This window comes from Neomonachus schauinslandi, chromosome 2, assembly GCF_002201575.2.
Source record: "Neomonachus schauinslandi chromosome 2, ASM220157v2, whole genome shotgun sequence".
Lineage (NCBI taxonomy): Eukaryota > Metazoa > Chordata > Mammalia > Carnivora > Phocidae > Neomonachus > Neomonachus schauinslandi.
Window position 1 is genome coordinate 50,068,493 of NC_058404.1, and position 72,089 is coordinate 50,140,581.

The window sequence follows — 72,089 nt, forward strand, 5'->3', positions numbered from 1 at the left end:
AGCAAATACTCCATACTACTATTAAATTAGTATTAATTTGAAGTAGTTTTCATAATGCATAGTATAATCCCTAGAGTAAGAAAATCCATATGGTAAGAAGATAATGGTAAAAATACATAGCAAAAAGTTAAAATAGGCATTAGCATGTTCTACTAAAATCTTTTTATTTAACACGAAAGAAGGAAGTAAAGAAGGAATAGTAGAACAAGAAGGACAAGAGACATATAACAAAGAAGTAGCAAAGTAGCAAATGTAACTCAATCAATAATTATATTTAGCATGAAAAGCCATCAATCAACAACCTAAATAAAAAAGCAATTTCACAGTATATATTGTTCAAGAGGTACACCTTAGATTCAAAGACAAAATGGGTTGAAAATAAAAAGATGAAAACAGACATGCCATGCAAACCTCAACCATAATGGAGCTATAGTGGCTGTACTAATGTCCCAAATGTTCATCAGAGAGGGCCGTTTTAGAAGCAAACTGAGGGTTGCTGGAGTGGTGGGGGGTGGGAGGGACGGGGCGGCTGGGTGATGGACATCGGGGAGGGTATGTGCTATGGTGAGTGCTGTGAATTGTGTAAGACTGATGAATCACAGACCTGTACCTCTGAAACAAGTAATACATTATATGTTAAAAAAAAAAAAAGAAGATAGCAGGAGGGGAAGAATGAACTGGGGGCATCGGAGGGGGAGACGAATCATGAGAGACGATGGACTCTGAGAAACAAACTGAGGGTTCTAGAGGGGAGGGGGTGGGGGGATGGGTTAGCCCAGTGATGGGTATTAAAGAGGGCACGTTCTGCATGGAGCACTGGGTGTTATACACAAACAGTGAATCATGGAACACTACATCAAAAAATAATGATGTAATGTATGGTGATTAACATAACATAATAAAACTTTTAAAAAAGGAGAGGGCCATTTTATATGTCAATACCTCAGGAAAACGTTGTAATTATAAATTAGAAATATATCCATACCTAAGAACAGAGCTGCAAAATACATGGAATCAAACCTGACAGAAATGAAAGGGAAATAACAATTCAACAGTAATAGTTTGGGTTTTTCTTTAGTAATTGGTAGAATAACTAGACATAATCAGTGAGAAGAATATAAAAAACTATCAACCACCTCAGCCTAACTGACATACATAGAATATGTGATCTAAATATAGCAGAGTACACATTCTTTTCAAGGGCACATGGAACATTCTATTGAATAGACCATATACTATGGGCAAAGATTAGCAAATATTTCCTATAAAGGACCAGAGAATAATTGTCTTTTTCTTTGTGGACAATTCAGTCTCTGCTGAAGTTGTGCAACTTTATTCTTGTAGCACAAGAGCAGTCAGAGATAATGCATAAATAAGTAGGCATGGCTGTGTTCCAATAAAATTTTATTTATTAAACAGGTGGCAGGACAGATTTGACTTGCGGGTCATAGTTTGCCAACCTCCATGCTATGACATGAAACAAGTCTCAATTAGTGTAAAAGGATTGAAATAATACAAAGTAATTTCTTCAGAGCAGAATTAAGTAATCAATAACAAATAAATCTTGAGTAACTCCAAATATTTGTATATTAAGCACACTTCTACATAACTGATGAGTCAAAAAGAAATCACAAGGGAAATTAGAAAATATTTTGTAATGGGACACCTGGGTGGCTCAGTTGGTTAAGCATCTGCCTTCAGCTCCAGTCATGTTCTCAGGGTCCTGGAATTGAGTCCCACCTCGGGCTACACACTCAGTGGGGAGTCTGCTTCTCGCTCTCCCTCCACCCCTCTCCCAGCTCATAATCTCTCTCTTTCTCAAATAAATAAAAATTTTTAAAAAATGAAATATTAATAAATCTACCAAAAGAAGTGTGGGGGAGGGAAAGATGGCAGAGGAGTAGGGGACCCTATTTCAACTGGTCCCCGGAATTGAGCTGGATATCTACCAGACCACTCTGAGCACCCAGGAAACCAGCCTGAGATGTAAGAGGATCTGGATCTCTACAAACAGAATATCGCAGGCGGTTGGTTTCGAGGTATGAAGCAGGGAGCCGTGATTACGCGGGCAGATATCGGAGAATAAACGGCAGCGGGAGGGTGCCTGGCCATGGGGATCCTACACCGCCCGTGAGTGACAGCCTTGCGCGCTGTGGACGGGCACAGACTCGAAGACAGGTAGCGGCGGGGAAAGGACTCTAGGGCAGCCCCCGGGGCGGAAACCCAGAGCGGCGGGGTCACACCTGCGAACTGCAGCCCCCGGGGCGGAAACCTGGAGCGAACTGGGAGTGGCTGGCGGTTTTAGAAGCACAAAGGGCAGAGATGTGCCCCGACCTGGAGGCAGGACTGGGAGCGCTGCGGAGGGGCGCACAACCCAGGACGCTGCAGTTTAGAGCAGCACGGACAGAAACGGAGATGGTGTGGCCTGGAGAGCTCACTGAAGAACAGACTGCGGTCTCTCTGCTATGAGGCAGAGGGTTGGAAAGGGTCTTCTGCTCTGACTTGCGGAAGAGATGCGGAGAGCCGCCAGGGAAAGCGGCCAGAGAACAAAAGCCCCAAAAACTGATTCCCGCTGAGCCCATCCCCCGCCACAGAGGGGCAGGGCAACTCCGCCCAAACAGGGTTGCCTGAGTAACAAAGCAGCAGGCCCCTCCCACAGAAGACAGGCTGGGGAAACAAAAGGCCAGCAACCCTAAGGTCCCAAGAAAACAGGTGCATCTTGCTTGGGTTCTGGTCAATAATTTGGACTCTCTACATTCCCTCAAACACCCAACAGAATGACTAGGAGGAGGAGCCCCCAAAATAGAAAAGACTCAGAGATTATGACTTATGCTGCAGATTTACAAATGGATGCAGATATAACCAAGATGTCGGAGATGGAATTCAGGCTAGCAATTGTGAAGACAATGGCTAGAATGGAGAAATCAATTAATGGCAACATAGAGTCTCTAAGGGCAGAAATGAAAGCTGAATTGGCAGAACTTAAAAATGCTATCAATGAGATCCAATCCAATCTAGATAATCGAACAGCTAGGGTAACTGAGGCAGAAGAGAGAATAAGCGACCTGGAAGACAATATAATAGATAAAAAGGGAAAAGAGGAGGCCAGGGAAAAACAACTCAGAATCCATGAAAATAGAATCAGAGAAATAAGTGACATCATGAAGCGTTCCAATGTCAGAATAATTGGAATCCTGGAGGGAGTGGAGAGAGAAAGAGGACTAGAAGATGTATTTGAGCAAATTGTAGCTGAGAACTTCCCTAATCTGGGGAATGAAACAAACATTCGTGTCCTAGAGGCAGAGAGGACCCCTCCCAAGATCAAGGAAAACAGGCCAACACCCCAGCATGTAATAGTAAAACCTGCAAATCTTAGAACCAAGGAAACCATCTTAAGGGCAGTTAGGGGGAAGAGAGTCCTTACGTACAGAGGGAGGAACATCAGAATAACATCAGACCTGTCCACAGAGACCTGGCAAGCCAGAAAGGCCTGGCAAGACATATTCAGGGTACTCAATGAGAAGAACATGTAGCCAAGAATACTTTATCCGGCAAGGCTTTCATTTAGAATGGATGGAGAGATGCAGAGCTTCCACGACCAGCAGAAACTGAAAGAATATGTGACCACTAAGCCGGCCCTGCAAGAAATATTAAGGGGGGTTCTATAAAAAGAGAAAGACCCCAGGAGTGATATACAACAGAAATTTACAGGGACAATCTATAAAAACAATGTCTTCACAGGCAACATGATGACAATTAATTCATATCTTTCAATAATCACCCTCAACATGAATGGCCTAAATGCTCCCATAAAATGGCACAGGGTTGCAGATTGGATAAAAAGACAGGACCCATCCATATGCTGCCTACAAGAGATTCATTTTGAACCTAAAGATACATCCAGACTGAAAGTGAAGGGATGGAGATCCATCTTCCATGCCAATGGACCTCAAAAGAAAGCTGAGGTAGCAATTCTTATATCAGACAAATTAGATTTTAAACTAAAGTCTGTAATTAGAGAAACAGAAGGACACTATATCATTCTTAAAGGGTCTACCCAACAAGAAGATCTAACAATTGTAAATATCTATGCCCCCAACATGGGAGCAGCCATCTACATAAGCCAACTGTTAACCAAAATAAAAAGTCATATTGATAACAATACATTAATTGTAGGAGACCTCAATACTCCACTCTCAGCGATGGACAGATCATCTAAGCGGAAAAATCAACAAGGAAACAAGAGCTTTGAATGATACACTGGACCAGATGGACCTCATAGATATTTACAGAACATTCCACCCTAAAACAACAGAATACTCATTCTTCTTGAGCGCACATGGAACTTTCTCCAGAACAGACCACATAAGGGGTCACAAATCAGGTCTCAACGGACACCAAAAGACTGAGATTATTCCCTGCATATTCTCAGACCACAATGCTTTAAAACTGGAACTCAATCACAAGAAAAAATTTGGCAGAAATTCAAACACTTGGAAGCGAAAGACCACTCTGCTCAAGAACGTTTGGGTCAACCAGGAAATCAAAGAAGAACTTAAACAATTCATGGAAATCAATGAGAACGAAAACACATTGGTCCAAAACCTATGGGATACTGCAAAGGCGGTCCTAAGGGGGAAGTACATAGCCATCCAAGCCTCACTCAAAAAAATAGAAAAATCCTGAATTCACCAACAAACTCTACACCTTGAAGAACTAGAGAAAAAGCAACAAACAATGCCTAAGCCATGCATTAGAAGAGAAATAATTAAAATTAGAGCAGAAATCAATGAATTAGAAACCAGAAACACAGTAGATCAGATTAATGAAACTAGAAGTTGGTTCTTTGAAAGAATTAATAAGATCGATAAACCACTGTCCAGACTTATCCAAAAGAAAAGAGAAAGGACCCAAATTAATAAAATTATGAATGAAAGGGGAGGGATCACAACTAACAACAAGGAAATAGAAACAATTGTTAAAAATTATTATCAACAACTATTTGCCAATAAACTGAGCAATCTGGATGAAATGGTGGCCTTCCTGGAAACCTAGAAGCTGCCAAGACTGAAACAGGAAGAAATTGACAACCTGAATAGGCCAAGAACCAGTAACGAGATTGAAGCAGTGATCAAAAACCTCCCAAAAAACAAGAGTCCAGGGCCTGATGGATTCCCTGGGGGAATTCTACCAAACATTCAAAGAAGAAATAATACCTATTCTACTGAAGCTGTTTCAAAAAATAGAAACAGAAGGAAAACTTCCAAACTCATTCTATGAGGCCAGCATTACCTTAATCCCCAAACCAGGCAAAGACCCCATCAAAAAGGAGAATTTCAGACCGATATCCCTGATGAATATGGATTCCAAAATCCTCAACAAAATTCTAGCTACTAGGATCCAACAATACATTAAAAGGATCATCCACCACGACCAAGAGGGATTTATCCCTGGGATGCAAGGGTGGTTCAACATTCGCAAATCAATCAGTGTGATAGAACACATTAATAAGAAGAGGGAGAAGAACCATATGGTCCTCTCAATTGATGCAGAAAAAGCATTTGACAAAATACAACATCCTTTCCTGATTAAAACTCTTCAGAGTATAGGGATAGAGGGAACATTCCTCAAGTTCATAAAATCCATCAATGAAAAACCCACAGTGAATATCATCCTCAATGGGGAAAAGCTGAGAGCCTTTCCCTTAAGATCAGTAACACGTCAAGGATGCCCACTCTTGCCACTATTGTTCAACATAGTACTAGAAGTCCTAGCAACAGCAATCAGACAACAAAAAGAAATAAAAGGTATTCAAATTGGCAAAGAAGTCAAACTCTCTCTTTTCGCAGACAACATGATACTTTATGTGGAAAACCCCAAAGGCTCCACCCCCAAATTGCTAGAACTCATCCAGCAATTCAGTAATGTGGCAGGATACAAAATCAATGCACAGAAATCTGTTGCTTTCTTATACACTAACAATGGAACTGTAGAAAGAGAAATTAGAGGAACCATTCCATTTACAATAGCACTAAAAACCATAAGATAGCTCAGAATAAACCTAACCAAAGAGGTAAAGGATCTATACTCTAGGAACTACAGAACACTCATGAAAGAAATTGAAGAAGACACAAAAAGATGGAAAAATATTCCATGCTCATGGATTGGAAGAATAAACATTGTTAAAATGTCTATGCTACCCAGAGCAATCTATACCTTCAATGCCATCTTGATCAAAATTCCAAAGACATTTTTCAAAGTGCTGGAACAAACAATCCTAAAATTTGTATGGAATCAGAAAAGACTCCGAATCGCCAAAGAGATGTTGAAAAAGAAAAACAAATCTGGGGGCATCACATTACCCGATTTCAAGCTATATTACAAAGCTGTGATCACCAAGACAGCATGGTACTGGCACAAAAACAGACATATAGACCAATGGAACAGAATAGAGAACCCAGATATGGACCCTCAACTCTATGGCCAAATAATCTTTGACAAAGCAGGAAAAAACATGCAATGGAATAAAGACATCTCTTCAATAGATGGTGCTGGGAAAATTGGACAGCCACATGCAGAAGAATGAAACTCGACCATTCTCTAACACCATTCACAAAAATAAACTCAAAGTGGATGAAAGACCTCAATGTGAGACAGGAATCCATCAAAATCCTAGAGGAGAACATAGGCAGTAACCTCTTTGACATTGCCCACAGCAACTTCTTTCAAGATACATCTCCAAAAGCTAGTGAAACAAAAGCAAAAATGAACTTTGGGGAATTCATCAAGATAAAAAGCTTCTGCACAGCAAAGGAAACAGTCAACAAAACAAAGAGGCAACCCACAGAATGGGAGAAGATATTTGCAAATGACACTACAGATAAAGGGCTGGTATCCAAGATCTATAAAGAACTTCTCAAACTCAACACCCAAAAACAAATAATCAAGTTAAAAAGTGGGCAGAAGATATGAAAAGACACTTCTCTGAAGAAGACATACAAATGGCTAACAGACACATGAAAAAATGTTCATCATCATTAGCCATCAGGGAAATCCAAATCAAAACCACACTGAGATACCACCTTACACCAGTTGGAATGGCAAAAATGGACAGGGAAAGAAACAACAAATGTTGGAGAGGTTGTGGAGAAAGGGGAACCCTCTTACACTGTTGGTGGGAATGCAAGTTGGTACAGCCACTTTGGAAAACAGTGTGGAGGTGCCTCAAAAATTTAAAAATAGAGCTACCCTATGACCCAGCAAGTGCACTACTGGGTATTTACCCCAAAGACACAGATGTAGTGAAAAGAAGGGCCATATGCACCCCAATGTTCATAGCAGCAATGTCCACAATAGCCAAACTGTGGAAAGAACCGAGATGCCCTTCAACAGATGAATGGATAAAGAAGATGTGGTCCATATATACAATGGAATATTACTCAGCCAGCAGAAAAGATGAATACCCAACTTTTACATCAACATGGATGGGACTGGAGGAGATTATGCTAAGTGAAATAAGTCAAGCAGAGAAAGTCAATTATCATATGGTTTCACTTATTTGTGGAACATAAGGAATAGCATGGAGGACACTAGGAGAAGGAAGGGAAAAATGGGAGGGGGGAATTGGAGGGAGAGATGAACCATGAGAGACTATGGACTCTGATAAACAAACAGGGTTTTAGAGGTGAGGGGGAGGGGGATTGGTTAGCCTGGTGATGGGTATTAAGGAGGGCACGTACTGCATGGAGCACTAGGTGTTATATGAAAACAATGGATCATGGATCACCACATCAAAAACTAATGATGTATTGCATGGTGACTAACATAATAAAATTAAAAAAAAAAAAGTGTGAAACTTGTACACTGAACTTGTACATTGAAACCCTGAACACTACAAAACATTGCTGAAAGAAGCTAAAGAAGATCTAAAAACCATGAAGAGCTAAATCCATCTTCATGGTTTGGAAGACTTGGTATTATTAAGATTAAAATTCTTTTCAAACTGATCTATAAACTTAATATAATCCAACTGTCAAAATTCCAGCAGGACTTTGGTAAAACTTGACAAGTTGCTTCTAAAATTTATATGGAAATATAATGGATCTAGAATAAGCAAAACAATTTCGAAAAGGATGAAGTTGGAGGACTTGCACTGCTGAATTTCAAAACTTATAAAGCCACAAGAAACAAGACCATGTGGTATTGGTACAAAATAGGCAAACAGCAATGGAACAGAATTGAGAGTCTTTAAAAAAAAATCTTTAATTTATGGTTGATCAATTCTCACCAATGGTTCTAAGAAAATTCAAGAGAAGAAAAGATGGGTTCTTTTCAACAAATTATGTTGGGACAAGTAGATATCCAGATGCAAAAAAAAAGAACTTAGACCCTAACCTCATACTCTACACAAATTTTCAGCTAAAAGACTGTGTTCACTAATATGTAACAAAACTAAAAAGCTTCTAGAAGAAAATGTAGGTGTAAATCTTCATGACCTTAGGTTGGGCAAAAAGTTCTTAGACCAAAAGCTCAGTCCATAAAATAAAAATAAAAAATTGATAAATTGGCTTTGCCACAATTAAAAACTTTTGTGTTTCAAGACACCACTAACAACATTAGAAGAAAAGCCACAGGGTGGGAGAAAATATTTGAAAATCATATAAAGTTCTTGTATTGTGAACATATAAAGAGCTCTCACAATTCAATAATGAGAAACAGCCCAATTTTTTTAAAGGGCAAAAGATTTAAGTAGACATTTCCCCAAAGAAGATATATACTTGGCTAATAAGTACATAAAAAGATGCCTAATCTGATTAGTTATTAGGAAAATTCCAGTTAAACTACAAATTAAACCCTACCCTAGTAAAATGGCTATGCTCAAAAAGACAGATAATAACAAGTGTTGATATAGCTGTGGAGAAACTGGAAATGTCATATGTTGCTGGTGAGAACATAAAATGGTATATACCCTTTGGAGAACAGTTGGGCAGTTCCTTAAAAAGCTAAACATAAATTTACCATACAACCCAGCAATTCCACTCCTAGGTGTTTGCCCATGAAAAATTAAAACATATGTCCACCCAGGACTTACATGTGAATGTTCATAGCAGCATTATTCATAATAGCCCCCCAAATGGAAATCCAACTGCCCATTAACCAGTGAATGGGTCAACAAAATGTGGCAGAGCCATACAATGAGATTCTATTCAGCAATAAAAAGGAAGGATCTACTGCTATATAGTGCAATGTAAATGAACTTCAAAGACATGTTAAGTGAAAGAAGCAAAATGCAAGAGGTTACATTTTGTATGATTCCACTTATATGACATGTCCAAAAATGACAAATCTGTAGAGACAGAAAATAGATTAGTGGAAATGGGCATGAGAGATTTTGGCTATGATGAGAATGTGCTAAGATTGTATTGTGATGGGGGCGCCTGGGTGTCTCAGTCGTTAAGCGTCTGCCTTCGGCTCAGGTTGTGATCCCAGGGTCCTGGGATTGAGCCCCACATCAGGCTCCCTGCTCGGCGGGAAGCCTGCTTCTCCCTCTCCCACTCCCCCTGCTTGTGTTCCCTCTCTTGCTGTGTCTCTCTCTCTGTCAAATAAATAAATAAAATCTTTAAAAAAAAAAAAGATTGTATTGTGATGGTTGCACAACTTCGTATAACTTTACTATAAATCATTGAGTTGCATACTTAACAGGTGACTTTTTGAGGTAAATGTTACCTCAATAAAGCTAAGGGGAAAAAAAAACAGATTGAATTTAATTATGGAGGCAATACCTACTAATTCATCACTGAAAACATGAGTCATTACTCATTAAAAATAAATTGATGGAAATTCTGGGGATGTAATGGACAGCATGGTGACTATTGCTGAGAGTAAATCTTAAAAGTTCTCATCACAAGAAAAAAATTTGTAACTACATGAGGTGATGAATGTTGACTAAATTTATTGTGGTAAAAAAATAGAAATAAAAAAATAAATCTATTGTGGTAATCATTTCACTATAGATACATCCTTTTGTCCCTGATCACTAATTCCCCCTGACACCAGCTAGGTGTCAACTCAATTCTGACATTACGTATCCAGAGATAGGAGGTAGAGGTTCACCAGGACACTGCAACATTTGGAAGGTGGGAAGATAAGAGGAAACCAGCAAGAGGGATCAAGGAGTGGCCATAAAGGTAGGCAATGTATTATCCTGGAAATCAAGGGAAAGAAGTTTTTCCAGGGGGGGTTGTATGCTCAGCTCTCCTGTTGAAAAGTGCTGCTAAGTCAAGTAAGAGGACTGAGAAATGGCCATTGATTTAGCAACTGGAAGTCAGTTTCAAACCAATGATTTTGGTGAAGAAATGAGGCAGAAAACCTGTTTTGGGTGGGACAAAGAATGGAGATAAGAAGTGTAGGTATGTCTAGGAGAGTAAATTACCAAGGGGGAGCATCGGAGATGGTTACTGGACATGAGGTAACTGAGGCTCATTAAGAGGTTGGAGTCTGGGGCACCTGGGTGGCTCAGTTGTTGGGTGTCTGCCTTCGGCTCAGGTCATGATCCCAGGGTCCTGGGATTGAGCCCCACATCAGGCTCCCTGCTCCGTGGGAAGCCTGCTTCTCCCTCTCCCACTCTCCCTGCTTGTGTTCCCTCTCTCGCTGTGTCTCTCTCTGTCAAATAAATAAATAAAATCTTTAAAAAAGAAAGAAAGAAAGAAAGAAATCATCTAACTTAAGGACAGGCAGACTTTTTCTGAAAAGGGACAGGCAATAAATATTTTAGGCTCTCGAAAAATGATAATCTGCATCACAACCACTCATCTCTGCTGTTGTGGCACAAAAGCAGACAGAGACAACAGGTAAACGGTTTCCAATAAAACTTTATTTACAAAACCAAGCACGGGGCTAGATTTGGACCAAGGGTCATAGTTTGCTGACCCCTGATCCAACTCAAGAGATGATAAACCTGAGACCAGGGTAGCAGGAAGGAAAGCCAGGACTAAGAATCTACTTTTCCTGAGTCTCAGAGAAGAGCTCATCTTTCTAGAACAGAGATTCTCAAATTTTTCTTTGCATAAAAGTCACTTGGGGAGAGGAGGATCAAATTATGAGAAAGGAGATCCTCAGGCCCACTCCTCAGGGGTTTAGATTCAATTGGTCTGAGATAGGACCCAGGAATCTGAATTTATCTTCTTTATTATTTTTTTAAATTTTTAAATTCTTATATTATCCCCATACATTACATCATTAGTTTTAGATGTAGTGTTCCATGATTCATTGTTTGTGCATAACACCCAGTGCTCCATGCAGAATGTGCCCTCCTCAATACCCATCACCAGGCTAACCCATCCCCTCACCCCCATCCTCTCTAGAACCCTCAGTTTGTTTCTCAGAGTCCATAGTCTCATGGTTTGTCTCCCCGTCCGATTTCCCCCCCTTCATTCTTCCCCTTCTGCTACCTTCTTTTTCTTCTTCTTTTTTTTTTTCTTAACATATATTGCATTATTTGTTTCAGAGGTACAGATCTGAGATTCAACAGTCTTGCACAATTCACAGCGCTTACCAGAGCACATACCCTCCCCAGTGTCTATCACCCAGTCACCCCATCCCTCCCACCCCACCCCCCACTCCAGCAACCCTCAGTTTGTTTCCTGTGATTAAGAATTCCTCATATCAGTGAGGTCATATGATACATGTCTTTCTCTGTTTGACTTATTTCGCTCAGCATAATACCCTCCAGTTCCATCCACGTCGTTGCAAATGGCAAGATCTCATTCCTTTTGATGGCTGCATAATATTCCACTGTGTATATATATACCACATCTTCTTTATCCATTCATCTGTTGATGGATATCTTGGCTCTTTCCACAGTTTGGCTATTGTGGACATTGCTGCTATAAACATCGGGGTGCACGTACCCTTTCGGATCCCTACTTTTGTATCTTTGGGGTAAATACCCAGTAGTGCAATTGCTGGATCATATGGTAGCTCTATTTTCAACTTTTTGAGGAACCTCCATACTGTTTTCCAGAGTGGCTGCACCAGCTTGCATTCCCACCAACAGTGTAGGAGGGTTCCCTTTTCTCCGCATTGAAATTATCTTCTTTAAAAAAAAAAAAAGATTATTGAGAGAGAGAGCATGTGTGTGCACAAGAGCACAAGCAGGCCGGGCGGGGAGGCGCAGAGGAGAGGGAGAATTCCAAGTCGACTCCGCGCTGAACGTGGAGCCCCACGCCAGGCTAGATCCCACGACCCTGAGGATCAGGATCTGAGCCAAAACCATGAGTCCACCGCTTAACGGATTAAGCCCCCCAGGCACCCCCCAAGAATCTGAATTTAAAAGCACACATGATCCTGATGCCTATGGCCCAGGAACCACACTTGGAAAAATAGCCCTCTTCTTATTCTTGAATCCCCTAGGCAACGAATAAACCCTCCGAATCACAGATGGAAAATAAGCGGGGGATGAGGAGTGGTTTTGAATACTTCTTTAGAAGACTTTTTTCCCCTTCCCCTTTGCTCCAGAATCCCTTGGTCTGCAGCAACTTGCCTGTGCCATGGGGTGGGGGTGGGGGGGCCTGCGGGAAGTTTTCCGACACCTGCAAGCTGGTGGGTGAAGCACAGCTGTAGCGAGGTGACAGGGCAGTTTTGAGCCAGCTTTCCTAATGAGCATCACTTGTTGACTGACTAGAAGGGAGGAGCTAGTTATTCACTTTTGGCCTGGAGCCTTCTCTTGCAGGATTGCAAATGAATGGGTGCCATAGGACTTCCTTGTTCACCTCAGTGGGGAAAAGTGGAGAAAATCATCAAAGCAACAATTTAGTTCACACTCTCATTGAAAAGGGTCAGATTGGCTGGAAGGAAGCTTGTGGAGGTTCTTTGGCACAGAATTTTCACACTTGATCTGTTCCTTTCTTCCTCAATCCATTACCCCGGCCCAGTCCACCTTGATCCCTTGAATGGGGATATTGTCTGCTCCAAATCATCCAAAACAAAGCCTCTGTTCTTTTGAGTAATTCCTGCCCCCCAAGCCCCCAGATGCTTAGGAAATATAACCCCTAAGAAAACAACACGAGGTTAAGAATATTATATCAGGAGTCCCTATTCTTGTAAAGGGGGTGGCCTAATCCAGAAACTTCATTTCTTTTTTTTTTTTTTTTTTTTTTTTTTTTTTTTTTAAATTTTTTTTTTTTTTTTTTTTTTAAAGATTTTATTTATTTATTTGACAGAGAGAGACACAGCGAGAGAGGGAACACAAGCAGGGGGAGTGGGAGAGGGAGAAGCAGGCCTCCCGCCGAGCAGGGAGCCCGATGCGGGGCTCGATCCCAGGACCCTGGGATCACGACCTGAGCCGAAGGCAGACGCCTAACGACTGAGCCACCCAGGTGCCCCCAGAAACTTCATTTCTTACATTATCCCTACTTCAAACCCCCTACAGTACCTTTTCCTCCTAGCTCTTCATCTGTTGGTAAGAACTCTAGAGCCAGGTGTATATAATGGAGTTAAAAGCTAAGTTGTAAGACAAGATGGAATTTCCGGGGTTCAATTTCCAATTGCTTTCCTGGGCCATCACCAGCCGACTCTCCAAGGAAAGGGAAGAGGCCTAGGGCAAAGGTCAGATTTATTATACTTTAAGTTGATGCTTTCAAGATACATAGCCCCCTTCTTTAACCGTAAGACCGTACTATGCAGAAGTGCATAAAGGGACGTTCCTCCCTCCCCCCAAAAGGGAGTTTTCCTTCATTCCTGCCTCCGTTTCTGTAGCCCACAGGTGCTGGAAGGCAAAGAAGCCTTAGCTTGTCTTTCTGGGCAGCATTTGGTCCCGCTGTCTCTCTGTGCCACCTGGGACTCCTACTGACCCACCCCGGGCACAACTTCTGAGCTGACCTGTGGTGATTTAAAAATGTCCATTTTCGTCTACGTGAATCCCTTCATTGTGCACATAAGAGAGAGAACGCTGCTCAGGAGTGTGGCCTCCTTTTTGATGGTACTCTAGAACGGTTCGTGTCAATAAGTTCTAAGACCACAGTGCTCCCTCCGTCTTAAGAAGGGAGAGAGAAGGGATGGGGAAATCCGACAGCACTGAGGAAGGCCCAGCTTCAAAGATAAGGCCAGCGCTGGTGAGAGAGGAGGCCGAATCCAGGGCCCACCCTTTTCCGCATCCGCCTCTCCGTCTTCCTGCCTCTGCATCTTGCTCTTGGCTCTCCCTTCTCTGAAGCCCTGTTTAGACCAGGAGTTCTTAACCTCTGGCTCGTGGGGCCCTGGAATATATAAACATACGTGTATCTTATGGGAAAAGGCCTATCATTTCTTATATCCTCAGAGTGGACAATAATGAGAAAAAGTTAAGAACCATTATCCTAGACTTTCTCTCCCTTTCTTCCTCTCTGAGCTCCCTCTGCCTCGTTAGGATTCTGACTGTTGTACTGTTTTCACCCCCTTCCCTCAGCCCCTGTCTCCCTGTCCCTCTTCTCTCATGATTTCTCTCTTTCTCCTATCTCTGGCTTCCTGCCCCATGCTGTCTCTCTTGTTCCTTCTGAAATCTGCCCATAATACAAACTTGAACACTAATAATTGTCATGTGTTGAAGTGTTCAGTAACTAAAGGTTTAGGGTCCCTAATTTTAAAAGTCACCGAGTTGGACATTTTCTATTTGTTTCCAAGAAGAAGAAGAAGAACTATTTCTTCTCCAGCCTTATGAGGGGTAGTTGTTGGCTACTTTTTAGCTTCTAGAATCTCCAGCCTTATGAGGGGTAGTTGTTGGCTACTTTTTAGCTTCTAGAATCTCCAGCCTTATGAGGGGTAGTTGTTGGCTACTTTTTAGCTTCTCTGTGACCGTTGGTTTTGCCCCTGTGAACCCACAGCTCTGAGGGAGAACACAGCTTCCTGACCTTGGTCTAGTTAGCCATCTGGAGCATGCTTGCTCCCCCTACTGTCACATTTTTAGGTTGCATATTACATGGAGGAGCAGGAGGGGAAGCCAAAGGGCAAGAAACCTGATGGGATTTTAGTCCACGAGCAGGAATTGTTTCTAGCAGCTTGCTGGGCTGTCAGGACAGGTTACAGAGGGAAAAGGCAGAGGAATCAAGGAAGGGTCTGACACGTGAGCAATATGAGATTCTCCTTGATTTGCCTCAACAATTAGAACAGCTCTTTGACATTCAAGTACACTGATTGCTATCTCACTTTTTGGTGTTTCAATGTCTTGATATATTAATATTCCAGTATCTTTGTTTGCATGATGCTGCCATCACGGTATTTTTTAAATTGAATGGGGCGCCTGGGTGGTTCAGTCAGTTGAGCGTCTGACTCGTGATTTCAGCTCAGGTCATGGTCTCATGGTTGAGGGATCGAGCCCCACGATGGGCTCCGTGCTCAGTGGGGAGTCTGCTTGAGGATTCTCTCTCTCTCCCTCTCTTCTGCCCCTCCCTCTGCTCACGCGCTCTCTCTCTATAGTAAATAAATAAATCTTTGAAAGAAATAAAAAATAAAATTGGAAACATTTATATCCTGAGATGTATTCAGAAAATTAGACACCACATTAATTTTCAAATGGAGTAAATGTGTACTCATCTGGGAAGTGTGCCTTTATGCCTCTATAGTGTTCAAGAAAAGAAAGAAAAATAATTGACAAAGAATCTCTTGCAAGAATGAGTCTTTATCTTCAAAGACTTTTGAACAAGCGGAACATGAACATGACAGTTTGGAAATTGATACAGATGACTCTGTGTTAGAATCTCCAGCCTTATGTGACAAGAGCAAAAAAGGTTGAAGAAATCCAGACAAAAATTTTAACAATGAAATAAATGCTGTCCCTGGGGGAGGGGGGGAAGGGTGAAGCGGTCCTAAAAAGATTTTTTCAAAGTTATAAAGGGTAACAAAAAATATGTATCCTTTGAAGATGGATTCAAAGGAAAATATTTGAAAATAGTTTATGACTAGTATTTTCTCACTCTTCCCCCAACTGGGGTTTGAGTTAAAAAATGCTTTCCCAGCTACGGGGAAAATTTGCACAAAATATACTCATAGGCAAACAATGATACTATTGGAGCATTTTGTTTTTTGATTTTTAACTTTTTAAAAAAAAGATTTTATTTATTTATTTATTTGGGGGCAGGGACAGAGGGAGAGGGAGAGAGAGAACCTTAAGCAGACTCCATGCCCAGCGTGTAAGCCCAGCGTGTGAGCCCCACGTGGGGCTCTATCTCATAACCCTGAGATCATGACCTGAGCTGAAACCAAGAGTCAGATAATTAACCACCTGAGCCACCCAGGCGCTCCTGACTTTTCACTTTTTTTAAGAGCTAAAATTGTATTTCGTGTTCAATTTTTCATGATTATTTTCATTTTTATCATTTTAATATAATCAAACACCATTTATAAATATACGGATTCTACTTGACAGTTTTATGTATTTAAAAATTTTTAACTTGAAATGTATTCAAGTTTGTTCCGCTGATATTTAATTTCGTAAATTCTAAACTTAAAAGAAAACTCCAAATATGTAATATATGCTAAGCACAGTTCTAAATGCTTTGCATGTATTGACTCATTTAATCCTCACAATTCTATTATTGTCTCCATTTCACAGATGGGGAAAGTAGAGGAAGATTAAGTCAATTTCCCAAGGTTACACAGCCAGTATTGGTGGGGCTAGGATTTGAACTATGCAATCTGGCTCCAAAATCTATGCTCTGAAACAGTATGTCATACCGCCTCTCCAAACACTGAAACATTAATATTTCAGTATTGCATGAAATAAATACCCGTATTTTGCTTTAGCACAAGGATTATAATCAGCAATTCAAGAGAAATATATTCCAAAAGCTCCACAAATTCCCAATTCACAAATTCATTTGAGGTGTAGTTTATAGATCATCGGTTCAACATTTAAGAGATTTGCTTCCACATTTTGCAGGCACTTAGGGGCATACAGAGTAACAGCAATTTACGTACTCCTCACAACTACCCTTTGATGAAGGGATTATCTGCCCCGTCAAAAATGATCCGCAGCTCACAGAGTCAACGATGTTAGATCTGAGAAAGGCCCCTGGGTGACGTCTATGTGTACCTGATAATCTGCCGCACAACCAATAGCTGTGAGTTGCATTATCACTGTGTTCCGCAGCGGCGGGAAGAGAAGGGGGAAGCTGCGCCTGCGCGTAGGGCATGGTCTCTAGCGAGGCATTTCCCCCACCTTACGGTTAGCGATTGGCAAAATGTTGCCGTGACATTCAGCGATTGGGAGGTAGCCCAAGCTGTCTGCCTCTTTTTTGTCTAAGGACAATTTTTATGGCATAGATAGGTTTTCCCAGTATTATCACGTGTCCCTGCAATTCTCTGCCCCCCGACGCTCTCCCTTTTCGCCCACCCTAAGTCACATGCATCCCTTACTTTCTCTTAACCTCCATGTCTTCCCTGCCTCTCTCCTACACCCTCTATTCTACCTACTCTTCACCCGTCCTACATTTTCATCCAATCTCAGCTTCAACCCCTCAGTCGTTAGGGTGCTCTTACAAGGTAAGAGCCCCTGTGTCTCCTGACCGCTCCTCTTTCCTTCTCCTCTCCTGGCCTCTCATGGAAGGGGCCTCCTCACATGCCTTTTTCCTCTGCCATTCCCATACATCTTCTCTGACAGAGATTCTATCTGAGGTATGAAACTGCTCCTGAGAACTTGGGTCTTGGGATGTTCAGTCTAAAAATCCTGCATAACCTTGCCCTTAAGATCCAAGAAAAATTGGCTTGAATGCCCCCACGGAGGAGTCGAGAAGTTTGCCCTCATTTCTGTTATTCCCTGACCCCGCCCCCACCACTGACTGGTGTAGCATGTGGGTCTCATGCTCAGCCTGTAAGAAGAGCACTGTACCCACCCAGAAATGAGATTCAGCCTTTCCTCCGTTTCCACCCAAAATCTACTTCCAGGAGGCATTTGTGTGAGGAATAGACCTAACTGAATGTTCAAGAAGAGGCGGGTCGCAATGCTTCAAGGCAAACCGTTTCAAAACGGGTATCAGAAATGTCTGTTGTTAGAGAGATTGATGGTTGCCAGGGGCCGGGGAGAAGGGAGGAAGATGGGTGAAGGTAGTCAAAGGGTACCAACTGCCAGTGATAAGATGAGTAATGGACAGCATGGTGACTACAAGTAAGAGTAGTGTATTGGGTCTTTGAAAGTTGCTAAGAGAGTAGATCTTAAAAGTTCTAACCACAAACACACACAAAAGGTAACCATATGAGGTAAAGGGTCTATTAACAAACCTTATGGTGGTAACCATTTCACAACATATACATATATCAAATCATCACAGTGGACACCTTAATTATATCACTAAGTCTGGAGAGGGGAAAAAAAAAGAAATTTCTGTTTTTAAAAGTCCATCAGCCTGGTTGCTGGCTCTTTGTTATCTTACCCCCCTTATTGCTCTGTCTTTACCCCACCTTATAACTCGTCTCTTTCTTCCTTTTCCTGTCTCTCTTTCTCACATGCCTTTTCCCAGTTATCCTTGGGAACTACACATTTATTTTTCTCTAATTTACAGGGTAATTCAGCATCCTCACCCACTGTTTTTCAATCTGTGTCATAATCCATTAGTGGGTAGTAGAATCAGTTTAGAGAGTCACAGAGATTTTCTTTTAAATAAAATAGAAAAGATGAGCGTGTGCATAGGAAGAATAAGTATTGTTTTGTGAAATGTGTTTTGATCATACTGTATAAATAATAAGAGCTATGGTTTAAAAAAAAAAGTCTGTAAGATGCTTTCTGGCTCTAAAGGATGATCTTAGCTCCAGGCCCCCCTTTGCTTAGCCATAACCATCAAAGAGCTCAGCAGAAGAGAAGGACCTGCCTCTGAGCATGACCCATTTTTCTTGAAGGCAGTTTGTAAGGTAATTTTAAAATACACCCTAACAGGATTCGCATTTTCTGAAGCGGTTGACTACTTTGCCAGCTTCTGAATATGACCGCAATAAAGCAGAACACTTTGGTCACTACCTATTTTTGCAACTGATCTGATGTTGCTGTTGGACTTTGGGACTTGGTCACATCCGTCAGCAGTGTCCAGCTGTAAAACTGTTGTTTGCTTGTCTGTTTGCTTTCTTACTAAGTAATGTGCAGGGCTGACATCCATCTGGGGACAGGAGATGAAAGTCGTCAAGGGGAGTCTCAGCGAACAAAGGAGGATAACTTCTCACGCTATTGGTGTTTCTTAAGGTAGAAAAACAATGATGGCATTTTAGGCCATACTAAAATGCTCCTACGTCAAAGCAGCTGCAGCAAACTGTCCCAAACCCAGCAGAATAGGAGGGGCCACCATGCCAGAAACAGGCTGGTCCTGCCTACCTGGGGGCAGTATATCTTGACTGCAGGCCAAGGATTCTGGAGTTGGGGGCAGTGTATCTTGATTGCAGGCCAAGTAGTCTGAAGGAAATAAACTTACCAACTCATCTTTTTTAAGGGACATGGGATGGAGTGGAGTGGGATGGGAGTGGGAAGGAACTAACATTTATTGAGCACCTGGCACTGTATCTCATTGAGCTTGCAAAACACCCCTGGGGATAAGTATTATTATTCCTAGTTTTGAACATTTGGGAACTGAGAATCAGGTTAAATGGCATGGTTCTTCCATATTCCTACTGTGGACATTCTTTTTTTTTTTTTTTTTTTTTTTCTTCCTCCTGTGAACATTCTAAAGGGTCCCACAGTAGCTATCTGCAGAGCTGAATCAAAGATGGGGCCAATTGTAGTTGCCCGGACATCATCCTCTACAGAGTGCTGACACCTACTGGAAATGTAGAGAGGTGGAGAATGTTTTATTTCCAGTACTTCTCTTGGGGGAAAGCAGAGTGAACAGCTGTAACAAATAGTTGGTGGGCTGCTAAGGTGGGTGGAGTTAACCCCTGGGTGCCAGAGGGCCTTCTGGAGTGTGGGGGAGGGTCGGACTGACGCAGGTTCAAGTTTGCTGGGTTGGTGTGCTGGGTTAAAGATAGAGCTGAATTCTTCGGGACAGCAGAGGCAAAAGCTGAGCAGCTGCCGCCAGAGGGCGCCCTTCCCTCTCCCGGCCTCCGGACCCCTCCACACCTGGCAGCCCTTCGCCCTCCTTCCCAGTATTGAACAGGTAGTTAAAGACTGCGGGGTTTGAAGGCCAAGTAAATCGTTAGGGTCCTGAGGCAACTGCAGTCCAGCCTTGGCTCCATCTGTCTCTCACCTGCCTAGTCTCCATGCACATCCTTTTCATTTCTGTAGTCTGGCCCTCCCCCCAGGGAAGCCCCTCACCTCCCCCCTTACACCCCCTCCCACTCCTCTCCCTGTGGGCCATAAAGTAGAAATGAAACAAATTTCCCATAACTGCTTTTCTACCACTAGGCATTTTGTAAGTTATTGTGTATATAAATTGAGGTCATTTAGAAATTTTATGTGACTTTCACTTGGAGTAAATCTTTTTAGTACTTAATAGTGTTGCTGGAAATTGTTTTCCTAAGGAGAAAACAGCAAGCCCACCATACCACAACCCCAATAGGCTTCATTTTTCTAACTTTAGAGTGACAGCTATTCAGTTTAAATATCAAATGTCCAGGGGCGCCTGGGTGGCTCAGTCGGTTAAGCCGCTGCCTTCGGCTCGGGTCATGATCCCAGCGTCCTGGAATCGAGCCCCACATCCGGCTCCCTGCTCAGGGGACAGCCTGCTTCTCCCTCTCTCTCTGCCTGCCGCTCTGCCTACTTGTGCTCTTTCTCTGTCTCTCTGTCAAATATGTAAATAAAATCTTTAAAAAAAAAATCAAATGTATATGTACTAATGTAGATGAGTCTAAATGAACAGGAAAATCTAGATTTTCCCAAATTCCTTCTTTTAAATTAATTAATTCAGAATGCTGTAGAAAATCGTTAGATTTTCCTTCCACATTGTGGAAGAAAGAAATGAATGAGAAGACTGGAAAGAGAGAGGGAATCACAGAGGGGTGGGGATAGAAAAAGAAGTGGGAAGGGGCGCCTGGGTGGCTCAGTCCTTAAGCGCTACCTTCAGCTCAGGTCATGATCCCAGGGTCCTGGGATGGAGCCCCGCATCGGGCTCCCTACTCCGCGGGAAGCCTGCTTCTCCCTCTCCCACTCCCCCCGCTCGTGTTCCCTCTCTCGCTGTGTCTCTCTCTGTCAAAGAAAGAAAGAAAGAAAGAAAGAAAGAAAAAGAAGTAGGAAGATAAAGAGGGATATAGCGGGAGGAAGGCAGGGAGAACGCTGTGAGGAAGAGGGTAAGAGATGAAGGGGAAGGAGGAGGGAAGAGAGGCATGCTGGGTACTGTACCACAGGCCATGGTGGATTCAATGGGTGGAAAGTAGAGCATGGGTGTTGGTGCTTTGAGAGAGAGTTTTTCTTGGGGCGCCTGGGTGTCTCAGTTGGTTAAGCATCCAACTCTTGATTTTCAGCTCAGGTCAGGATCTCAGGGTGTGAGATTGAGTCCAGCGTGGAGCTCACATGATGCTCAGCCTGGAGTCAGCTGGAGATTCTTTCTTCTTCTGCCCCTCCCCCAGCTCATTCACTCTCTCTTTCTCTCTCTCTCTCAAATAAATAAATAAATAGAAAGAGAGAGAGTTTTCCTTGACTATGAGGTAGAGTGTGAGGGTGAAATCAGAGGAAAAGCAAGGGGGAAAGTAATCATAGAGAAACTGCCTCTTCCACCATCTTTCTCAGGGCACATGCTCATCTTCTATATCCACAGCTGAAGAAATTGCAAAAGGAAGGTCCAGATCTATTCCTCTCACAAGGTGAGTGTGCTCCCATCTGTCACACTGTCTGCTTCCTTTGCACATTTTCCCCACGTCATATGCTAACAGCACCATCGTACGCCATCCTGGCACAAATACAAAAGGAGGACGCGAAATTAGGATGTGGGGGTGAGGGATAGAGTACAGCTTGTTTTCTGTTTTGGAAGTTGTGGTAATACATAGGTTACTTTATTTTTTAAAAATCTGAATGAATTTTTGGGGCCCCTGGGTGGCTCAGTCGGTTAAGCATCTGCCTTCAGCTCAGGTCATGATCCCAGGATCCTGGGATCGGGCCCCACATCGGGCTCCCTGCTCAGCAGGGAGCCTGCTTCACTCTCTGCCCCCCACCGCCCACTTGTGCTCTCTCTCTCTCTCAAATAAGTAAATAAAATCTTTTTTGAAAATCTTAATGTACTTTCTTTTTAACTAATGTGTAACTTATGTAAAGTGCACTAAACATGACAGCTTTTTACATGTGTATTAGTACCATGTAACCACCACAAACTAGATTACGATACATGATGTTTCTGGACTCTGATAGGATCCCTATGCCCCCTCCCAGTCAGGAGCTCCCCAAAGGTAACCACTTTGCCAGTGTCTATCCCTACAAATTGGCTTTGCCTGTTTGATTTACACATATGTGGGGGGGTGGGGTGGGGAAGAGATCTGTGTGTTTGGGCTTCTTTTTCTCATCATTGTCTTTGAGATTCACCCATGTATGGTGTTGTATATAGTGGTAATTCATTCTTTTTCATTGGTGTGTATCATTCCATTCTGTGAACATATTCATACTTTATCCGTTTTGCTGCTGATGGACATTTGGTTGTTTCTAGCTTTGGGTCATTATGAATAAAGCTGCCATGAACATTCTTGTACATGTGTTTGGTGGACATAAACACTCATTTCTCTACTATATATACCTAGGAGTGGAATTACTGAGTCAGAGCGTATAGGCATGTTTAGCTTTAGTAGGTAATGAACCCCTGGTTACTTTAATCCAAAGTGCCTTGGAGAGATAAGAATTCTCCATAGAGATTCTTATCTGTGGTTTTGTAGAAGACTTAGTAAATTATCAGAGGACGGGAAATAGTGAGGGACAGAAGGAGTAAACCAACGGGAGACTATAAAAGAAAAGAAACAGAGAAAGAAAGAAAACAGAAGGAGGAGACAGGGGTCCAGCACATGAAATGAAGATTTGGCTGTGGAATGTTGAGGTCAAGGCAAGTGAAGGTGGTAGAGAGGACACTGTGGCTATTTTTGGATGGTTCTGAGGAGTATTGAATATTCTCTTGCTGATCACAAAAGAGAAAAAAATGGAGAAGACAAAGCTTTTATAAGAGGATAAAATCATTTGGAACCGTGTCATTTGCCTGTTAAAATGACTAAATTCATTTCCCTGAAGACAAAAACAAAAATAACTACCCCCTGAAATCTTGTTATGTGGCCATCCTGTGGTGCTGATGGTGACGCCTTATTGTAGATCAAAATTTAATGTCCCCAACATGAATTTTCCGGTCTTATTTATCTAAAATGTATGTTTATTAAAACAGCTTAACTTAATTATTTTATTTTTTTAAATATTTTATTTATTTATTCATGAGATACAGAGAGAGAGAGAGAGAGGCAGAGGGAGAAGCAGGCTCCCAAGGAGCAGGGAGTCCGATGCGGGACTCAATCCCAGGACTCTGAGATCATGACCTGAGCCGAAGGCAGACGCTTAACTATCTGAGCCACCCAGGCGCCCCATTTTTTTTTTAACTTAATTATTTTAGAGATCACATCCTAGAACAACTTTGTAAGCAAGTACCAAAGTAAAGTTAGACATGTTTTTCATTAACCTAAAATTTTCATATATAGATAGACAGATCCCATCTTACCAGTTAATTTTCAGCTTTCAGGATGACTGGACATCATGTGCCTTGGATACCGTTGGGGGAGGTCTGTTCCTCTTGTCTGGGTTAATTGAGCGAATCATAGCAAGGCTTTGGTTTGCCTTTTCAGATTCCCAGTGCTAAGAGGAAAGAAGGTAGCGTGAATGTGTGTAAATGCTGTCAGAAGTTTAAGATCCCCGCCCCTGTCTGTTGTTCTCAGTCCTAAATTGGTGGTTGGCCACCACCTGAGTAGGAGTAACACTTTTCTCTCTTATTCCTTTATTCATTTTACTAACATTTACTGAACACCTCCTCTGTATAAATAACTGTGATAGTTGCTCAGAGGAGATAAAAAAAGAATGACATGATTCTTCCCTCAAGGAACTTATAATCTTATAGGGTAACTCTACGTATATAAAAGTAATTATAATATAAGGCAAATAAAAGAAGTAATATAATGGAGTTATATAAAAAAGGGTAATGGAATCTGGGAAAGCATTGGCTTATCAAAGAGTTTCTCAGAAGCTGTAGCATTATAGTTGTGCCTTAAAAATGAAGAAATAGGATTTCAGTAGGTGGAGAGTGGAGGTGGGGCGAGAAAGAGCCAAATATAGGCAAAGGTATGAAAGTACATGGCATGTAGTGAAAATAGGAAAAGTTCAGATTTGCTTTAGATAATTGATCTTTCTTAACACCTGCTAAACCCTGGCTTGAGAGAGCCACTCCTATTTGGAATTATCTCATTCAAGAGAGACCGCAACATTTATATAGCAGAGAGCATTTGGAATACAATTGAACTGTCTTTTTTGGGGGGGGAGGGACAGAGGGAGAGAGAGAGAGAAAGAGAAAATCTTAAGTAGGCTCCACCCCAAGCACAGAGCTTGATGCGGTGCTCAGTCTCACATCCCCGAGATCATGACCTGAGCTGAAATCAAGAGTCGGATGCTTAACCGCCTTAGCCACCCAGGTGCCGCCAATTTAACTGTTTTAAACAGATATTTGAGTTGGTCCCATTACAGAAACACATGGAGAATTACATTTCCAGAGGTCTCCTGGTAGAGATGCCTTTGGATGTCCAGCCAACTGAGATCCTTTAGAAGAAGATTCTTTTGCACTTGCCCACTCTCTTCTCATTCCTGTCCTGCTGCCTGGTTGACCTGGTGAGTTTCTGAACTTTGGCAACATTTTGTGAGACAGTCTTGGGATTCAGTTAAAATGAACACTCCCTCAAGACAAGGCTCTTTAGTTCACTTTTGGTGGTTTGGAGTTCATTCCTTTGATTCAGTTCAATCAACAAGTATTTGTTGAGTGCCTACCATGTGCCAGACCAGGGTCTGAACCCTAAGGTACAGTAAATAAGGTAGATTGCCGTCTCCTAGAGCTTCCCTTCTAGTAGAGTGAGACAGACGATAACTAAAGAAATAAAAAAGAAAATTATCAACAAGAATAAGAGCACACACAGAATGAAAATAAGGTGACATAATAGTGAATGGGTGGCTTCTTCTATGGGTCATCCGAGATGGTGACATTAAACTGAGTTCTGAAGAAGCCCTCCATGCAAAGCTATGAGGGAAATGCATTCAAGGCAGAGGTCCAGCTAGTGCAGAGGCCCTAAGGCAGGACCAAGATTGGCATACTGGAGGAACAGAAACAAGGCGAATTTGTCCAGGGCACAGTGAGCAAACAGAGAGTGGGTATGAGATCTTAGAAAGACAGCCCCGAGCCAGGTCATTGAGGACTTTGTGACTCAGGGGAAGGAATTTGGAATTTTTCCTAAGTGCAGTGTGCAATCACTGGAAAGCTTTAAGTGGAGGGATAATTGGATCTGGTATATATTTTTAAAAGGTCACTCTGTTGGGTTTGTGAAGAGGGGACAAGACTGGAATCAGGGAGACCAGCTGGATTGATACTGCAATGGTAAAACAAAGACTAATGGTGGCCTGGACTTGGGTAGCTAGTGGAGCTGTACCCGTAGGGATGGAGAGAAGAGAATGGATTGGATGCCTTGTGGACATAGATTCTACAAGCAATAAGGAAGATGAAAGAAAAAGATCTGGAAAATTTCTAGATCTTTGGCATAAGCAACTGAGTGGATCGTGCTGTCTTTTTCTGAGATAGGGCTGCCTGAAAGAGGAGCAGACTTGGATTGGGGAAGGGTAGAATCAAGAGTTCGATTCTGAGCGGGTTCACTTGAGATGCCTGGGAATCCATTCAGGTGTCATTCTAGAGTTCTGGGCAGAGGTCAAGGCTGAAAATACAGATCTGAGGAGCCATGAGGCAATAGGGTGAATAACCTAATGCTCTTCATTAAGCTGCTATTGCCTCTGTCTTCCTCTGCCAACACACTCTTCTTTCCAAACCCCTAACCCCACTCTCTCAAGCTTGGGAATCTGCCTTCTCTCTACAAATACAAGGACCTGAGCTGACCAAAATCCTTACTGACCATGATCATTGTTCCATTTAGAATAGGATCACCTCCCCATCCATTCCCAACACCCTTTTCTCCATTCCCAGTCTGAGATACACCTGCACACACACACACATTCTCGTTCTTGCAGCAAATGTAGACATAAATACAGATTAAGGAAAGTTCACTGAATTTAACAATTGGGAAGGCTTCCAAAATACCAGATAATATAAATTTTAATGATCTTTGTACTGTTTCTCAGATGGAAATATTGAACTATAGGTGGATCTAGGTTTTCATGCATAGTTTATCAGTGGCAGGGGCAGACGCTAAATCCAGTTGAGTGTCTCACGTGGGAGACAGCAGAACCATAGAACCACTATAGCTCACCCATAACCTCTTCCATCACCAACTTGACCTGATACCTGCATTACACTATCTGTTGCTGTCATTTGGACCAGAGGAAGGAGGAATGAACTGTGCTTCCAGAGCCCAGGCACCAAGTGCTGCTCTGAACCCAGAAACCAAAAGAAAGGAAAATAGTTATTGAGTACTTTTATGTAGCAAGAACTATGCTAGGTGCTCTGCAGGTTTCCTATCTTAGTTTCCACACACATCCTGTGAAATGATTCTTCTTATCCCCATTTCACAGATGAAGAAGCGGGGACTCCGACTGGTAAATGACATCTTCAAGTTCGGAAATCAAGCCCAGCTCTGTTTGCTTCCATCATCCTCTGTGGTCTCTCCTCATTGTGTGTCCTTGGCCAGGCTTTTAACCTCTCCGGGCTGGGGTTTTCTCATTTATTAAGTGGGACATGGAAAAAAAATCCATTTTTATGGCCTCGTCTAGCTCTAATAGTCTGGGTTCTAAATGCCTTTAAATGTGTTTAATTTGTCAGTTTTCTGAGCGAGAGTTTTGAACCATACTGTGACAAATGCTTTAGCCCAAGCATGATTTCCACCCCTTTGAGGCAGGAGAGGATAATGACCTCGAATTTGGAGCATCTGGCACAAGGGGTTTGTTATTCTGATGCCCAGAAGTAAAAAGCCACTGAGAAATACAAAGGATACTGTCACAGCTTCTTTGTTCCCTTGTTTACAGCTCTTGATTTCTTCTTTCCTTTCTTCATCACTGGAAAAGTCCTCATTTTCTAAATCCTTGTGCTTTGAAGACCCAGTTGGCCAGAGGGATGTCAAAGGAGGCACAGGGTTAAATACAGAAGTGATTTTGTTCACTTCTAGCCGCAGAAGCTTGCCACCGTCACCCCAGACCTCGCGGGTGCTCTTGCCTCCATTGTGAGGGCAGACGCTTGACGTTCCAGGGTCATCATTTCCCGTAGACTCTGCCATCAGCAAAGGGCAAATGGCTCTTTTCTTAATTGATGTTTGCCTGCTTGGGGTCAGAAGAGCGTTCTGATGGCAGAAAGGAAAAGCTGCGCCAATCCAGCAGCATGATGTTTTGGTCACAACCTATCTTCAGGGCAGAAGTCATCTTAGGGTTTGAATAAGTGGTTGTCCATTTATAACGTGTTTTAAAACTCTAGAAAGGCAAGTCTTTTCCCTCTGAGTAACCTTTATTCAGGTGAAATTTATTATCCAACTTATTATTATTATTATTTTTTAAAGATTTTATTTATTTTTTTGACAGAGAGAGATAGTGAGAGCAAGAACACAAGCAGGGGGAGTGGGAGAGGGAGAAGCAGGCTTCCTGAAGAGCAGGAAGCCCGATGCGGGGCTCGATCCCAGGACCCTGGGATCATGACCTGAGCTGAAAGCAGACGCTTAACGACTGAGCCACCCAGGCGCCCCATCAACTTATTATTTTTTTTAAAGTTTATTTATTTAAATAATCTCTACACCCAACGTGGGGCTCCAACTCACAACCCGGTGGAGATCAAGAGCCGCATGCTCCCCCAGCTGAGCCAGCCGGGCGCCCTTACCTTATTTTTTATAAAAGATCTAACATGAATGTCTTTTGTCATGAATGGATGTTGGGCTTTGTCAAGGACTTTTTCTGCCTCTATTGATATGATTGTATGATTTTTTCTTCTTTAGTCTATTGATATGCTGGATTACATTAACTGACTTTTGCATGTTGAACTAGCCTTGTACACCCGGGATAAATCCCACTTGGTTGTGGTATATAGTTCTTTTTATACATTGTTGGAGTCAATTTGCTAATAATTTGTTAAAGGATTTTTACGTCTATGTTCAGGAGAGATATTGGTTCATAGTTTTCCTTTTTTGCAATGTCTTTGTCTGGTTTGGTATGGGGATAATGCTGCCCTCAGAATGAATTAAGAAGTATGTCCTTTGCCTCTGTTTTCTGGAAGAGGTGGTAGATAATCGATACGATTTCTTCCTTTAATATTTGTTGGCAGTCATCAGAGAAACCATCTGGGCCTGGTGCTTCCAGGTTTGAAAAGTTTAATTATTTATTCCATTTCTTTCATTGATAAAGCCTATTCAGATTATATATTTCTCCCTGTGTAAGTTTTGGTAGAAATTATTTTGGTAGAAACGCTTGTGTCTTTCAAGGAATTGACCCATTTCATCTAAGTTATCAAATTTGTGAGTATAGAATTATTTATAATATTCCTTTATCATCCTTTTAATGTCCATGGGGTCAGTATTTATGATTTTTAATTATGTATTTACATAATGTATTTATTAATGTACATGGGATCTTTCATTTCTGGTATTAGTAATTTGTATCTTCTCTTCATTTTGCTTGGTTAGTCTGGCCACAGGTTTATCGATTTTATTGATCTTTTCAAAGAATCCACTTTTAGTTTTGTTGATTTTCTTTATTGATTTTCTGTTTTCAATTTCATTGATTTCTACTCTAATTTTTGTTATTTCTTTTCTTGTGCTTACTTTGGATTTAATTGGCTCTTTAGGTTCTTTACCTTTTTTTTTTTTTTTTTTAAGCTCCATGTTGGGCATGGAGCCCAACACAGGATTTAAACTCATGACCCTGAGATTAAGAGTGAGATGCTTAACCAACTGAGCCACCCAGGTGCCCTAATTTACTCTTCTCTTTGAGTTTCCTAAGGTGGAAGCTTAGATGATCGGTTTCAGGTCTTCTTTCTTTTCTAATATATGCACTCAATGCTGTAAGTGTCCCTTTATGCACTGCTTTCACTACATCCTACAAATTTTGATAAGTTGTATTTTCATTTAGTTCAAAATATTTTAAAATTTCTCTGGAGACTTCTTTGACCCATGTGTTACTTAGAAGTATGTTGTTTGTTCTCCAAATATTTTAGAATATCTTTATGTTATTGATTTCTAGTTTAATTCAGTTATGCTTTGAGAGCATGCTTTGTAGAGTTGCTATTTTTTTAAATTTGTTAAGATGTGTTTATGGCCCAGAATGTGGTTGGTCTTGGTGAATATTCCGTGTGACCTGAGGGGAATGTGTTTTCTGTTGTCGTTGAGTGAAGTAGTTGGTAGATGTCAATTATGTCCAGCTGACTGGTGATGTTGAGTTCAACTTTGTCCTTACTGATTTTCTGCCTGCTGGACCTGTCCGTTTCTGGCAGACTGCCATTGAAGTGTCCAACTATAATAGTGGATTCATCTATTTCTCCTTGCAGTTCTGTCCATTTTAGTCTCACATATTTTGACACTGTTGTTAGGCACATACACACTAAGGATTATTATGTCTCCTTGAAAAATTGACTCCTTTAGCATTATGTAATACTCCTCTTTATCCCTGATAATTTTCCTTGCTCTGGAGTCCGCTTTGTCTGACAGTAGTGTAGCTACTCTAGTTTTCTTCTGATTAGTGTTAGCATGGTATATGTTTTTCCATCTCTTGGATTTATTTATTTATTTACTTATTTTTTGCTTTTTTTTTTTAATTTTTTTTTTTTTTTAGATTTTATTTATTTGCGAGAGAGAGAATGAGAGACAGAGAGCATGAGAGGGAGGAGGGTCAGAGCGAGAAGCAGACTCCTTGCTGGGCAGGGAGTCCGATGCGGGACTCGATCCCGGGACTCCAGGATCATGACCTGAGCCGAAGGCAGTCGCTTAACCAACTGAGCCACCCAGGCGCCCCGTTCTCTTGGATTTTTTTAAACTATTACATGAAATCTATCACTGATGAAATTATTACTTTGGGGGGCGCCTGGGTGGCTCAGTTGGTTAAGCGACTGCCTTCGGCTCAGGTCATGATCCTGGAGTCCCGGGATCGAGTCCCGCATCGGGCTCCCTGCTCGGCAGGGAGTCTGCTTCTCCCTCTGACCCTCCTCCCTCTCATGCTCTCTGTCTCTCATTCTCTCTCTCTCAAATAAATAAATAAAATCTTTAAAAAAAAAAAAAAAAAAGAAATTATTACTTTGGGAAATATAACTACTCTTGCAGTATAGTAAGCTATTTTCAGTCATTCATAATTTAGTATGAAATAGTATATAAGATCCTTTTAAAGGTAAAGATAATTTTACATGGAAGGAAATGGGGAAGCTGTAAGAGATTAAGAGTCTGTAACTGAGACAGGAAGATGGAGGCTCCATAGAGAGAAAGGAGAGGTGGTCAGATGTAAAAGGCAAATCTTGTGCTCTTTGAGATTTATGCACAAGGCTGATATAGCCTGAATGCTTTAGAGCTTTCCTTTCGAAGTGAGTTTGTTAGCAGTTCTAAACTGAGTGTAGACTTGGGTATGGAGAGGTAGTTAGGAATGCACAAGGGCTCCAAGGAATGACCTGGTGACACCTAGTGGCTCCTCATAGGTCTATCTTAGAACTTGCTGTGGTTTCTCTCACTAAGCTTGGGAAATTGAGGGAAAGACAAAACTGATTCCCAGGCTTATTCCCCACGGTTCCCTTTTGCTTCCTTCTTTTAGCCACATCCTCTTTTATCATCCTAAACCCTTTTTACTCAGACTGCATCAAGATAGCACCAGTATGTCTAGCTGTGCTCAGCTCCAAGAAGCAGGACGTTCTTTCAAAGCCCACTTCCTGTCAGCGTCTCAGGTTTGAGAGGATCTGTCCAGGCAGGACTGGCCTTCCAGCCAGGCTGAGCACATGTTGTGTCCTGATGGTGTGATCTGAGGAGTGCCAGCAAGGTTGCCACATCCAAAAAATTTATTTTCTACGCATGCCTAAAATTCCACTCTTAATGATTCAGACCTGTTAACACCTGGTGCCTGGAAGGAAAAGACACAGAAAGAAGATACTGGCTGTTTCCTTCCAATTTTGCTTCATGAATACCCATGACTAGCATTATAAAGGGATTTTTTTTAAGATTTTATTTTTAAGTAATCTCTATACCCAATGTGGGGCTCAAACTCACAATCTTGAGATCAAGAGTCCCATGCTCTACCAACTGAACCAGTCAGGTGCCCCTAAAGGGACCTCTGAGTATACAAATTGGAATGCCTTACAAATTGGCAGTAAATGCCAACAATATTCAGTACAAGGCCTCAAGGCTTTGGGGCAGGAGAGAGAATCAAAGAGGCTTTCAGTGACTATTTCTCAGGGGAAAGGGTAACAGCAATGAGCTGGGTTTGACCAAATTCAGACTAGATCATGCCATTTAATATATGGTCAATTAAATATCCTTGTTTGTATTCAGTATGCTCTATTACTTATATTCATGTAAAAGCAGACGAAATAAAGTTGCATGCTCGCATCCCGCTATCTACTTTGTCTTTATTGGACCATATTTATTGTTACAGTATGATTTGGTAGCTTGACTAAAGTTCTGCTGAGTATTCCCATGACCACTTACTCTAATCTCTCTTCTTCCCATCTGTCTCCCATTCTTTTCTACTCTTCTCCTGTCAACCAATTCATATATAGATACCCCACAGTGATCCACACACATTGTTACTTTATGAAAATGGCTGCCTGTGGACATTCATGAAGATCAAATGCAGACCCATTTTTGCCAAACTTGGCCCAGGCCATAGCTCTAACTCCTATTTCTGGAGCCTTCTAACCAGCCCCCTCAGGCTCTGCTACCTGCAATTCTCCCACGTGCATTTTGATAGCCCATCTAGGGAAGCCTGTCATTCAGCGGGGCAAAGTGGAAATATCCCTGGTCACAGTCAGGAGGTTTGGATTTGGCCTCCTGTTCCACCATTTTCTACATATAAAGGATTCTCTGACATAAATAGAAATTAACTAGTTCTACAAGAGAAAGAAGATCTTACCACGTGGAATGAAAAACGTGAAGAATATGCCAACGTTTAGAGCAGCATTATTCACAATAGCCCAAAAGTGGAAACAACCCAAGTATCTATCAACAGATGAATGGATAAACAAAATGTAGTATGTTTATACAATGGAATATTATCCAGCCATGGAAAAGGGATGGAATTCTGAGACATGCTGCAACATGAACGAACCTTGAAAATATTATGCTACGTGAAAGAAGCCAGACACAAAAGGACAAACATTGTATGATTCCATTTATATTAAATATCTAGAATATGCAAATTCCTAGAGAGAGTAAGTAGATTAGATGTTAGTGGAGGTTGGATGAATGGGGGTGTGGGGGATTATTGTTTAATAGGTACAGCATTCCTGTTTAAGGTGATGAAAAATTATGGAAATAGTGGTGATGGTTGCACAATATTTTTTTTAAAGATTTTTTATTTATTTATTTGAGAGAGAGAGACTGAGAGACAGAGAGCATGAGAGGGAGGAGGGTCAGAGGGAGAAGCAGACTCCCCGCCGAGCAGGGAGCCCGATGCGGGACTCGATCCCGGGACTCCGGGATCATGACCCGAGCCGAAGGCAGTCGCTCAACCGACTGAGCCACCCAGGCGCCCCAATGGTTGCACAATATTGAGAATGTAATTAATGGCACTAAATTTCTCACTTAAAAATGGGCAGTTTTTTTAAAAGATGTATTTATTCACTTTAGAGAGAGACAGAGCGAGAGTTGGGGGGAAAAGGAGGGCACAGAGTCTTAAGCAGACTCGATGCTGAGTGTGGAGCCTGAGGTGGGCTCGATCCCACGACCCTGAGATCATGACCTGAGCCAAAACCAAGAGTCAGACGTTTAACTGACTGCACCACCCAGGCATCCCTAAAAATGGTAAGTTTTATGTTATATATATTTTGCCACAATAAAAAGATAGTAAAAAAAAAACCCTAGGAATTTAATAACAAAACTATAGATGTAACTTAAGATGCATGGCATGGGTATAGACTCACAGAGCTAGGAAAAGAGTAAAAACTTAGTGGAAACACAAACATGAAGGCCTAGAATCAAGAAAACACAACTTATTTGGGGACGGCAACCTAGATAAAGGGAAGTTACCAGGAGCAGAGCAACAAGTAAAGCTGGAGGGATGAGTAGATGTCAGGTCAGGAAAAGCCTGTGTGCTGAGTGAGAGTAACCTGACCCAGGAAAGGGTTCTTAAGTAGGAGGAACATACTTATGATGAGGCTTGCCTGTGAAACAGAGCGCTCCTGCAAGTGTGGGGCATGGAGTGTACAAGAATAATAGTAAAGCAGAGTGATGAGCATGAACACTACCGGGTTAAGCTAGGCAAGAAATAATAAGTGTGGCCCATGTGCACCACTTGTCTGCACCATATACAAGGCCCCCAAGGTCCAGGTTCACAATAGCCCAAAGGTGGAAACAACCCACCTTGGTTTTCTTACCTGCCTTCACATAAGCTTTACTCTGTTCTAACAGGGAGGAAGTCCACGTGGGATTTAGCTCAGTTGACAAGAATGATCTGTGCGAGCCCTGGAAGCTCTAAGCGAAATGTCTCTCTTGCTGGCAAGGTTCTACCAGGAAAAGGCCCTAATAAGGGAAATACAAGAGGGGTGTTTCCCTGCAGTCTGAGAAAATTCTGATTGCCTCACCCGTGCCCTGAAGCTGCCTGTCCTACTTCTCCTACCCAGACTGGGTGAGCCTCTCTCAGCTCTGAAAGAATGCACTGCCTCCCTTCTGCCGCCTGCTAGGTTTGGTCTTCCTGCCCATTTCCCCTCCCCACTGCCCTGGGACATGTGTGTGGACCCTGCTTCTTACTGAGCCACCCTGCTGCCCATGGCTTGCCACTCACTAGCCCTGCTGTCTGTTGGAGCCTCTGCTCCTAACTCACAAGGGGCTGCCTCTTCTGTCCACCTTTCACTGGGGTGCTCCCAGCTTGGCTCCGTGCCAGCAGCCTCCCAGCCTTGAGACTCTGTTAAACCAACTCCCCAGGCCTGGTGGTGTGCTGGAGTTCCGACTCTGTGTTCAGTGACCTCGTGTTGGTAGCTTGAGATTGGCCACGGCGGGAGTATCTGCACCACAGAAATCCGTAAACACCACAAATCAGAGCTTTTCTTTCTGGAGGTCCTTTTTATCGGTGCACCACTGACCTGGCTTCTGGTTCTTTCAGAATTCAAACAAACAAACAAACAAACAAACAAACTGATCCAGAAGTGTCAGACAGGGCTTCATTTATCTCAGAGATCTCCTGGGTCCTCATCACCTCAGAAGGCAGGAGGCAGGGCTCAGTGAAAATCTGGAGCTTCTCATCCCACCCATGTGGTAAGGTTAATTGGAAGAGACTGGCTCCGTTCAGAGACCACATTCCACCCTTGTGGGGCATCCTCCCCAAGCTGCAAGGGCTCTCATCAGCCTCTTGCACTAAAGCTGACTTCTTCAGCAGGAGGGCATTTGTGTGTGCCCTCTAGGGATGGGGGTCCTGCTTCCTGGAATTCTCAACCCATATTCTTTCTGCCCATGCTCCTGAAGTTCAAATGCAAGGGGTGCTGCCCTCCTCCCAGGCATTTGGACACATCTTCAAGCCCTTCCTGCAGCAGGCTGGACACATCGGATACATTATTTATGAAGCCTCTAGGCTATTTTATCTCATTAACATCCCTGGTTTCAACTAAAAAGGCCTGGATGGTGTTAAAGGACAGAAGGAAGAAAGTTGTCATCAGTTTGGTTTGACTGGGTTTAAGTTGTTCGGGTTTTGGTACATGTGAGATGGTATACATTCTACCATTGCTCTTGCCATTGGGTGGGTGCAATTTTCATGAGATTACCCTTGAATCCTGTGATGGGTTGAATTGTGTCTTCTCTCTGCTCCCCCAAATTAATAGATTAAAGTCCTAATCATCGGTACCTCAGATCATGACCTTATTTGGAAATACGGTTGTTGTGGACATAGAGAAGATGGAGTCATACCGGAGTAAGGTGGGCCCCTAATCCAATATGACTGTCCTTATGTAAGGGGACCGTTTGGAGATAGGCACACATATAGGAAGAACATCATGTGAATGTGAAGATGGCCATCTACAAACCAAGAGAGGGGACTGGAACAGATTTTTTTTTCCCTCACAGCTTTCACAACGAAAGCTGATACTTTGATCCCCGACTTCCAGCTTCCAGAACTGTGAGAAGATACATTTCTGTTTAAGCCACCCAGTCCGTGGTACTTTGTTAAGGCTGTCCTAGCAGAGTAATACACCTCCCCTACCCCCCGCCCCTCAAACTTACTTCCTTTTGTGTCCCACCAGGGTTTGCAGACAAGTAAAATTATCATGGTTCACTACAGCCTGAGAATTTTTTCTTTTTAGATAACTTTTTTTTAATTACTTAGAGTGAGCTGAAACTGACGTATTGCAATGTCATTCAAAATTAGATCTAGTCCCAACACTTTGGCAGTGTTTAAAAAGTTATTTAATGAAAATAAAGGAATCTTAAGACATATTAAACTCTATAAACTATTTATATTCCTCCAAAGTTTCTTTATATTTGTGAACACATGCATTTTCACAGGGTTGGAATCAATGGCCATGTGCTTCCTTTTGTTTTCTTTTCTTTTTCTTTTTTTAAAGATTTTATTTATTTATTTGAGAGAGAGAGCACACGAGAGGGGGGAGGGTCAGAGGGAGAAGCAGACTCCCTGCCGAGCAGGGAGCCCGATGCGGGACTCGATCCCGGGACTCCAGGATCATGACCTGAGCCGAAGGCAGCCGCTCAACCAACTGAGCCACCCAGGCGCCCTGTTTTCCTTTCTTTTTTTAAGTAGGCTCTGGCACCATGCAGAGCCGCGAGGCAGGGCCTGAACTCAGGACCTGAGGAGCTGATCAAGACCCAAGCTGAGATGGAGAGTCAGGTGCTTAATCCACTGAACCACCCAGGTGCCCCAGCCATGTGCTTTCTTGTGTTCTATGTTTTTCATTTAACGCTATTTGTTAGAAACCATTCTACACAATGATACTATTCATATTCTTATTTAAAGAGCTACATATTGTTTTTGTGCCTTTCACGTATTATTAGTCATTTGTTATTTTCTAATTTTTACTATGAATACTTTTGTATAAGTTCCCTTTTTTACTCTTTTGAACTATTTCCTTGAGGTGTATGCCCAGAAGAGAAAGGCCTGGATTCCAGTTTCCTAGTTCCTGTTACATTTTTCCCCATATTCTCTAGACAGATTGAGCCCATCTGTGGTTTTACCAGAAATAAAAATTAAGTGCAGATTTCTCCATAATCTTGACGTCATTTCGTCTTACAATTAAAAAAAGTATTTTCCCGAGTTTAAAAAGCTTTCCTTAGTCTCCAAGTTCCTTTAGTTTTTACTTATGTCACTACTGGGGGGCGGGGGGGCCTCAGGGACTTTTAAAGCATCTAGGTTTATTCTGATACTTTACTGAGATACGAGCGATATGCAACAGACACCAGCTCGCTGGGGTGGCCCTGGGTGATCGGCCTTCCCTCCGGGCTGCAACTCCCACCGCCGCTGCGAGCGCCCCCACCCCGAGCCCCGGTGCTCCCTTTGGAACGGCGCCCACCAGGGGTCAGCGTCCGCCCAGCCTTGGGCTCTGGCTTCCCACAATGCACCGGGCTCCGTAGTCCGCGCGCCGGGAGGTGACCGAGTGGCGGCCGCAGCCGCGGAGCCAGGTGGAGGGTTTGCGGGGCGCGGGCCTGGCGGGAGGGGGGCGGGGCGTCCTGGGGGCGGGGCGGGGGCGGGGCCAGAGGCCGCCGCCTCCACCGTCGGCTGCAGCTGTGCCCCTCCTGCGGGCAGCCGCCGGGGCTTAGGTCGCACCCTTCTCAGCCTCGGAGACCTGTCCACCTGGCGCTGTAGCAAGGTAGGGGGGCTCCTCAGGACCATCCCTTTTTTGGGGGTGGGTGGGTGTAGAGTCTTTTCTTGTTCAAACTGGAGAAGACTTCAGCTGCCAAAATTTCGGCATGGAGCAATCAGGTTGGCTCAGAGAGGTCTGTTTTAAAACTCTTTTGTTTGCATCCCTTTCTTGGTTCCCTCCAGTCTATTAGGCTATGGGAAGCCTGATTTGGGGAGTTTGTGCCTGGGTAATTTCAAGCTCTTGGTTCATCCGTTTTGCCTTGTGTGTCGATGCAAACTCCGGGGTGGGGTTAGAATGTGGGAGAACTTGTGTGGGTGTGGGCTGGGTTTCTTCGGATGTGTGCATGTGTGAGAACTCAGGAAAATTTAGATGTCTGTCGGGGTCTGTTTCACTAGCGGGTGGGGATCCTGAGCCCCCGCGGTTTCAGGTACTCGGCGAGCGGTGTCTGTCACGTGCGCCGCCTGCGCCACCCTATCCGGAGGTGGCTATCCTGTGATAGTGGGTGTCCTCGAATTCTAATGGACCCAAACACACCGCACCCCAGGACTACTGCCCAGGACACTGCTTCCTGGCAGTCCCTGCTGCCACAGCCAGAGCCCCCTCACATCACAGCTGACCCTAGTTTGGAGATCCTACAATTTGAGCTTTCCAAAAAATAAAGTTTGGCAGATTGAATGCACTGGAATAGGGGGGTACCTGCGATAACTTAAGCTTGTTGGTGTCCTCCTCAGCCTGTTTCTGGGTCACACCGCAAGGCTCCATTCATTCAGTCTCACTTCCTGGTAATAATACTCCCCCTGGTAATAATGCCAACCCCAAATAATCCCAACCTGAAAACTCCAGGCTGCGGTTCTAAAAATGAAGTCCTTTTGCCCGCATCTAAAGGCTCAGAAAAGCTCTTTAGTCCTCTGATCCCTATCCCCAATGTAAAATAAATTATATTTTTAAAGGTATATATATATTTTAAAAACCTTCACCCTATGTTATATCCATTCCAATAATTATCAATTGATTGATTTTACTTGTGAAATCCAAGCAGTTTCATTTATTGTTTAATAATATTTAGAAAACTGAAAGATATATTCTTCAGATGAACATGATCCTAATTAGCAAATCAGCTTATCATAAAAGGCAGAAGCTGGGAAATCAGACAAGCTTGATTCTAAAACATTTCTGCCTCTAAGAAGAGAACGTTGGATGATTAAATTTTCTTTGTCGTTCCTTCCAAATGTAAAATGCTACGAATGCACACAGATTCCTTTTTTGCTAGACGCACCTCTTGACTGGAGATAACAATCAAAAATAAGAAGTCTTTCAAACTGTTATCACCTTTTTTAAAAAGATTTATTGGGGCGCCTGGGTGGCTCAGTTGGTTAAGCGACTGCCTTCGGCTCAGGTCATGATCCTGGAGTCCCTGGATCGAGTCCCTGGATCGAGTCCCTGGATCGAGTCCCTGGATCGAGTCCCGCATCGGGCTCCCTGCTCGGCAGGGAGTCTGCTTCTCCCTCTGACCCTCCCCCCTCTCATGTACTAGCTCTCTCTCATTCTCTCTCAAATAAATAAATAAAATCTTTAAAAAAAAAAAGATTTATTTATTTTAGAGAGAGAGCATGCACAGGGGGCCGGGGCAGATGGAGAGGGAGAGAGAGAATCTCAAGCAGAGTCTGCACTGAGCTCAGAGCCACCAGGGGTCTAGATCTCACCACCCTGAGATCAGGGCCTGAGCCAAAATCAAGAGTCAGACTCTTAACTGACTGCACCACCCAGGCACCCCTCAAACTGTTATCACCTTACCTATGTCCAAGGAAAGAGGGTAGGTCTAGAAATTGTTAGGATTCTAAATTTTTGTTAAGCAGAAGTTCTTAATGGTCCTTAACCCTGTCTCTGGGTACTTTGCTCCAAAAGTGTTAGTTCTCTATCAAAATGTGAAATTATGAATTGCTCATCATGTATAAAATTCTTTTTGGAAAAGATTTGTATTCTCCACATTTAACATTAATATTTATTTTTTTAATATTTTATTTAGTTTATTTGAGAAAGAGGGACAGTGAGCAAGAGAGAGAGAGAGAGAGAGAGAAGGAGCCAGGGAAGGGCAGAGGGAGAGGGAGAAGCAGACTCCCCACTGAGCAGGGAGCCTGACATGGGGCTCGATCTTGAGAATCCAAGATCATGAGACTCTGGGATCATGTCCTAAGCTGAAGGCAGACGCTTAACTGACTGAGCCACCCAGGCACCCCAACATTAATATTTATTTTAAAGCATTGTGTATTTATAAGTAAATACATACAAATCTTTAAAAAACTAAAAACAAGAAAAAATTTGTCTTAGTATACATCAGTGCTTCCCATCACGAGGTCCTCAGTTAGCGTCAATAAACCCAAAGATAAAACCAAAATCTAGTTAAGTCATTAATAGTCACCAACACCCATAAGAACTAGAGGGCACTGTGTGAAGCTTAAAAGGAGCAGTTTAAGGAGATGTTAAAGATAACTTTGCACAGTAGATTATAAGCATCAGTGAGCCCATAGCCTCAAGAGAGTCATATGGAAAGACATTGACACCCATGAAAAGAAACTTAAATACAAATTCATGGGCTCACTAAAAATAAGCAGATCAAATATTTCCCACATCAACTATAAATCTATGCATTTTAGGTTAACTTAAACAGTTAGCCCATTGCTTTTACAATCTTCCAATGTCCTTATGACTTCAAAAACAGCATAGCCGACATAGTTCTTTCTTCTAAAGGAAGTAAATTTAAAAATTGACCCCTAGCCACAGGCTGGAGTTTACAGGAGTTAGCACAAATGAGCAACTCATAATTTACTCCTTTCTTGAGCATTTATCAAGCACCTACTAAATGCAAGACTGGACTCACTGCTTTAGTCCACTCTTAGTGAAAAATAGCTGTAGGTAGGATCTCTTATTGGGAGCTGTGTCTTCAGGACCATATAATTAGGGGCCCGGATATTTCTCACTCACTAAGGAAGCAAAAGCATCTTTCAGAAGAACTGTGAAGACCAGACGACCTCAATTTAAAGACACACCATTTATTTTGGAAGGAGACGGGGTAGAGACAGTACCTCTAAATATTTCCCCTTTGGTTTCTAGCCCTTGTGATGCCAATTAACAACAACAAAAAAACCCCCTCTTCATTATATAGCATGATACTAGAATTATTCTAATAATAGAGTCATGTAATATGACTTTGTAATAATCCCAACTTTGTAATAATAAAAACACCACCCTATTTATTCATATTCATATATTTATTCAATAAACATCCTAACACTGTGCTAACACTGGAAATTCAAACAATCATCTAACTGCTGACTTTAAGAAGCTGATTTAGTTGGGGAAATCAACCCACAGATAGTTATAAGACAGTGTGTGCTTGGTATGGTGATATCTGCTCTCGCTGCTGTGGGCTCCTCTTCTGGTCTGGTGGGGTCAGAAAAGGCCTTCTGGAAAAGTCAGTGCCTGAAATTCATATTAAAAGATGACTTTTAGCCAGGAATGGGGGAGGCGTTCTCCAGGGAGAGGGGACAAGTATGAATAAAATCGTGGCAGTAAAGTGGCAAGATAGGAGGCCCGGAAAGATTAGAAATAAGACTGAAGAGAGAGGTAGGGGTCAGATCAGAGAAGGCATGGTAAGGGTGAGGGGAGCCACTGAAATCTTTAGTGGGAGAACAACGGGATCGTATGTGCTTTAGACAGTCCCTCCGAAGCCTGAGTGAAGGCTAGACCTAGAAGGCCAGGAGGCAGGTGGAGTAATAGTGATTAGAAAAGCAATGATAAGGGGCCTGGGTGGCTCAGTTGGTTAAGCGTCTGCCTTTGGCTCAGGTCATGATCCCAGGGTCCTGGGATCGAGCCCCGAGTCGGGCTCCCTGCTCAGCGGGGAGTCTGCTTCTCCCTCTGCCTCTTCCCTCTGCTCATGCTCTCTCTCTCGCTCAAATAAATAAATAAATCTTTTTTTTTTTTAAAGATTTTATTTATTTATTTGAGACAGAATGAGAGAGAGAGAGAGCTCATGAGAGGGGGGAGGGTCAGAGGGAGAAGCAGACTCCCTGCTGAGCAGGGAGCCCGATGCGGGACTCGATCCAGGGACTCCAGGATCATGACCTGAGCCGAAGGCAGTCGCTTAACCGACTGAGCCACCCAGGCGCCCTAAATAAATAAATCTTTAAAAAAAATAGAAAAGCAATGATGAGGGCTTAGCATCTGTAGAATGGCTTTCTCATATATTATTTTGTTTGGGTTTTAGAACCACCCTTTGCAATCAGAGGGTAAGATTCATATCTTCATTTTGTAAGTGCTTACCTCAGTGCTTTGTGCAACATCATCCTTCACCCTTATAAAAACTCTGCAAATTAAGCGTTATTAGGTCACTTTACAGAGGCTGATACTGAGAGCAGGTCCAGTGTCTAGTGAGGGATTCATTCTGAACAGCAAGCGGGTCCTGCTCCTCTCAAGAATGAGGCAAGACAACCCTTCTCAGCAAATCTATACCCTAGAAACAGCTCTCAGGAGTCAGCCTGGCGATGAGCCTATTGCAATGCCCAGCTTCTTATGTGGCTCTGTCTCTGCATTTAAAAGTCCCATTGAACAAAACTGTGGCAGTTCCTCAAAATAGTAAACAGAATTACCATGTGATCCAGCAATTCCAGTTCTCAGTGTTTAGCCAAACGAAGTGAAAGCAGGGTCTCCAACAGATGTTTGTATGCATGTGTTGATAGCAGCATTATTCACAATAGTCAAAAGGTGGAACGACTCAAGTATCCACCAGTAGGCGAATGGATAAATACGATGTGGTCTGTCCATACAATGAGATATCATTCAGCTTAAGAAGGAAGGAAATTCCAGGGCGCCTGGGTGGCTCAGTTGGTTGAGCGACTGCCTTCAGCTCGGGTCATGATCCCAGGGTCCTGGGATGGAGTCCCGCGTCGGGCTCCCTGCTCTGCGGGGAGCCTGCTTCTCCCTCTCCCACTCCCCCTGCTTGTGTTCCCTCTCTCGCGGTGTCTCTCTCTCAAATAAAGAAATAAAATCTTTAAAAAAAAAAAAAAAAAAGAAGGAAGGAAATTCTGACATGTGCTTCAATATGGCTGAGCCTTGAGGCCACCATGCTAAGTGAAGCAAGCCAGTCACAAAAGAACAAATATTGTCTGCTTCTATGTATGGTAGAGTCAGAAAGGAGGCTGGTGGTTGCCAGGCACGGGGGAGGAGGAGCATGGGAAACTGCTGTTTAATGCGTAGAGTTTTGGTTTGGGAAGATGAAAAGAGTTCTGTGGATGAGTGGTGGTGACAGTGGCCTGGTAGAGTGAACGTGCTTAATGATGCTGAACTATACACTGAAAAATGACTGAAGTGATCAATTGTATTTTACCACACACACACACACACACACATACACACACACAAGTCCTATTGAGCATCACATTATGGTCAGATGACCAAAGTCCAGAAACTTAATAAATTTGTGATAAGAAGACTAGGAAGTGCGAGTCAAAAAGTAAAGCAGACATCTCGAAAAACCCAGCCCGAGAAAAGAATGCTGGCTGGATTCCCGGAGGACAGATCACAGAAGTGTAAAGTTAGAAGGTTCCAGAAGCACCCACCGTTTAGTTCAACCTCCACCTTTCACAGATGAGCACAGGGAGGCCCAGAGTCACCGAGTGGCTTGCCCAGGGTCACAGAGCAAGTTCAGGCAAAGGGAGAAGTCAAAGCAAAAACCTGGCCTCTGCCAGACAGTCGTGCCTGCTACTGACAAGGAACCTCTTTGAACTGACAAAGGTTTGCTCTGGCTTTCTTTTTCTTTTCTTTCTTTCTTTTTTTTTTTTTTAAGATTTATTTATTTATTTGAGAGAGAGAGACAGAGTAAGGGAGGGGGCAGAGGGAAAGGGATAGAAAGAATGTCAAGCAGACTCCCCGCGGAGTGCAGAGACCAACATGGCACTCTATCTCACAACCCTGAGATCATGACCTGAGCTAAAATCAAAAGTTGGTCTCTTAACCTACTGAGCCACCCAGGTCCCCACCCCACCCCCATCTTTTTTTTCATCTGGCTTTCTTTTTAAGCAGAGAGAGAAACCAAGCTTTCAGTCTTGATCGGTCTTGCTGCAGTCAATTCATAGGATTACAATTACTGAAGAAATTGGGGTGCTTAGAATTGGTGTTCGGTTGCTGGCTTTGTCTAGGTAGCAAGCTGGGAAAGTGCTGATGAGTTAGAGTTTATTCATTCATTCATTCATTCATTCATTCATTATCAAATATTTGAGGGTCTATGTCATTCCAGATATCCTCTCCAGTTTCCAATCTTTTTTCATCAAGTAACAGCTATCTGGCAGCTTTATTCTAGATGCTGCCCTGACAGTCACCCTTGGACATAAACTTTAAGTTACATTAACCTTCACTGACTTACAGAAAGGTCAGTAAGGGAACAGATATAATTGGAAGTGGCATGAGGGGAAGTAGGAGGGTGGCAGATGCCCAATAGAGTTGTGATTCCAGCGAGGAAGCCACACAGAGCTAAAGGATTCTCACTGGGACGTGTGTCTAGGGGCTGAGGATGCAGCAGGATGGGAGTCCTGCTCATGTAACTTGCCCCTGGCACAGACGAGTGTGGGGACTGCCTAACGTTCTTAGTGCCTGCATGGAGGACCAGTGATACCCACAGTGGGAACTCCAGAAGATAAACAAAAAGAATGATACACGGAGACAAGCAGAGGTAGAAAGAGAGAGATGGGGCAGACAGTGCAACCTGGAAAAGCCCTACGGTCATGGTATGACACCCCTATCAGGTGGCCCGTAAGGATAAAGCCATGTTGGCTCTTCACAACTATATGCATAAAGGTGAACAGAGCTTTGTTTCTTTTAAATCCAATATTTAGACCTGCCAGCTTTCAAGAGACCTTAGGTATAGGATATGAGGTAAAACAGAACTTAAAAAAAAAGGCACAGGGGGCACCTGGGTGGCTCTGTCGGTCAAGTGTCTGCCTTTGGCTCAGGTCATGATTCTGGGGTCCTGGGATCGAGCCCCGAGTCAGGCTCCCTGCTTCTTCCTCTCCTCCCTGCTCGTGCTCTCTCTTGCTATCTCTGTCACTCTCTCTCTCAAATAAATAAATAAAATCTTTAAAAAAATAAGGCACTAGGGTAGTTTAGTAAAACAAGCACTAGATTTGAAACCACTTAAGAAGGAAGGGCACAGGGCCTGGCGTAGAGGAGACACAGGGTATATTCTAAATAGATTTAAGATTGTAAAACATAAAAGTAGCCATAGCAGTGAAGCAGAAATAGATTCTACTAGGCACCTGGGATGAGATGCTTTGGTATGGAATTTGGCTTTATGTTTCTTGGAAGCCATGATATAAAAGGAAACAGGTTGGGTTACATCATATTCTTATTCTGGCAAGATAAAATATACAGATTCAACTATAGAGAAGACTTCTTTTTTTTCTGGAACTAAATTAAAGGAAGGATTTATCACATAAGCTCCCTTGAATATAATTTTGAAGCTGTGGACGGTATCTTCAATACCAGTTTATGGTCAACTCTGAAAACGTCATGCAGATGAGTGGTTTTTATGCAACAACCCTTTTAGCTTTGCATAGACACTATCTGGAGTTATCCCTGAAAGTGTAAAGTATTTTTCTGTTAGAACGCTGTCGCAGTAGGATCCCAGGGGAGTCACTTTCAGGAAGTTACCTAAGGATGAGTCATCAGAAGAACCTGGGGAAGTGGGCAGAATCAGACACCTGAGCAGGAAAAGGCTTAACCATCCATTGAGCTTAGTCATCTTTACTGTCAGAGAGAAGAGTATCCCTTGGCAGGGAACAAGAGCTAAGTGGTCCAACAGGCATTTAAGCTTTGAAGCAAGAATAGAGTAAGCGCTGTGCTAGTCTTGACGCAAGATGGCCGGCTCCAGGGATGATAAGCCCTGCTGCTCATGGGTGGACTGGCAATTAACAAGCAGCCAGTGAATTTACTTCACAGACACTAAACAGAAGGTTGTGAGATGGTGGAAAGGCCATGGACTTTGAAGTCTGATAAATCAGGCTCAAATCCTAGCTCTGCTACTTACTAGCTATGTGATTTCACAAATTACTTAATTTTTCTGATCCTCCATTGGATTTTAGTATCATCCTTTTATGAGTCATTTTACTGATCAGAGATAAGATGTATAAACCAAAATAATAATAGTAGCTAACAATTATTGATGCTTACCTCAGATGAAGCATGATGTTAAATGCTTTGTGTGCATTATTTTGTTTATTCTTCAAAGCAGTTCTCTGTGGTACATATCACCTGGCACCTAGGTGCTCAACACATGGTACGTATTAGTATTATTAGTATCAGTTATAATAATAGACTGGATAACAGTGAAAGGGGCCATTTTTGCCCTGGGAATTAGTGCCTGGAATAGGGGTCGGCAAACTTTTCTCCACAGGCCAAGTCAAGCCCATATCTGTTTTTGTGCAGCTGGTGAGCTAAGAATGGTTTTTACATACTTAAATGGTTAAAAAAAACCCCAGAAGAATAATATTTTTGACATATGAAAATGATATAAAATACAAATTTCAGTGTCCATAAATAAAGTTTTATTGGAACACAGCCACGTCCTTTTGTTTACATATTATCTATTCATGATACAACAGCAGAGTTGAGTAGTTGTGACAGAAATACATATGGCCCAGGGGCGCCTGGGTGGCTCAGTGGGTTAAGTATCTGCCTTCGGCTCAGGTCATGATCCCAGGGTCCTGGGATTGAGCCCTGCATCGGGCTCCCTGCTCAGCAGGGAGCCTACTTCTCCCTCTCCCACTCCCCCTGCTTATGTTCCCTCTTTCGATGTCTCTCTCTGTCAAATAAATAAATAAAATCTTAAAAAAAAATACATATGGCCCACAGTGCCTAAAATATTTACTAGGTAGCCTTTTACAGAAAGTGTTTGCTGATCCCAGATCTAAAACAAGACCTCCAGGTGCCAAGGCAGCTAAGGTTAGAAACTCACTCAATCTCAGTGTAAGCAAGACTGCCCAGGAGTGAATAGTAAGAGATGGGATCTAGAAGGAGCAAAACTTCCATTGGCCTCATGTTTGGGCTAGTGGACAAAAGGTACAATAGGCTGTTCCAGTGCCAACTTAGATGGGTTGAGGAGAGAAAGCTTGGGATGGACCATCTATCTATGAGCAATATGAGCAAAGCTGGTCTGGGGCTGCAATCTTGGACCTGTGAGCTGTTCATTTTTATGCTTTTGTATGTTTGCTTTATGTTTTTGTATTTGTTTGCTTTTCCCTTTGTGTTTCAGCAAAACCTCTCTTTTAAAAATTTGAATCTTATCCAATTTAAGCCAATGGAAAAAAATACTGATTCACACCTGGGCTAGGATAAAGTCCAAACTCTTAACTACTCTTAAGCCATATAGTGTCTGGTCTGGTCCCTTCTCACTTGTTAGACTCATTTTCTGTCTTCTCCCTACACTCTGTGCTCCATTCATGCTGTGTAACTACAGCCCCCAGAAGTAAGCCTGTTCTACATGTCATGCTTTTTTATACTCTGCTGTTCTGCTTTCCAGGCTTCTTCACTTTCCCTTCCTGGAGAAATTCTCATCCTTCAAGACTCTGCTAAAATGTCACCTCCTCCGGGAGGCCTTCCTGACTCTGTCCATGCTGGAAGAGATGATCACTCTCACCTTTTTGCCCCTCTACCTCCTATCACAGCACCTGTCCCTCTATATTTACTTAGTCTACGAATCTTTCAAAGTTAGGGAAGATGTTGTAATCGCTTACTTCTGGGACATGGTAACCTCAGTGTGTGAAGGCTGAGAAAGAGAATCAGAGTACTCTAAAGGAGGAATGAACCTTCCAGCTCAAGAACCGGGAAAGATAGGTAAGAAATGGGGCAGATAAATGAAAATCTAGGCAAGGAAGGGCCTAGGATGGCAAAGTTCCTGGTTGGGTTTCTGTTTTTTATTGTTGTTGTTTGTTTTTTCTTTTGTGAAGAATATTGAATAATTCTGTTTAGGAGATACCCTCAACCCTAAAAGACAAAAAACACTATTCAGAGTATTGTTATCATAGCCTCCTGAAGATAGATATCACAAGACTACATTGTAATTCAGAGAAGACATTTCAGGAAGGGCGAGATAATTTGGTCCCCACATCATATGATGATGATGATAAAATGGGGTATATGGATAGAACTTGAACACATAAGACAGCTAATTGACTGGGAGAGGCCATCTTTCGGTGCAGATGTCTCATGTGAGCTCTTATCACTCTCATCTGAAACTTAAGAGTCTTGACACTGCAAAGGGACCTTATCAGTAGCCTCTTGGTATTTGGCATTTGGTCAACCCAAGGGTTGTGTCTATTCTTAAGAGAACCATTGCTGGTAAAATGGATCTCTTCATTGGGCTGTCACTAAGATCTAAAAACCTTTATTTTACAAGCACAGTTTGAGTTTGATTTGTTTTGTAAACCCAGATTCCTTATCCTATTCCAGCCTGCTGAATCTTATTGGCCACTTTGGGCTCTCTCACACCATTTTGTGAGAACTTCCTGTGGTTTATCTCCATCATGTTGGCAGTTTCTGGTGCAGAAAGGCTGAGTGTCATCAGCAAGCCTAATAGTTCCTCTTTTAGATTAGTAATGAAGAATATTCCAGTACTAACATCTTTTTTTAATTTATAAGAGACTTTTTTATAAAGGTCTTTTTCATAAATCAGTTGTCTCATTGTAAGCAAACATTTAGTTTCAGATTCCATTCTTTCTTCGACTACCAGATTTGTGTAAAACGAGGGAATGGTCTCTCTCATCAAGTGGGCTCTTGCAGCTTTCAGTCAGCTCTTTTTTATTATCCTAGTCTCTCTCCTGTTCCCCACAGCAAGTTTCCAAACAGATCCATTCTCCTTAAACCTCCCACCCCCCAGGTTTCTGCAAAGGACCATGCCCACTACTTTTGGAGAAGATAGAGGCTGGCCAACAGTAACTCCTTGGGTTCTTGCTGCCATGTGAACTCATCTGGTTAATTCTGCATGCATCCTGTGCTCTTTCTATTCAGTCACAACTCAAGAGGTACCCTTCCCCTGAATTAGGGCCAACCTTTAAGTCTGTGCCGGGCTGGTTCTCTGAACCTTCTCCCCCCTTCTTCTCAGGGACCTCTCTCAGTGATTGCTGAGTTCTTCTCATTAGCCTTTATATATGCTTCCATCCCATCCGTTTGAAAACCTATCCCTCAGCCAGCCTTCCTCTTCACAACTCAGCTTCTTAATTTAGAGCTGTTTCTATTCTACTTCCTGATCTCAGCATCTCAGCTCCCTTTTAGTCTGGCTTGTATTCCCATCACTCCACTGATACTGTCCTCACAAAGGCCACCAACTACTGCCTTGTTGCTAACCCCAATGCTTTTGTCTTATCTCTCAAAAGCATTTGGCTTTACTGACCACATGCTTCTTTTCGAAGAATTATCTTCATCTGGCACTATACTTTCCTGGGTTCCTTTTTCCTCTTGCTTTCTTCTTGGGCTCATCGTCCTGTGTTATCTCTTCAATGATAGTTCTACCCTGGGCTCTGTACTCCCACTGTCCCCACTCTTCCCAGGCTTTTTTGATTACAAGTAATAGGACCCCAACTCAAACTTAACTAAACAATCTACCAACCAAACCACCATCACCATCACCACCACCAAAAACCACAGCAAAGCAAATACACTGATTCATGTGCCCATAAAGTGTGCCCAGTGGTAGAGCTGGGATAGCTGGTCCAGAGATGTAAAATAAGGACATCGCAGCCTCACTCTCTCTCTCTCTTAGCTTTGTTTTCATCTCTGTTGGCTCCATGCTCTTTCCAAATGATGGCAAACTGCCTGTCAGCAACTCCCGGCTTATATCCAATTCTCTTAAAAAACAATGGAAAAACTTCTACCCAATTTCTTAATTTGGAATTCTAGGAATCATTTTTTGACTCCTCTTCCCCTACTGGTTAATTGCCATGTCCCATCCCAACTTCTAAATCTCTCTTCCTCCCTGCTGCCAGTATTTTAGTTCAGACCACCACTTTTTGTCTAGATTCCTGCAACAGCCTCCCAGTGATTTTCTCGATCTTTTCTTTACATCACAGCCAGGGTCATCTTTTTTTTTTCTTTTAAGATTGTATTTATTTGTTTGTTTCTTTCTTTATTTATTTATAGGGAGGATGAGCCAGGGGAGGGACAGAAGGAGAGGGAGAGAGAATCTCAAAAAGGCTCCGCGCTGAGCACAGAGCCTGATGCGGGTCTCTATCTCATGCCCCTGAGGTCATGACCTGAGCCAAAATCAAGAGTTGGATGCCTAATCCACTGAGCCACCCAGGTGCCCCAGCCAGGATAATCTTTTTTTTTTTAAGATTTTTATTTATTTATTTGAGAGAGAGAGAGAGAGAAAGAGCACAGGCAGGGGGAATGGCAGGCAGAGGGAGAAGCAGACTCCCCACTGAGCAAGGAGCCTGATGTGGGGCTCCATCCTGGGACCCTGGGACCATGACCTTAACCGACTGGGTAATCTTTTGAAAATGTTAATTTGATCCTATCACTTGCCCATACAAACTTTGATGACCCCCTGCATTGGTAGGAAGTTAAAGGCGAAACTCCCTTTTAGGTTCTGTAAGCACTTGGGTGATAGGAATCCTACTTACTCCACTTTTTTTTTTTTAAAGATTTTATTTATTTATTTGACAGAGAGAGACACAGTGAGAGAGGGAACACAAGCGGGGGGGGGGGTGGGAGAGGGAGAAGCAGGCTTCCTGCAGAGCAGGGAGCCTGATGCGGGGCTCAATCCCAGGACCCTGGGATCATGACCTGAGCTGAAGGCAGACGCTTAAGGACTGAGCCACCCAGGCGCCCCTTACTCCACTTTTCACCTCATCCCTGTTCCAGGCAGTTTGGCCATAGATGCCAGATTAGCCACCTGTCTCTAGCTACGCTCCCCTTCACGTACTGCTCCCTCCACCTGGACCATTTCCCTCTTGAGCGCCCTCCTCCTGAACCTCTACTTATCCTTTCAGGTCTCACATTAGGTTTAACTGTACTGAGAAGAGCCTTCTATACTGTATGATGTACATATTTCTTCCTGTTAAAACATTCTAGTTCTCCCGTTTTAGCAATGATCATACTCTATTGTAATTGTTAAATCATCCGTATCCCTCAGCAGACCGTGAAGTCCACGAAGGCAGGTATTTCCCTTGTTTTGTGAAATATCCCCAGCGTCAGAGTAAGACACCCAATAAATATTTGTTTGAATTGTGAGATTAAATGGGGGTATTTATTATTGTGCTAGGGGATTTTCCAGTTTTCTTCTAGATTTTAGAATCTGGATTGATTCAATAAACTACTGGAAAATCTAGAATACAATGTCTACTGCCTTTTTTTTTTTTTAAAGATTTTATTTATTTATTTGACAGAGAGAGACACAGCGAGAGAGGGAACACAAGCAGGGGGAGTGGGAGAGGGAGAAGCAGGCTCCCCGCAGAGCAGGGAGCCCGATGCGGGACTCGATCCCAGGACCCCGGGATCATGACCTGAGCTGAAGGCAGTCACTTAACCAACTGAGCCACCCAGGCGCCCTCTACTGCCTTTAAAAAAAAAAAATTTATTTATTTGAGAGGGAGAGAGAAAGTACGAGCACAGAGGGAGAGTGAGAGGGAGAAGCAGACTCCCCGCTGAGCAGAGAGCGTGAGGTGGGGCTCTATCCCAGGACCCTGAGCTCATGACCTGAGCTGAAGGCTTAACAGACTGAGCCACCCAGGTGCCCCTGTCTACTGCCTTTTTTAAAAAATGTGCTTATTGATCCTCCTTAAAGAATAGTAGAGTTTTAGAACTGAAGAGAAACCTAGTCACCATCTAGCACTATTTCACTTCATTTGGTAGTTGAGGAAGAGGGAACTCAGAGGGTCTGTAACTTGTACAAGCCACAGACCTAATTGGACTTGAACTCAGTCTAGAGTGGCTTCTCCTTCCATGATATCATGATATCAGCACTATTAACAGACTAGTGTAGTATGATTTTTATATTAATTCAAAGAACTCTTATTGCCTCTAGCCTCACATGTTCTACTTTTTAAAATGTACTTGCTGGTCTTGTACGTCTCAATAGATTCCAACATTTTCTCAGGATGAAAAACCACTCCCTGGTCTGTAGAGGCCCACGTGTCTTCTGGAGTCCTGCCTCCCAGGTAGGGTTGATAGTGTATGTCATTGGCTCTCTAACGCACTGCCCAAAACACTAGAAGTTACACATCGGATTCAGTGGCTTCACTGTTTTGTCTCAGACGGGTAATTACTAAGTAGATGCCATCTGGATTTGATCTGAGGAACACTCATGTTGTGTAAAGGAAGTAACAGACTTCTGTTTAACTCGTATGAACTCTGTTCTCCATTGCCTCTTCAGAGAGGCTGACTGACTGATGTCCATTATGAAACAGGAGCTTGAAAAGAGAATTGCTTCTCTAAAAACCAAGTTGAGGTGTAGAAAAGACTGGATGAGAGTAACTTACTAAGAATAATTATAATGGAACTTGAATATGGGTGAGAAGATAAATATGGGGGAGAATTGTTAAGTAAAATTTTTTTTAATTTAAAAATTTAATTTATTAACAACTTTTTAAAAACTTTAAGGAAACCAAAAATGGGCCCACTTAACCAAAGCATTATGACACTCTAGTTAATGGACCTATTCCAAAAGAAAATCCTTGACGGTTCATTCAGAGATTGTGTATAAATGTTCTTCAAGCATTAATTTAGAATAAAATGTGCAATATATTTTCATTATGATGCCCTGCTTCTCAAGGGCTAGAACTAGCCCTACATATTTCATTTCTTCTAAATCTTTCTGTGCCTAATACAACATCCTGCATATGCTTCTGATGATGGAATTTTATTTCCCTAGCGATTAGTGGGGCCAGCTACTTTCTTTTTCTTTCTTTCTTTCTTTCTTTTCTTCTTTTTTTCTTTCTTTCTTTCCTTCTTGACTGGCCATGCACTTTTATTATTCCTATTTGAGAAGAGACAGTACTATCAACTAGTCTTTCTTACTCTGGGTCAACATTATTGTTTTATTTTCATCTTTACTTCCTTCTTTTAAACTTGCAGACACTATTTCTTCCAAAAAGGAGAGAGAGAAATGGAATATATAAGGAGATGTTCAATCAACCAGTCTCTATGGGGGCTTGGCATGTATTTGTAGTTCTTGATACTAAAAAAGAAACTAAAAATGAAGTGAAAGACAAGTTAAGATATATTTAAAACAGATGTTCGTGCTTAAATTAAAAAATTCCAAGTGCAACCCTTTGACCTAGCAAGTCTACTTCTGGAAATCTATCCTATGAAAATAATTAAACACATGCAAAAAGATTTAGCTCTAACATGTTCAGCTCAGCCTTGTTTATAATGGAGGTGAATTAGAAACAACTTGAATTTTGAGCCATGGGGACTTAACATATAAATACAAGGGGATTCCTTAGTTAAAAATGATGTATTTACTGACATATAAAGATAGTTACACTTTATTAATTGGAAAAATGTAAGCTATAAAGTATGTACGGTTTCATCCCATTTTTGTAGAAGAGAAATATGCAAAAATGACTAGGAGGATAAACAAAGATTATATGTAATGAAATTAATTTTTAACCGTGTTTTAAACTTTTCTACAATAAATTTCTATAAAGTTATTTTATATGACCTTTTTCTTGAGAAGTAATTGGTTATAAATAAATATGGAAATATTTGAGGTCTTATGAATAGGTTTATTTTACTTTCTTGCCTTGATACCGTTCTTTCCTAGATGCAGTGGATTCCAAATCAGTAGCTATGTTAGTTGGAGTCTTGTGAGAAGAGAGCAGGTGGCTTGGGTTTTATTTCTAGTTTACTTATTAATTCTCCTTATAACCTTGGGACATTTCTTTTTCAACTTTTTGTCCAATGACTCTCTCTGCAAAATGTGGAGGACTTCCTCATTACTACCCCAGCAGAGATATTGGAAATATTATTGGGCTCTACTCCTGGACTACAACATAGATACACATAATAAATACTAAATTAAGAGTAACCAATTTAGGGATGCCTGGGTGGCTCAGTTGGTTAAGCAGCTGCCTTCGGCTCAGGTCATGATCCCAGGGTCCTGGGATCGAGTCTCACATTGGGCTCCTTGCTCAGCGGGGAGCCTGCTTCTCCCTCTGCCTGCCGATCTCCCTGCTTGTGCTCTGTCTCTCTCTCTGACAAATAAATAAATAAAATCTTAAAAAAAAAAAAAGAGTAACCAATTTCTTGTAAATTTCATAAGAATTCACCTGGCCACCCAGAGTAACTTGTCATTCTTACCCTAACTACTCTGAACATGCACTAAATTGCCAAGTTAATTCTGAGCCATTACTTATTAATGAATTCAACAAATATCTGAAAATTGACAGTCTGGATTCAAATCCTGGCTCTTCCCTTTAACTCTGTGAGGTTGGGGAAGCAAGTTAATTTCTCTGGGCCTCAGCTTCCTCATGTATAAAAGGGATAGTATAATACATTGTTGTTGTAGGGATTAAAGGAGATACAAAATGTATAATGCCAGGTACATAGTAAGTTCTCAATAAATAGTAACTATTAAGTGCCTAATATGTGCCAAATACTGCGATTCACATTCATTCATTCAACAAACATTTATTATTTAGTATGGGCCAGAGTTCTAGGTGCTTGGGTCACATCAGTGAACAAAAGAGACAAAACAGACTCTCCTGTTACTGTGGAGTTAACATTCTAGCAAATGCAAAGATTAAATACAATGTAGTCCAACCCGTGGTTATTGATAATAAGAATTTCTATTATTACTATTAATATGTCATGTGCCAGCCACTGTGTAAGTGGTTTTTATATATAACCTTATTTTCTCATTAACCATGTGAGGTAGGAATTATTGTTGTTATTTGCTGGTTTGGAAACTGAGCATCAGAGATGTAATAAATTAAGTCAGCAAATAAGTAGAGGAGTTGGTATTCAAACCCACTTAACCACCACACCTTCCTGCCTTCACTTGGTGAGTCATTCATTTTTTGCTTATGGTTCCTTCTTCATATTCTTGCCAACACTTTTTGCTCTGCAGTAGGAGCTGCAAGGAAACGACATTTGAGTTTCCCTTATTTTGTATTAAAATACTTAATTATCTCTGCAGGAAATGCTGGGAAGGAATAAATGACTCCTCTCCATGTGTAGAAAAGGGGTCACAATTAGCGGGAGAGAGAAGTCGAGATGCAGCCTTGAGAGAGGCACATGGAGGGTGTCTGGGGGAGATTCCCAGGGGGATTCCCTTGATGCTGATCATCCTCCCGGGAGGCAAACAAAGAGTTGATGCTTCCGATTTGTATCTCTTGGTGTTGCATCATCTACATTTCCTGGCTCCTCCAGCTCTAAATATCTCTCCTCCTCTGCAGTTGCCCAACTATCTGGAATGTTCATGTCCTCAAAGCCATGTTAGATAACTATCGCTAGAATTTCAAAAATTATTATGATGAAATATTTCAAGGATCTAGAGAAGTGTAAAGAACATCATGTACTCACAACTGTTTGGTCAAATCTTCACATTTTGCCTTTTTGTTCCAGTTGCTTTTTTTTAAATAAAAAATATGAATGTAGCTGAAAACCCCCTGTGTACCTCTCCCCAGTTTCTCTTTCCTCCCTCCCTCCCTTCCAAGAGGCCACCACTGTTCCAAATTATCATTACGGAGCATGCTTTTGTCCCATCACTTGCTACATATAAATGCGTGGATAAATACACTTACACATGACGCTCTGAGGCACATTCTTATAGCTATGTCCTTGTCCACATGGGTGGGAGTTTCTCTAGCATGTTTGTCTAGAGCTGCAATGCTGGGTCATTGTGAATGCACACTGATTTGGCCAAATTTCTCTCCATACTGATTGTACCAGTTGATGGTGTATGTGACAGTTTTTGCTTCTGCACTTAGTTGTGCTTACTCTTGTCTGATTTTTAAATTTTTTTTTTTTTTTGCGGATCTGATGCATGTGAAATGATCTCTCATTAATGGTTTGTATTTACCTTATAATGATGCTGAACATTTTTTCATGTGGTTATTGGCCATTTGTGTCTCCTCTTTGTTGAATTATTTGTTCATACTCTTGTTTTTTTTGTCTGTCATGTTATTCTCTTTCTTGTTGGTGGAAGTAGTTCACTGTATATTCTGGTTACTGATCTTTTTTTTTTTTTTAATTTTATTATGTTATGTTAGTCACCGTACATCATTAGTTTTTGATGTGGTGATCCACGATCCATTGTTTTCGTATAACACCCAGTGCTCCATGCAGTACGTGCCCTCCTTAATACCCATCACCAGGCTAACCAATCCCCCTCCCTGCCTCCTCTCTAAAACACTGTTTGTTTCTCAGAGTGGTTACTGATCTTTTACCAGTCATGCATTGTTCAGGGATCTCCACATCTCTTGCTTGTCTTTTGCTTTGTTTATGGGGTATTTCAGTATACAGACAAGTTTAATTTGAAGGTAGTCAATGATTTCACAATCTTTATTGTGTTTTCAAGTATTATTTAAAAATGTTTTCTCTCCCACTCCAAAATCATATGTGTATTTTTTTCTAAAATTGTTTTCAAGTTTTGATGTTCACATTAATCATGTAATCCATCTAGAATTTATTCTGTGGTTGGTATCAGTTAGGGATCCATTTTTCTTTTTCTTCCATACAGACTCATCAATTGGTCCAGCACCTTTATTGTATAGTCTGTTCTTTCTCCACTGATCTGTTATATCTGTCTGAAACCAAGTTTCCATACAGTTGGGTTCGTTTGGGGGCTTCTTTGGTTGATTGATCTAGATGTCTATTCCTGGGCCAATATAACACTGCCTACATACTGTAACATTTTTTACATCTTAATATCTCATAGGGAGAGGGGGACTAGGTTGTTTTCACTTTGTTCAAAATTATTTTTTGTTATTCTTAGTTTTTTATATTGGATTTTAGAATCAGCTAATTTAATGTCAGAGAGGTACATGTGTTACATGTGAACCTATACGAATGCTTCATAATCATCCAAAGTTTATAGTTTACATCAGAGGTGTAAATGTATTTGATAAATGTATAATAACATATATCCACCATCATAGTAGCATCTAGAATAATTTTGCTGCCCCCAAATCCTCAGTGTCCCACCTATTTATCCCCCTCACTTCTACCTCTCCCTTTGCCCATTTTAAGACTGCGTTGTTTGTTTTTGTGCTGTTGAATTTTAGGAGTTCTTTATTCTGAATATTAAACTTGTATTGGATGTATGATTTGCAAATATTCTCTCCTATTCTGTGGGTTGTCTTTTCACTCTCTTGATAGTGTCTTTTGATGCACAGAAGTTTTAAATTTTTGTGAAGTCCAGTTTATCTATTTTTTTCTTGTGTTGTCTATGCTCTTGATATCATATTTAAGAAACCACTGCCAAACCCAAGGTCATACAAATATGCCCCTATGTTTTCTTCTAAGAGTTTTATAGTATTAGCTCTTAAATTTAGGTCTCTCACTCATTTTGACTTAATTTTTATAAATGGTATAAAGTAAGGGTCAACTTCATTCTTTTGCTTGTGGATATCTGGTTTTCCCAGCATCATTTTTTGAAGAGATTGTTCTTTCATTTTTGAGAGGTCTTGGCACCCTTATCAACATCAACTGACCATACATCTGGGGGTTTATTGCTAGGCTCTAAATTTTATTCCATTGGTCTATATGTCTATTCTTATTCCAGCACTACAGTTTTGATTACTGTGGTTTTATAATAAGTTTTGAAATCAAGTGGCATGAATCTTTTAACTTTGTTCTTCTTTTTCAAGGTTATTTTGGCTATTCTGGGTCCCTTGAAATTCTATACGAGTTTTTAGGATGGGTTTTTCCATTTCAAATAAAAGATCCTTGGGATTTTGATAGAAACTACATTGAATTTATGTGTTGCTTTGGGTAGTAGTATCGTCTTAACAACATTAAATCTTCTAATCCATGAAAATGGGCTGTTTTTCTATTTATGTAGATCTTTACTTTTTTTCTAGAGTGTTTCACATTTTCTTTTCACAGATTACTTATGTTGGTTGTTTGCTGATACTTGCTAGGAAGATATTAGCAAATCTCTGTAATACAACAGAAGAGGTTTTTCCTGAGATGTAAAGTCTTATAAATGTTACCTAACATGGGAGAAAGCAACATAGTATTACTTTTAGCACCAGAATTGGTTTCCCTAGTGATGATCTTTTAGGAATAAGGAAAAAGAAATAAAAACTTCTCTGGTTTACAGATTCTCAGGAGATTTTGTTGACCTCATTATCCTCAGTAGGTCACAACAGATTAGTTTCCTCTATGTTGAATTTGATTAAAACAAAAAAAAATTTTTTTTCAGGAAGATTTTTCTTGTTGAATCCATGTTCAATACTGCAAAATCTTCTCTAATTCCATCTTCTTTTTTTTTAATTTTTAAAGATTTTTATTTATTTATTTGACAGAGAGAGACACAGCGAGAGAGGGAACACAAGCAGGGGGAGTGGGAGAGGGAGAAGCAGGCTCCCCGCAGAGCAGGGAGCCCGACGCAGGGCTCGATCCCAGGACCCTGGGATCATGACCTGAGCTGAAGGCAGATGCTTAATGACTGAGCCACCCAGGCGCCCCTCTAATTCCATCTTCTATCATCATATTCCCATTGCAATCTCTATCATATAATAATATAGGATGAAATACTCCAGGTGTTTGATCCAAAGCCCTATCTTCTGTCTCATACCCCAAGTTAGTCCTCATCCTTCAAACATTTAAACTTACTGGCACATGCCACACCCTCCACCCCCACCCTATCATTAAGTCCACAATATGCTGTGAAAATGACTTAAATTACTCAAATTTTACTAAAACCTTCAGGGAATTAGTTTTCTCGAACTTTTCTGTCTCCTTAAATACAGAGTCTAGCTATACCCAGTCCCAAGAAACAGTTCACATAACTATTCTGCATCAAAGCAGTGCTTAACAGGGAAAACCAAGAGTTACTATTTAGTCAGACCTTTCAGGCTTAGAGGAAAAAATGGCAGTTCTTTGTTTGTGAGCCATAGCAAGATGGGAGGAGGGGAGCAGATTTAGTCTCTGGCATCTGCATTCCCTTGCATTTGCTTATTGACCTCTGTAAGTTCAGCATGAGTCTTCTAATGTCAGAAGCAAATATGAAATATTCCCTTAATATTCTGGGCAATTTGAAATCTGTCACCTGTTTTAATTTTTACAATAAGTCTACAAGACAAATATTATTATGCCAATTTTATAAGAAAATCAGCCTCAGAGGGATTGAATAACTGGCAGTGGTCAAGCAGAGAGTAAATGACAGGGCTGGGTTCAGACCAGAGCAATTTCATTCCAACACCCATGCTCTTGTCATTTTCCTAGTCTTGGCTTCATTAATCTTAAACTTTGGGACTAAAAATCATTTATTCCTCAAGAGGTATTTGGCAAACAAGACTCCAGGCATCGTATTTCTCTTTCTACTATTTATAGAATGATTTAACCTGGTTATAATGTCCTGAACCAGGACAGTGGAAGAACAAGGGGAAGGGACTAAAGGGAGGGTTGCTATTGATGTAGAAACAATAGGAGTTAGTTGGTGATTGAGTGGGTGGGAAGGAGCAGGTGGTGTCAGATGAGTCAAAATACAGGGTCATTGAGAACCATTCTGCCTTTTTATATTATCTATTCATTTCAGAGAAGCACCTACCATTAAAAATGCTTTTCTCTGAGGCATTCTAGACCCTTGTTATTTATAATTTACCATCTGTGAGCAGTCAGAAGTCCATGACACATAGCAGTTTGGATTGAGCTAAGGTGGAATGATCTTGAATTGTGTGTGCTATGAGGCTGGTATATGGGAGGGAGGATCTTAGCTTCTGAGAGCGCCCAGGCAAAGGCCCAGCCTCTTTATCCCACTGCAGCTTTGCTGCATAAAAAATAAAAAAGGACTCCCATAAAGGTTGAAATGTCATTTATGTTTTTGAGTTTTAGAATACACTTTTATACTGGAGTGTAATAGCCCTCTGTTTTTGTTTGTTTGTTTGTTTGTTTGTTTTGGTCTGTCTAGCACCTTCTGAGTATTGAGATCAGGTGTTCTTCACTTCAACCACATGATTCTAGAAGGAACTGCCATGCTTTTATCTCTCATTGGTCCAGGGTGGACACCTGACCGTTGCTGGTCAGTCAAAGACTCTTCTCATATTTGAACTTAAAACCAGAAAAACATTTGAGCAACTCCTTGCCAGTGGTGATACTTGCCAACCTTTCAGTGGCCGTATTTCCTACTATGTGGAGCAGGCAGTGAACATGGCTTGTGTGGAGAAGGATAAATGGGAGATGGACAGAGTCTTGCTGGTGTATGTGTCCCTGGGTCCTGTTCTTGTGGTCGCCTACTGCACCCCTGTCTTTTAAGATTTTGTTGTCTAGCCATTCCTTGAATTCTGTCCTCCAAGACACTATCTTTTCTGTCATTTGAGTGCCTATCATTTATAATCAAAAGACTAATAAAGGGGGAAGTTTTATGCGATAGCGTAGTTCTCACTTTTGGGATTCAGGGAGGGTTTAGGATAGATCCCTTGCAAACATCAAGGTCCACTCTATTTTTTCTTTTTTCAAGTATTGAGGGGCTCGATGTTCCATGTAATTCTACTGACTTTCTTTTAAATAGAACTGTTTTTTAAATGGAATGAAACTTTGTTAGCCTCAACTATGCCCAAACTTACTCAAGTAATTTGAATATTAGCTTATGTTTCCCACGATTAATAAGGAGCGGATAGAAAAACTGGCCAACTTTCAAAATGTATTTGTTAAGGTTCTGAGATGAATAGGACCATCATCATCATTTGAGTTCGAAGAGCGAGATACTGAGTTTCAAACCCAGTGAGAGTAAGACAGAGGGGGCACCATCTGTGGCCTGGAGACCTAGGACTGATGCAGCCATCTCTTAAATGATTGCCCTTTCCTGCCCTGGAACCATGGACAGTTCCACTCTGCCCAGGCTGGCTAGGCAGGTCACACTGACATTCAGTCAGGTAACATGTTCAGCATTATAGGAAAAATTTTTTAAAAATATAGTAGTCTTATTTTTACTGTTTCCAACTGTAAAATTCTTTTTTTTGAAATTGTATTTTATTTTATTATTTATTTTTTTTTTTAGGTAAGGTTCTATGCCCAACATGGGGCTTGAACTCGCGACCCCAAGGTTAAGAGTCACATGCTCTACTGACTGAGTCAGCCCAGTGCCCCTACAGCTGTGAAATTCTTATGCTGCCCATTTGAGCTGCCTTTCTTTATCTTTCAAAGTTTCTGAACTATGTAAGAATGGTGGTTTGGTTTTTAATATATACATCTTTCACATTGTGTGCAATATTTTTTGTTTTCTAAGAGTAATCTATGCTCATTTAAAAATAAAACTGGAGGGGCACCTGGGCGGCTCAGTCGATTAAACATCTGCCTTTGGCTCAGGTCATGATCCCAGGGTCCCAGGATTGAGCCCTGCATCAGGCTCCCTGCTCAGTGGGAAGCCTGCTTCTCCCTCTGTCCCTCCCCCTTCTCGTGCTCGCTCTCTCAAATAAATAAATAAAATCCTAAGAATTTTAAAATAAAAATTAAATTGGAAAGCACATCAGAGCCTAAAGACCAGAAAAAAAAATTACCCGTGATTACATGACTTGAAGCCAGCAGCATTCCCATTTGGGCAGATTTCTCTGGTATCTTTGGGGAGTAGTTTCTAAGCTTGACTTGGCAGCCAGCCAGGCATCTGTCCCAGACTCTGACCTCCTGCACTTTACTCTTCCCTTAATAGAAATTTACTTCATCGACCCTGCCCTCCCGCTTCTACCCTCCCATAGCAAAAATTAAAGCCAGCTGCTTGAGGATTCTGGTAACTGATGAGGATGGCTGGGCATGAGCCTCCTGGCAACAAGGCAGGCAGGGAGGGGTGGGATCCAGGCTCTGGGGAAGGAGAGGCACCAGGCGGGGAAGGATTTCAGCTGGGCAGGGGCTCAGAGGCCTCAGACATGATGGCACCAGTAGAAAAAACCCTGTGCTGCCATGCAGAAACTATGTGCTCTCGGTCCCTTTCATTTTCCCTGCTGTTCACAGAGCTGGCCAACGCTAAGTCCATGCCCAACACAGGACGAGGAGGAGTCCCGTGAAAACCAGCCTCATCCTCATTCTGCTGGGCCTCCTGGGACGGTGTTTTTACATTATTCTCTTCTTAGTTGTTTTGAATAGGAAGACCCTCACATGGTTCAAAATAGATCTATGCCCTTTTAGGCAACAAAAGTCTCCTTCCTTCCCTTCCCTATCACCCTCTTTTCACCCTCCCTCAACTCACTGCTGGTCTCAGCTTTTCGTTTCTGTGTGTATTCACCTAGAGTTTACTTATGAATATTAAAGCAAATACAAATATATTCTGCATTCTTATTTTTCCCTCATAAACAAAAGGATGCATCGTATACATATTTTCTGCAACCTGCTGAGCCTTTTTTTGTTTGTGGTTCTTTTTTTAAAAATTTTTTTATTGTTATGTTAATCCCCATACATTACATCATTGGTTTTAGATGTAGTGTTCCATGATTCATTGTTTGTGCATAACACCCAGTGCTCCATGCAGAACGTGCCCTCTTTAATACCCATCACCAGGCTAACCCATCCCCCCACCCTCCTCCCCTCTAGAACCCTCAGTTTGTTTTTCAGAGTCCATCGTCTCCCATGGTTTGTCTACCCCTCTGATTTCCCCCCTTCATTCTTCCCCTCCTGCTACCTTCTTCTTTTTTTTTTTCTTAACATATATTGCATTATTTGTTTCATAGGTACAGATCTGAGATTCAACAGTCTGGCACAATTCACAGAGCTTACCAGAGCACATACCCTCCCCAGTGTCTATCACCCAGTCACCCCATCCCTCCCACCCCACCCCCCACTCCAGCAACCCTCAGTTTGTTTCCTGAGATTAAGAATTCCTCATATCAGTGAGGCCATATGATACATGTCTTTCTCTGATTGACTTATTTCGCTCAGCATAATACCCTCCAGTTCCATCCACGTCGTAGCAAATGGCAAGATTTCATTCCTTTTGATGGCTGCATAATATTCCATTGTGTATATATACCACATTTTCTTTATCCATTCATCTGTCGATGGACATCTTGGCTCTTTCCACAGTTTCGCTATTGTGGACATTGCTGCTATAAACATTGGGGTGCACGTACCCCTTCGGATCTCTACTTTTGTATCTTTGGGGTAAATACCCAGTAGTGCAATTGCTGGGTCGTAGGGTAGCTCTATTTTCAACTTTTTGAGGAACCTCCATACTGTTTTCCAGAGTGGCTGCACCAGCTTGCATTCCCACCAACAGTGTAGGAGGGTTCCCCTTTCTCCGCATCCCGCCAACATCTGTCATTTCCTGACTTGTTAATTTTAGCCATTCTGACTGGTGTGAGGTGGTATCTCATTGAGGTTTTGATTTGGATTTCCCTAATGCCAAGCGATGTTGAGCACTTTTTCATATGTCTGTTGGCCATTTGGATGTCTTCTTTGGAAAACTGTCTGTTCATGTCTTCTGCCCATTTCTTGATTGGATTCTTTGTTCTTTGGGTGTTGAGTTTGATAAATTCTTTATAGATTTTGGATACTAGCCCTTTATCTGATATGTCATTTGCAAATATCTTCTCCCATTCTGTCGGTTGTCTTTTGGTTTTGTTGACTGTTTCTTTTGCTGTGCAAAAGCTTTTTATCTTGATGAAGTCCCAATAGTTCATTTTTGCCCTTGCTTCCCTTGCCTTTGGCGATGTTTCTAGGAAGAAGTTGCTTCAGCTGAGGTCGAAGAGGTTGCTGCCTGTGTTCTCCTTTAGGATTTTGATGGACTCCTGTCTCACATTTAGGTCTTTCAACCATTTGGAGTCTATTTTTGTGTGTGGTGTAAGGAAATGGTCTGGTTTCATTCTTCAGCATGTGGCTATCCAGTTTTCCCAACACCATTTGTTGAAGAGACTGTCTTTTTTCCATTGGACATTCTTTCCTGCTTTGTCAAAGATTAGTTGACCATAGAGTTGAGGGTCCATTTCTGGGCTCTCTATTCTGTTCCATTGATCTATGTGTCTGTTTTTGTGCCAGTACCGTACTGTCTTGATGATGACAGCTTTGTAATAGAGCTGGAAGTCCGGAATTGTGATGCCGCCAGCTTTGATTTTCTTTTTCAACATTCCTTTGGCTATTCGGGGTCTTTTCTGGTTCCATACAAATTTTAGGATTATTTGTTCCATTTCTTTGAAAAAAGTGGATGGTATTTTGATGGGGATTGCACTGAATGTGTAGATTGCTCTAGGTAGCATTGACATCTTCACAGTATTTGTTCTTCCCATCCATGAGCATGGAACCTTTTTCCATTTCTTTGTGTCTTCCTCAATTTCTTTCATGAGTATTTTATAGTTTTCTGAGTACAGATCCTTTGCCTCCTTGGTTAGATTTATTCCTAGGTATCTTATGGTTTTGGGTGCAATTGTAAATGGGATCGACTCCTTAATTTCTCTTTCTTCTGTCTTGTTGTTGGTGTATGGGAATGCCACTGATTTCTGTGCATTGATTTTATATCCTGCCACTTTACTGAATTCCTGTATGAGTTCTAGCAGTTTTGGGGTGGAGTCTTTTGGGTTTTCCACATAAAGTATCATATCATCTGCAAAGAGTGAGAGTTTGACTTCTTCTTTGCCAATTTGGGTGCCTTTGATTTCTTTTTGTTGTCTGATTGCTGTGGCGAGGACTTCTAATGCTATGTTGAATAGCAGTGGTGATAGTGGACATCCCTGCCACGTTCCTGACCTTAGGGGGAAAGCTCTCAGTTTTTCCCCATTGAGAATGATATTCGCTGTAGGTTTTTCATAGATGGCTTTTATGATATTGAGGTATGTACCCTCTATGCCTATACTCTGAAGAGTTTTGTTCAGGAAAGGATGCTGTACTTTGTCAAATGCTTTTTCTTCATCTATTGAGAGGATCATATGGTTCTTGTTCTTTCTTTTGTTCATGTATTGTATCACGTTGATTGATTTGCGGATGTTGAACCAACCTTGCAGCCCAGGGATAAATCCCACTTGGTCGTGGTGAATAATCCTTTTAATGTACTGTTGGATCCTATTGGCTAGTATTTTGGTGAGAATTTTTGCATCCACGTTCATCAGGGATATTGGTCTGTAGTTCTCCTTTTTGATGGGGTCTTTGTCTGGTTTTGGATCAAGGTAATGGTGGCCTCCTAAAATGAGTTTGGAAGTTTTCCTTCCATTTCTATTTTTTGGAACAGTTTCAGAAGAATAGGTATTAATTCTTCTTTAAATGTTTGGTAGAATTCCCCTGGGAAGCCATCTGGCCCTGGGCTTTTGTTTGTTGGGAGATTTTTGATGACTGCTTCAATTTCCTTAGTGGTTATAGGTCTGTTCAGGTTTTCTGTTTCTTCCTGGTTCAGTTTTGGTAGTTGATACACCTCTAGGAATGCATCCATTTCTTCCAGTTTATCTAATTTGCTGGCATAGAGTTGCTCATAATATGTTCGTATAATTGTTTGTATTTCTTTGGTGTTGGTTGTGGTCTCTCCTCTTTCATTCATTATTTTGTTGATTTGGGTCATTTCTCTTTTCTTTTTGATAAGTCTGGCCAGGGGTTTATCAATCTTGTTAATTCTTTCAAAGAACCAGCTCCTAGTTTCATTGATCTGTTCTACTGTTCTTTTGGTTTCTATTTCATTGATTTCTGTTCTGATCTTTATTATTTGTCTTCTCCTGCTGGGTTTAGGCTTTATTTGCTGTTCTTTCTCCAGCTCCTTTAGGTGTAGGGTTAGGTTGTGTACTTGAGACCTTTCTTGTTTCTTGAGAAAGGCTTGTATTGCTATATACTTTCCTCTTAGACTGCCTTTGCTGTATCCCAAAGATTTTGAACAGTTGTGTTTTCATTTTCATTTGTTTCCATGAATTTTTTTAATTCTTCTTTAATTTCCTGGTTGACCCATTCATTCTTTAGTAGGATGCTCTTTAGCCTCCATGTATTTGAGTTCTTTCCGACTTTCCTCTTGTGATTGAGTTCTAGTTTCAAAGCATTGTGGTCTGAAAATAGGCAGGGAATGATCCCAATCTTTTGGTACTGGTTGAGACCTGATTTATGACCTAGGATGTGATCTATTCTGGAGAATGTTCCATGGGCACTAGAGAAGAATGTGTATTCCGTTGCTTTTGGATGGAATGTTCTGAATATATCTGTGAAGTCCATTTGGTCCAGTGTGTCATTTAAAGCCTTTATTTCCTTGTTGATCTTTTGCTTAGACGATCTGTCCATTTCAGTGAGGGGGGTGTTAAAGTCCCCCACTATTATTGTATTGTTGTCAATGTGTTTCTTTGCTTTTGTTATTAAGTGCCTTATATAATTGGCTGCTCCCACATTAGGGGCATAGATATTTACAATTGTTAGATCTTCTTGTTGGATAGACCCTTTAGGTAGGATATAGTGTCCTTCCTCATTTCTTATTGCAGTCTTTGGTTTAAAATCTAATTTATCTGATATAAGGCTTGCCACCCCAGCTTTCTTTTGGTGTCCATTAGCACGGTAAATGGTTTTCCATCCCCTCACTTTCAATCTGGGGGTGTCTTTGGGTCTAAGATGAGTCTCTTGCAGACAGCATATCGATGGGTCTTGTTTTAAATCCAATCTGATAGCCTGTGTCTTTTGATTGGGGCATTTAGCCCATTTACATTCAGGATAACTATTGAAAGATATGAATTTAGTGCCATTGTATTGCCTGTAAGGTGACTGTTACTGTATATTGTCTGTGTTCCTTTCTGGTCTATGTTGCTTTTAGGCTCTCTCTTTGCTTAGAGGACCCCTTTCAAGATTTCTTGTAGGGCTGGTTTTGTGTTTGCAAATTCCTTTAGTTTTTGTTTGTCCTGGAAGCTTTTTATCTCTCCTTCTATTTTCAATGACAGCCTAGCTGGATATAGTATTCTTGGCTGCATATTTTTCTCATTTAGTGCTCTGAATATATCCTGCCAGTCCTTTCTGGCCTGCCAGGTCTCTGTGGATAGGTCTGTTGCCAATCTAATGTTTCTACCATTGTAGGTTACAGATCTCTTGTCCCGAGCTGCTTTCAGGATTTTCTCTTTATCTCTGAGACTCATTAAGTTTTACTATTAGATGTCGGGGTGTTGACCTATTTTTATTGATTTTGAGAGGGGTTCTCTGTGCTTCCTGGATTTTGATGCCTGTTTCCTTCCCCAAATTAGGGAAGTTCTCTGCTATAATTTGCTCCAATATACCTTCTGCCCCTCTCTCTCTTTCTTCTTCTTCTGGGATCCCAATTATTCTAATGTTGTTTTGTCTTATGGTATCACTTATCTCTCGAATTCTGCCCCGTGATCCAGTAGTTGTTTATCTCTCTTTTTCTCAGCTTCTTTATTTTCCATCATTTGGTCTTCTATATCACTGATTCTCTCTTCTGCCTCATTTATCCTAGCAGTTAGCGCCCCCATATTTGATTGCACCTCATTAATAGCCTTTTTGATTTCGACTTGGTTAGATTTTAGTTCTTTTACTTCTCCAGAAAGCATTTCTCTAATAACTTCCATGTTTTTTTCAAGCCCAGCTAGTATCTTTAAAGTGATAATTCTGAACTCTAGATCTCACATCGTACTAATGCCTGTATTGAGTAGGTCCCTGGCAGTCGGTACTACCTCTTGTTCTTTTTGTTGAGGTGATTTTTTCCATCTTGTCATTTTGTCCAGAGGAGAATAGATTAATGAGAGAACAAAATGCTAACAGGGTAACAAGGTCCCCAGAAAATATACTCTAAACAAATCAGAAAAGACCTGAAGCAGTGGGGAAAGAAAGGGAAAGAGAGAAAAAAGGAAAAAGAAAAAAAAGAAAAAGAAAAAGATAAAGATAAAAACAAACAAAAACAGAACAAAACAAAACAAAAAAACCAGAATATGATCAAATCTGATCACGCTGGTATGTAGATCAGTGCCACACACTAGATTTTGGGTGTATTTTGGTCTGTTAGAAGAAAGTACCTCCCAAAATTTTAAAGAAAGAAAAACTTATATATGTACAAAAATAAGGGTTGATATGATGAAGGGATGGAATATGACTGTAAAGATGGAAATTATAAAAAAATTTATAAAAGGAATTGCTAAGAAGTTGTTTGAAAAAAGAAAGAAGAGGATTTAAAAAAAAGAAAAGAAAAAGGAGAGAATGTGATCAGGCAGGGGAGTAGAAAAAAACCATACACTAGAGATTTAGGGTATATTTTGATCTGTTAGAAGAAACTATCTCAAAATTTTAAAGAGAGAACAACTTGTATATATATGCCAAAAATACGGGTAACTACTATGAAGGGATAGAATATGATTCTAAAAATGAAAAATAAAAATGTTTTTTTAAAAAAGGGATTGATAAGATGTTGGTTGAAAAAGGGAAAAAGAAAAATTCAAAAAAAAAGTTAAAAAAAAATTAACTTTGAAAGACTACAGAATCATGGTAAAAAAGCCATGGATTCTATGTGCATTGTTCCCCTAGCACTGGAGTTCTGCCGTTCTCATTGATCGGTAAACTTGGTCTTGGCTGGCTGTTCTCGCTGATCTTCTGGGGGAGGGGCCTGTTGCCATGGTTCCCAAATGTCTTTGCCAGAGGCGGAATTGCCCCACCCTTGCCCAGTTGGGGCTAAGTAATCTGCTCGGGTTTGCTCTCTGGAGCTTTTGTTCCCTGCAAGCTTTTCCGTACAGCTTTGGAGGCGGAGAGTGAAAATGGCGGCCTCCCAATCTCCGCCCCGGAGCTGAGAACTCAGGGTCCCACTCCTCAGTGCGCCCCCAGAGAAAAGCCGTCAGTCACTCCTGTCTCCCCGGTCCCCGGCCTCACTCCGTGCTCACCAGGCCTGCGACTGCACGTTTCTGTCTCTGGCACCCGACCCCGTGTGGAATCTCCAAACCCAGCAGATCCCTGCAGTATGCTCCCGTGCCGCTCCTCCCAGGGGAGGAAGGGGAGTCTCCCCGGATCCGCCGCTTGTTGGGTCCCTGCTGGAGGAGCAGTGGCCCGACTGTGCTGCGGATCATGGTTTATGACAACCCCGAGCTGAGAGCCCGCGGCTGGGCTCCGTCTCTGCAGCCGGCTTCCCCACTCCGATACTTGGGAGCTCTGCCACACTCAGGCACCCCCAGTCTTTCTGTGACCCCGAGGGTCCTGAGACCACACTGTCCCGCGAAGATTCCACCCCCCACTTAGCCACAAGAGTGACGTCCCTCAGCAGAGCCAACTTCTAAAAGTTCCGATTTTATGCTCCGTGGTTCTATCACTTGCCAGAAGCGGCCAATGGAGGCCCCCTCCCCCGCCGTCTATCCTCCTGAATATCGCCTCGGATTCACTTCTCCGCACGTCCTACCTTCCAGAAAGTTGTCGCTTTTCTGTTCAGAGAGTTGTTGCTCTTCTTTTCTTCGATCTCCTGTTGAGTTCGTAGGTGTTCAGAATGGTTTGATCCCTACCCAGCTGAATTCCTGAGGACAGACGAAATCCAGGTCTCCTACTCCTCCGCCATCTTGCTCCGCCTCCTCCTGAGCCTTTTTTTTTTTTTTCCTCCCACCGAATAGACTTTGGAGACTTTAAAAAATATCTCTGCATTGAAAGTTTCCTTGTGCATGTTTATACCTTCAAAATATTCCATTGTATATATGTAGCATAATTTATTTAACCAGTCCTCTACTCAAGGGCATTTAGGTCCTTTCCATTCTTTTATTTTGAATAATGCTGCAATGAGTAACTTTGTATATATGTTATTTCTTAAGTATGGCCTAAAGGATACATTCCCAGAGGTTAAATTACTGGGTCAAAGGGGACACTTAGTTTTAATTTTGATCTATGTGCCCAAATTCCTTCCACAGGGGATTGTACCTAATTTATACTTCCACTGGGGAAGTATGAGAGTAGTTGTTTCTCCTGGGGGATTATTACATGCTTCTTATATGTGGCTTTGAATTTTTCTTCAGTTGTTTTAACTTGGATGTTGTCCTCCTGGTTAGATGTAAGTTTATTGAGAGCAAGGGCCAAGCGTTTACTGCTTTTGAATCATCTGCATTTATAAAATACTATCACACGGCAGCCTAGGAATACAATAAATTTGTTTGCAGTGCGATTTGGAAAAAGAATCCAGTTAGATCTTAACGATAAAAGATTTCCGCACTTGGTAAGAGTTCAGCTGAACTGACTTCTCCCCACCCCCAAAGTAATTATGAGGCTTGTTTCATGTAGTTATGGAATGAGTCCTGAGATGAGGTGCTTTGATCTGGGCTTATGGGAGGACCGCATGCGTATGTGGGCTTCTATCCTGGAACCCAGGGTCATTCTGCCAGAGTCAATCCGGTGGTGCCTCAGCATCAGCAAGTCTAACTGCATGCCTGTCCTGTCATCTCTTTTCCTTCACATGTGCTGTTGCCTGCCCCACAGTAAGCAGGAGAACAAAGACCTGCTTTTAAACTTTCTGTGTCTACTGCATATGTAAACATTACGTCACTGTAATCTAGCTCTCCTATATCCTAGTAGCAAAAATGTACTGATTGTTCCTTTGTTCTCTTGATGTCTACTCTGTTGGCTTCACCCATATGTATTGTCCCGTACTGGCATCCAGGGGTCTATAGACTTTTTGGCTTGCACATCCTCCAGAGGGATTCTGTAAAATTACATGCCCCCCTCACACGTTTATAGGCTCTATCTAAAATTTTAGGTTTAAATAGTTGTGAAGGATATGTTTTATAGTTTATTGTCAATATTGACTTTAAAAAACAATTGCTGAGTATCCATGTACCTGCATACATGTGTGTGTTAAGCCATTATATACACACACACACAAGATATTTATTGATCAGTCATACCAAGAAAATATCCTGTTTCTACTTTTTGCTTTTTTTTCTATTCCTATCTTAATGGGGAGGGTTTTCTTCTCTTTGTTTTGTTTACATACAATGATATCTGTCAACTTTAGGTGTACAGTTTGATGAATTTTGGTAATTGCATATAATTACATAATTTCACCACAAAGAATATTCGTGTTGAGGCTTTTGTGTGTGTGTGTGTGCATAATACATGTGTGTATTTACATACCGTGTGAAGCCTCAGCATAAATATAAACGTGCATATATGTATGCATGCATGTATATGTGTATGGGTATTTATTAAAATATACACACCTAAATGTAAAGTCTTAACATGAATATACGCAGATCTATCTATATAATATGTTGGGTAAATGTAAACACACATGTATGTATGGTACATTTGTTCTAGTGCACATATAGGGCACACACACACACTTATATATCCCTATTGAAGCTGTAAATTATATAAAAATATATTTATATTTTGTGTACATATATAAATAATGTATATAATACAATGTAAAATATAAATGTATTTATAGGAACTATAGATGCTAAACTATAGAGCATTAACACAAATACATAGATAGGTCGATTGATCCAGATGTATGTGTATATATGTATGTGTATGACACACACACACTCAAAACTGTGACATTATTCTTTTATATGTATACAGAGGAATCTAATAGTGTTTAATACCCATCATCATCCAATAAAACAATACAGGAACAAGCTCTCCTTTAAACATCAGAAATTATATGTCATTTCCTTTTTTTCTCTGAATTTGAATTTCCATTCCACTTCCTATATGGACTTTTCTCGTGTATATTTTTATGCTTGAAAATCTTTCAGTGGTCACCCTATTGTACTGCAATAAATATATATATATGTATTTATATATATATATATGTTAATATTTTTATTTCCTGTGACTGTAGCTCCTATGACCATTGAATAACCTCTTCTGATGGAGTTATCATTATAATTATTAGCAATATACTTGGTCAAAACAACAATATATATTTCAAACCCGTAAATAATTACTAAATGTAAAGTTATATTTTAGTGGAAATATATCCTTTAATGCTAGAGATGGGCTGTTTACCACAACGAGGTTACGTATCTGGGCTTGGTTACTATTCACTGCTAGAGTGGGTCAGGGTTCAGTATCAATCGTGTTTCTCAGTGGAAATGCCGAGGAATCTTGTTCATATGAAAAGAAGATAGGAATGGAAAGAATTGTCTTATAGCACTCTCAGTTAATTCTTTGAGCTCCTCTGAGCCCCAAATCCTATATTGACCTATTGTCAAAAATCATTTTGAACGCTACGTTTGCAACTCTCTTAGGCCTCCTTCAGTTTTGTTGAACCCAAGGCATCGGAAACCCCCCGACTTGCACAAGTGCGTGCTACTCAGTCCTTACAGCTGTTTGTTGCCTCGGCACCAACACTGGTGTTCCCAGTCTTTCTGTTTGGTGCCCAGAGAAGTGTGCCATGGTGAGATTGGCACAGGTGAGAGGTGTTCTCATCCTTCATAGAGTGGAAGAAAGCCTGCTGGGGAAAGGAAGAATCTGCTCCTGCCGCACAGGCAAGAGCTCAGGCAGGGAAATTGTTGAATTTAGGTTGCATGTTTGTGTTGGGTATATTACGTTGCATACTGATTCCCTAAACTGCTGGCGTCTCATCCCGTGTCAAAGGTGTTTGCATCCCCCCACTTGAAGACCACTATTTGTCAAAACCCCTCATTTCTTCCACTTTACAGGGTCTCCTTTAAGCCTCCCCTCAGCGGAACATGTTTCAGATAGAGGCTATGGTTATCTCTTTTTTTCCGCAAAACTGCTGGTCCAGGCTGGTCACAGGACTGCATACACTCGATCTCTAGATTCTCTCTAAGCTTAAAAAGGCAGATGCCGGAATTTGGCTGCTCCAGTGGATAAGAATTATGAAGAGACTCTTGGGAAAAGAAGAAGAAAATAAATGAGAAAATCCTGCTGTCTCCTTATCCTTTCAAAATACAAGTGGGGCCTGACCTGGTGTTAGCTTAGTCTTCTATCTTAGCA